This window comes from Dermochelys coriacea, chromosome 2 (assembly GCF_009764565.3).
Source record: "Dermochelys coriacea isolate rDerCor1 chromosome 2, rDerCor1.pri.v4, whole genome shotgun sequence".
Taxonomy (NCBI): Eukaryota; Metazoa; Chordata; order Testudines; family Dermochelyidae; genus Dermochelys; species Dermochelys coriacea.
In genome coordinates, this window is record NC_050069.1 from 239,760,196 (window position 1) to 239,832,284 (window position 72,089).

Consider the following 72,089-nt stretch of genomic DNA (forward strand, 5'->3'; position numbering starts at 1 on the left):
CTTTGCATGATCTGTCTTGTTTTGGCAGGTCAAGGCATAGTGACCATCTCTCCCATAGTTGTAACAGAAACCTGCTCACCAGCTATCAGCCCTCCTGCTTCTCTCCCTCTTGAGGATGGCACAGTATGTCTGAGCCTTCATCATGGCCACTTCTCGGGTCAAATCTCTCAGTCCTGCTGCCACTGACATGGCCTCTACCATCTCTCCAAGCACTGTGGTGATGTGACTCCCTGCCTTTTTTGGCTGTACCACTGCGTCCACTTGCAACAATCATTCCTCCTCTTCACGTATCTCTCAAATGAGCTTGTGGAACAGGGGTGGGTTTGGGGCCCACTCCCTCAGCTGCAGTCGCCACAACATCAACCCATCTTGTCGGGTGCCCTGAAGGATCTGGTCCAACCTAGTGGAATCTATGCACTTGGTGGGGATGCCCTCCTTCCGCACTACCTGTTGTAGCAAATCCTCCAGTCTCCTGATGAAATCTGACAATCGTTCGTGGGACTCCCGATAGGTATGGCGGAAACGATAATACAGGTCTTCACTGCTATCAGTAGCACTGTAGACGCTCAAGAGTGGTTAAATAGTCTTGCACTGTGGCAGCTGGTTGGGAGTCTTTCAGGGCTCGGACAATTCGCATGGCAGGTCCCCTAAGACTTTCAAGCACACGTTTCTGCTTCTCAGCATCAGAGCATTCCCACTCTTGGACAAGTGGCACTGTAAAATCCCTCCAAGTCTCATAATCATCCTCCCCTGAGGGTACAGGTGACACCCCTGAGAAAGAACGTAACCGCTTATATGGAGCACTTTCATATGCCGGCTTCAATGCATCTTTGAGAGCGTTTCCCAGCTCTTTGGCCCATCCCACCAGGCTGGATGCTGTGGGTGTTGGAGCCCCTCCTAATGCCAAAATTAATTCTTGTCTTGTCCGCTTCTCATCCACCGTCAGATCTTGCAATTTCTGCGCTAAAGAATCCACCTCAAGTGACACAGGCACACTAGTAGGGGACTGCTCCACCCCCAGAATTGTCCAGGGGATACCTCCTACTTGCACCTCTTTGGGCACTTTATCAAGATCTGCTTTCTTGGAGTGAGTACACAGTGCACCATGCCCTTCACTTTGCAGTTGTAAATACGGGGGTGGACCTTCACTCTCCCCAGTATTTCAGCTGCATCTAGGCTCTCCTCAATTTCATTTGGTTCCATCTCTTCTGGGAACCCTGCCACCAGCACAGCTTTGGTTACTGGGATTCGTGCCACTTGGCATAGATCTTCTAGTAATCCCCTCTCCATTTTTTTTTTTAAACTGAGATGAAAGTCACTCAGGAGTTTCTTTGCTCTGTGAAGGAGAGTCCAGGGTGCACAGCATAGGTGTGTGTGTGTGTGTGTGTGTGTGTGTGTGCTGCAAAGTCCCCGTACAGGCCACCGAGTGTAACTTTAGCGCCCTCATGGCCAAGATGGAGTCTGCTCTGCAGGCAGTTTTGGCCAAAAGATGGCACGTGCAGGAATGTAGCAGGAAAATTCCCTCCACCCCAGGGGCACCTGTTCTAAACCCCCCAGAGTGAACACACACCCCCACAGGAAAAGTACAATGGGTATAACAAAGGGAGATATTTATTTACAGAGGGATGAGAGGAGAAAAAACAACAAGGGGAAATGTAGGGGGAGCAGTAGAACAGGGTTGCATCCAAACCAAGGCCCCACAGGCCCCAGTGGTAGCACAGTCTAACAGGGCAGACGCTGAGCAATGTGTCTGCACACAGAGTTCAGGAGTCCTGAGCTAAATTCCAGTCCAGTGTTGAGTCTTGGGTGCTCCTGGTCATCTTTGGCGCCAGTGAACTTTCCCCAACAAACCCCGCCAGTGCCCTCGTCTGCTGCTCTCTGCAAAGCCACAGAGCGACCACCTCCCCACTTAACTAACTAGCAGCCTCCCTCCTTATTCCCAATGCAGAGTCACAAGCCCCAGTACTCACAGCCCCATGCAGCGCTGGGGAGCAGTGAAACTGGGTCCAGCTCTGGCCTGTCCTTCTCGGGCAATTCCCCCCAGCACAGTGCGCCTCCTGGCTCCTGTCCTGGGGTGTCCCCGATCGGCCGCCCCGTCCTTCCCAGGCTTCAGGCAGGTTCTCTCTCCTTCACTTTGTCCAGGGCCTCCCTGCTGCAGCACTCCTCTCCTGGGGCTCCAGTCACACCCCCAAGTTTCCCTCCTTTCTCTCACTGCTCCTCCTCCCCAATAGGAAAAAGATTTAAAGGGGCCATGCTCTCTAAACCCCCAAGGGGTTAGACTTGTTTTTACAGCTGTGTAGCACAAACTTCAGTGAGGTTACCCTTAATTTATGCAAATGTAAGTGAGAGGAGATGAAGCTTAAAGGGGGACTGCAGCAGAAAATGGATCATAACTGTCCAGAAAGAAGGCAGGAGTCCCACTAAGCTCATCATGAGTACTGCAAGCAGCCAAGAAGCAGCTAATAACTGGGTGTAAGATGAACCAGGCCTGCTACTTTTATGTACAGTATGCCCACACCATGGTGGGCCTCTCTCATCTGCCAAGAAGCCAGCAGTTGCAACCAGTCATTTCAGAGCTAGTTTTGAGAAAATGACCCCACAAATATTCAAAGTTCTCCCCTCTTTGAATTCAGACCATTTTCACAAAATGTTACGAAAATTTGAAAGCCTCGTATTTCTATGTTCCAGGAGCCCTTTCCAATCAGGCTGGGGACATGTTGTAGGTGGGGTGCAGAGCTCATAGAAAAGTGGTAAATATATTTTTTGGGGAAAAAAGTTCTCAAAAATGTTCACTGTCTTTGATGACCAAATGAGAGCTGAGGATGTTTCAGTTTTTTCCTCCCCTTTTTCCATTTGGCAATTGAAAAAAGGGAGCTCTACTGTGGTGGCACACAAGGAAGCCCGAATGGCTGCCCAGTATGCTGTCCCTGTCCTGTGGATACATGGAGGCCTTGAGTCTCCAGGGCTGCCATTCCAGCATAGAATCATAGAACCATAGGGTTAGAAGGGACCACATGGATCATCTAGTCTAACTCCCTGCCAGGCATGACCCAGAAGAATTAAACTCCCTCACAAACATGAATAAAAAGTTTATAAACAGCAACTTTTCTTCTTAGCAGATCGGAAATAAATTCAAAACACTCATATCTAACTTACCCACTAGTGGGAAATCCAGGCACCAGGAAAGTCCACTATGAAAAACCGTAAGAGCTGCCATATTGGATCATACTGGTCCATGTTGCCCAGTAGCCTGTCTCTGAGAGTAGCCCATATCACAGCTGCAGAGGGAGATCACAGAACAGGACAATTATGGAGTGAGTCATCCGTCTTCCACTCCCAGCATGGGGTTGCAACCCTGACCATTCTAGCTAATACTCCTTGAGGGACCTATCCTCCATGAACTTATCCAGTTTTTTTGAACCCAGTTATACTGTTTGATATCACAACATCCCATGGCAATGAATTCAACAGATTAGCTGTGCATTGTGTGAAAAAGTACTCCCTCTCGTTTGTATTAAACCTGCTGCTTATTAATTTAATCAGGTGGCTGCTGGTTTTTTTTATTGTGTGAAAGATTAAGTAACACTTCTCTATTCACTTTACCACACCATTCATGATTTTATAGTATATTTGTTCAGATGGGTATTAAGACATTTAAAAAGCCTACTAAAATATGTCTGGAACTCGCTTCAGGAAAAGCATGATCATTAAGCAATCAAGAATAGCAGGGTTGTATTTGTTCAAGCAAAATCATTAAAGAACCCCCCTTCTCTGTGTTTTCAATATTATGAATCGGTTTAGTTTGAAAAAGAAGGGGCATATGTAAAGTCTCAGCTTGCTACATAAAGCTTTTTAGATGCATAACTCCCATTAGCTTTAAATAGGAGTTGACCAGTGAAAACCAGCTGTGCAGTAAGTTGAGTAAATACCCTTCAGATATGAAACAGTGCTTTCTCTTAAAAAAAAATCTCTAGAGTCCAGACAAACCACAAAGATTCCTTCTATAAATAAAGGGTTGTATTTAAGAGATAAGGTGAATGAAACAGAACGTTGTGAGTGGATAATAGTCTCATGCTACAAGATAAATACTCAGGCACTTACAGAAAAAAGTCAAGACACAGCCAAGACATGCATTGTCGAAATAGGTTATTTTCCAGTACTTATATTTGGTGCCGTTGACATTTACTGTTGTACCCAATGTCATACTAAAAATATTTACAATAAATAAATGTCACTGGCAGACAGTCAGGAGGCAAAACTGCCAATCCATTCCATTATGCTGGGGAAGGGGAGAGGCACACTACCCAAGCAAGAGTTATTGCCTCGAGGCATTTAGAAAGCAAGTAGGACTAGATTCTGATCTCACTTAAACCAGTGAGAAACAGAAGTCACTCTGCTAAGATCAGGAGTCATACTGGTGTAAAACCAGTGCAAAAGGAGAATTAGAACAAGTGTCTCTGCTCACAGGTGCCAGCTTTCCAATGTGCCAGGGGGTGCTTGACCCCTGGTTCTGCCCCATGCCCTGCCCCCACTCCACTCCTTCCCCCAAGTCCCCCCCTGCCTCTTCCTGCCCCAACCCCGCCCCCTCCCCCGAGCATGCCATATTCTCATTCCTTCCCCCAGAGCCTCCTGCACGCTGCAAAACAGCTGATAGTGATGGGCTGGAGGGACAGGGAGGGAGGGGGAGGCACTGATCGGCAGGGCCCACCAGTGGGTGAGAGGCACTGGGGGAGGGAAGGGGCTGCCTGTGAGTGCTCAACACCCACCATTTTTTCCCTGCGAGTGCTCCAACCCATGGAGTTGGCACCTATGTCTCTGCAGATGCTGGATGAGGGAGTGCCTGGGACATTTGAAAAAATTAGCCAACACTCCTACCCAGTACAGTGTTTCCAGCAGCAGCCCTTGCTCTGCCTGCTCCCTGAAAGAGAACTGGGGTTGCCCCTATGCTGGTGTCTTATGTGAGGGCAAATGGCTCCATAAGCCCTATTCCTCCAGTGCAACTGGACAGGCCAGGCAGAATTGGGCCCTAAATATATTCTGGTTCTAAATATGAGCTGTGATTTCTGTATGGAGTGGATGTGTTCTTTGCTCCAGCCAGCCTACAAAACAGTTTATTCATAACAATATTGTTTATTTTATTGAATTGCTGTTTTGTTTGTAACATTTTTATAAATAAATCTGTTCAGCCATCCGAGATCTGGTGGCTGCCAGACACCAAATGCAGTCATCGGAGTAGCAGCCATGTTAGTCTGTATCCGCAAAAAGGACAGGAGTACTTGTGGCACCTTAGAGACTAACATTTATTTGAGCATAAGTTTTTGTGAGCTACAGCTCACTACATGCATCCGATGAAGTGAGCTGTAGCTCACGAAAGCTTATGCTCAAATAAATTTGTTAGTCTAAGGTGCCACAAGTCCTCCTTTTCTTTTTGCAAATGCAGTCAGTTAGTATAATTGACAGGACTGGAAATCTATTGCCTTGCCCATCTCAGTGTGCGCTTGGTGTAAAGTGTTCTGGCACTCCTTGAAAATGCCGTTCCAGAGCAAATCATTAGCACATCTAACCCCAAATATTTTGAAATCCAGAAAAAACATTGAGTCATCCTGCTTGTTCTATAAAGTTTTACTGCATTTTTAAAGCTAGATAGTCAAAAGCAAGCATAGGACCATGTAAGTTCTCTTCACATGTGTCAGACATAGGAATTCGGCACATGTATCAAAATGATGGAGTAGAACACAGGGGCCACCCATAGCGTATCATTGAAAATAACTTCAACATTGGGAATGTACAACAGATCATCAATCAGGGTTGCCATTGTCTGTGCCATGTACCCAGCTCAAATTTTCCATCTCTGAAGAGGTGAAGCCATAAATACCTTTGATGTATATTAAATATAAGCACTTTATAAAAACAATTGAGTTGAAAAAAATATAATGTTCTATTCTTAACCTGTGAGTGCCCTTGTGTTGCCATGGTCACTGTATCTGCAGGCCAGTCTAGCCAGGGAGCTGTAGGAAGGCCTCAGAAAGACTGACAGTTGCTGATGAGAGTTTCCAGAAAACTAATCAGGAAAGGTCAGGATTCAATTATGACAGAAACCATCAGTCACCCTTTCATGAATGATCCCCACAATTCTGGTGATTGAGCTACTGGACAATATTGTTATAGTTAAAACTTTGGGGGGAAATATATTACTCGGGGTTTTAGTGTGTTAGTAATAATAGTTTACATTTATGTAGGTTTCAGAGTAGCAGCTGTGTTAGTCTGTATTCGCAAAAAGAAAAGCAGTACTTGTGGCACCTTAGAGACTAAAATTTATTAGAGCATAAGCTTTCGTGAGCTACAGCTCACTTCATCGGATGCATTTGGTGGAAAAAACACCAAATTTACAAACAATTTGGTTTTTTCCACCAAATGCATCCGATGAAGTGAGCTGTAGCTCACGAAAGCTTATGCTCTAATAAATTTGTTAGTCTCTAAGGTGCCACAATTACTGCTTTTCTTTTTACATTTATGTAGCGACTTTCATACTATAAGATCCCAAGAGCGTTACAAGCTGTGGGGCAAATATGAGGTCCTTACTCAGGAAATACATTTAAGTTAATGGGCCAAATCACGGAGTCTCTTCTCTGTTATTAATCAGTCCTTACTCAGGCAAAACTCCCATTGAAATGCAGTAGGAGTTTTGCCTGCGCAAAGACTGATTAATAACTGAATAAGCACTGAAGGATTTGGCCCCCTGTGCCCACTTCTGCTGCCTTCACTCAGTCAGAACTCCCAGTGATCCTCTAGCTGTGAAAATAATTGGGGTTAGATGCACCAGTGCAAATTGTTAGCACTACATTTTCAAGAAGTGCCAGAATGCGTTTTGCCAGCACACACTGGTTGGGGCAATAGATTTCTAGAATTGTCAATTAAGGTAAATGTATTTGGTGTCTGGCAGCTACCAGACCACAGCAGTAACTTTTGAATACAAATTACGTTGACATCCATGGGAGTTTTGCTTCAGTAAGACCTGCAGAATTGAGCCCTTGGTATGTGATCTATGTAATGAAATGCTGCCACCTCTGGAACGGAGCTGGACAACCCAGCACACTGCTCAATAAGATGAGTGTTGAAAGGGCATCAGAACAAATCCATATACATCTAAGAATTGCCATGTGATACGTAGCATCTATGCAGACAGACGAGACCTTGGTTTAGCTTCAGTCACTCTGTTCCTATTCAGTACACTTGTTGTTGAAAATGTGACCTTTCCACACCTTGGGGCGTAGCTGCAGGGCCACACCTCTTACTTTCCAAGGCCCCACAATGAAGAAGCAGGATGGGCAACTAACTCCTTAATGAGGTCATTCAAACTGTCTTTTTCCAAGTTGTGAGGTGCTAAAGGCTTAAGCTTTCACAAATGGCCACTGGAGTACCTCATTTTTTAGGCCCTCCAGATCAGTGGCCTCCTGGAAAATTTAGGCCTAAATGACTTTTTGAAAACCCTTCACGTATGCATCTATTTGCTCTGCATTATTGTCACAGATCCTAGCGAGCACTCCTCCCGACCGCCTCCAGGGACTGCTGTGAGGGGAATCCAACCCTGTGGGCTTTGAAGCCTCTGGGCTATGCTAAGCTTCTAGAGCCTCAGCAGGCTGTGGCACTGGTTCCTCTTGGCCTCTCTGGCATGTTTCCTGGGCACCAACTCTCAATGTGCTGACCCTTTTTGGAAGTTGAGCTCCTGAACCCATCTGTGCTGGGCCCCAGGACCAACAGTGACCACAGTTACTCAAATACACCCCTTCCCCAGAACCTTCCACCCCACAGGTCTTACGCTTCTAATTTAGAGTCAAACTCTCAGGGGCACACAGGTTTTGTGAAGCAGTTGGCACAAATACACTTCGCACAAACCAACCCTTTTATGCTCTTTAAACTTAATCATGTAAAGCATAGAAGCAAACTAATCATTCAAAACAAACACTAAATGTATGGCCCTGCCTCAGTTTGCTCACCACTCCACGGTATTCTTTGGGCGGTGGTCTGAGTCCCTTGGGTTGTTCAGCAGGTCTTATGTCCTGGGGGCCATCTGGGCTCAGGAAAGCAGGCAGGGACCTCCTGCCCCAAGAGGGTGCTACATGCTGGCACTCCTGCTGTGTGATCTCTCCTTCCTGGAGCCCTCTTACCCAACTTCTGTGACCTGGCTCTCACTTACCCAGGCCTCCTCTTGCTGTCTCTCTTCCTCTGTCGTGGGTCACTATTTAACCCCCCATATTCATTTGTTCTGTCTTGTTGGCAACTTTCCATTGCTCCTACCTTCTCCCTTTAAAAGATTCAGGTAAATTGTTTTTTCTAAGGATGCAGCTGCTTTTTTAGCTTAACTGTTTGTGATGGTTAAGCACCATTGTTACCCTTAAGTATTTTCCATAGTCCTTGTCTGGTTTGTATCTGCTACAGGGCCTGTCAGCAAAGGTGGATCCACACACATAGGAAGAGATGACATAGCAGGTTTTCATAATACAACTTCACAATATCAATCAGAATTCATAAGTTGTACAGAGATAGCCCCAGTTCATCACAATTGTATTTTAAGAAGGGATCTACAATACCTTACCTCTGTTTTGAAATGGTCCCAGCCTAAAATAGTCAACATGACCTTCTTACAGAGTGTCTGGATTTAACTGGGACTCATTGCATCTAGCAAAGATTGTAGATCCAAATACATTATGTAGGTTTCCACTTTCCTTTGCACAATCCAGGATTGGACACTGCCAAAGGCAGTATACATGACTTGATGAGCCAATGGTCTGCTCCGGTAGGGCAGATTCTGTGTTCCTGAATCTTATGACTTCATATATTTAGAATAGCCCATTGTGAAAGCCTTTGAACTAGAGCCCACCAAAATAAGCAGAATGAGAACATTTCTTAGAAAGTGTTCTCCTGCTGCGTGGCCATGTGACATGCTGGGTAATTCATGGCAATGGCTAGCTATCGAATGCACATAAGGTGAACTAGCAAAATCTCTAAAGGCTTCAGCATTCGGGGGCAAGTCTCATCCCTCCCGTGCAGCTCCACCAGATTCAGAGGGCCCCAGAGGCAGTGGGAATACTGCAGCCCTGCTGTACATGGAAGAACAGGATTTACCTGTGTGGCCAGGCCCACTCCCCATGAGCACCGTGTAGGTGTTGAGGGACTTTTGGAGAAGGTACCTGCACAGGTACACCAGCCATTCACCTCAGATACAGGCACACAGAAGTAGCAGCGCTAAGGCTAAAGTAGCAGCTGTAGAACAGCTCTTTTGTCACTCTGTGTTTGGGGAAGGGCTTTGTTCCCCTGACCCCAGTGGAACATGCTCTGCCAAGCCCTTATATCTGGGCTTAGTTCACCATTCAGAGGGAGGGTATCACTGCAACTCTCAACCTGCCAAAGTCCAAATATGTGACAAATACCTAATATGAGGCATATAACAAGATACTAGGCGGATGCTTGAACTAAGATGGCCTTTAGTTTCTTTATGCATAGTCTTCTCCCTACCCTCGCGTCTAAGATTTACTATGTGACAGATGGAAGTGCTGATGCTAACAAACCCTTACCACAGCACTGGCTGTCCCTTTGTCACATGGATGTGGGCTCTGTAGGAGCCTTGGTTTGGGGCTGACTGACATTAAGGCTTTACCAAAGGTAGCACTGTCACACTTGTGCATGGAATGAGGCAGACTGAGTCAACAATCTTTTTCCAAAGCAGGGCTCACTGAATTAGCTACAAAAGACCCAACAGACCCACAAATCTGTCTGGTTGACTTTGAAGAGTTGCTGTAAATGGAATGGTTTATTTTTGTTTGGTGGCTGTAGCTTGTTAATTTCTGTCAAGTTTATTTTTGCTTTTGTAGCCAGCTGCAGTGTGAACAAACCCACCTAGTTTGTGTTTTCACACTGTCAGTGTGTCTGATGTCAAAAGATTAAAGTAATAGACAATGAGAAGACATTAGGTGTGTGAGGAAGAAGTCAGTTTGGGTCTTGAATGAGTGCTGTACCTGAACGAGCGTTCTGTTCCCAAAAGATGCAGAATGCTAGATCCACTCCAATTCTGTCTCTTAAAGGATATACACGCATTGTCCTTATGCCCTTTTTAGCTCAACCATATTCCCATTTGGAGATCCATTGTCTCCTGTATAGAAAAGCCATGAGTTTGGCATAAAGTGCTGATTAGGATGTGTTAAAAGCCTGTGTATCCCCAGTTACATTTCAGCCCCTCAAATAAGGGGTATATCTGAGTTCCTTTCCACCAGTCTGATAATAGTACTTGGCAACTAGAAAGTGAGCTATTGCCAGCCCATTCCCTCTTCTACCCACATTCCTACCTCTTAATGGAAATGGTATGGAGACTCTTCAACCTGATGATGGTGACAGTTTAAGTACAAACTGTCCCCCCCCATCCCAATTTGATGCTGGAAAAGGACTGATCCTAATAACTTGAGGACCAAATTCTGCCCTCTAATATCCACACAACTCCCAGTGAAGTTATATATGCAGATCTATGGGCGGAGTCTGAAAATATTTCCATGGTGAGTGAAAGACTGCACAGAGAGGTAAATTTTTCATATGAACTAAAAGGAAAGCACTTAGAGTTCATAAATAGCCTAATTAGTGTTAATCCTTTATTTTGCTTTAGATATAAGCAGCTCTGGATTCTTGGCTGGTTTTCTTGTCAAATGAAATCTCACTTCCTGATTCATTACTAACCCAGCAAAGTTACATGGTGTCATTTAAACTGAAAAAAAGATGTTAAAGTGTGTTACAAGTTGAGAAGCAAAATGTAATTTTCTGCTGCTCCACTTTAAACACTAATAACTGAGAGCATAAACAACTTTAGTTAAAAATAAAGCTTGCTGAAGGTTACTTCACTTCTCTGTGTTGGCTGGTTTTAGGGGGCAAGAGGGAAGCAGTTTTTTTTTTATCAGAAGAATGTACCAACTATAAATTATATGTGCTTTTTGTACAGCATTTAGTTAATGTTTTCTTGAGTTTTCGTTATTGTTGTTGTCTGGGTTTTATCATGGGCCAACCTTTTCATTTTGTTTATATTTTCCTCACGCAAATAGTGACTTCTAGCCAAAGTCTTTCTTCACAAATGCAGGGAAGACAGAAAACTAACAACAATTCCCACAAAGCAACTTTTACTCTTATTAGCTGTGATAGTTCTCCTAGCAGGATCCCAGACATCCGTATGTAGATCACCGTATCAGATTAACATGCCATGGAGACTCATCTGTACTAGGGAACACGCTAGTCTAAATGGGGCTGTGATGGATGGGGATACCCTGTCCAGTGTGGGGTGAGTGCATCCTGTGAATAAGTGCCAGATTGCCCTTGACCTCAGGCCAGTAGGGCCTAATGGTTAGAGCGAAAGGCATTGTCATAAAAATGTAAGTGCGGCCATACTAGGTCAGAGCAAAGGTCCATCTAGCTTAGTATCCTGTCTTTTGACAGTGGCCAATGCCAGAGGCCCCAGAGGGAATGAACAGATCAGACAATCATCAAGTGATCCATCTTCTGTTGCCCATTCCGAGCTTCTGGCAAACAGAGGCTAGGGACACCATCCCTGCCCATCCTGGCTAATAAGCCACTGATGGACCTATCCTCCATTAACTTATCTAGTTTTTTGAACCCTGTTATAGTCTTGGCCTTCACAACATCCTCTGGCAAGGAGTTCCACAGACTGACTGAGTTGTGTGGAAAAAATACTTCCTTTTGTTTGTTTTAAATCTGCTATCTATTAATTTCATTTGGTGACGCCCTACTTCTTGCGTTATGCGAAGGAGTAAACAACACTTCCTTATTTACTTTCTCCACACCAGTCATGATTTTATAGACTATTATATCCCCCCTTAGTCATCTCTTTTCCAAGCTGAAAAGTCCATCTTATTAATCTCTCCTCATATGGAAGCCATTCCATACCCCTAATGATTTTTGTTGCCCTTTTCTGAACCTTTTCCAATTCCAATACATCTTTTTTGAGAGGGGGTGCCCACATCTGCATGCAGTATTCCAGATGTGGGTGTACCATGGAGTTATATAGAGGCAATATGATATTCTCTGTTTTATTACCTATACCTTTCTTGATTCCCAACATTGTTCATTTTTTTGACTGCCGCTGCACACCGAGTGGATGTTTTCAGAGAACTATCCACAATGACTCCAAGATCTCTTTCTTGAGTGATAACAGCTAATTTAGACCCAATCATTTTATATGTATAGTTGGGATTATGTTTTCCAATGTGCATTACTTTGCATTTGTCAACATTGCATTCCATCTGCCATTTTGTTGCCCAGTCACCCAGTTTTGAGAGACCCTTTTGTAGCTCTTCGCAGTCTGCCTGGGACTTAACTATCTTGAATAGTTTTGTATCATCTGCAAATTTTACCACCTCACTGTTTACCCCATTGTCCAGATCATTTATGAATATGTTGAACAGAACTAGTCCCAGTACAGACCCCGGGACACACCGCTATTTACCTCTCTCCATTCTGAGAATGGACCTTTATTCCTACACTTTGTTTCTTATCTTTTAACCAATTACTACTCCATGAGAGGACCTTCCCTCTTTTCCCATGACAGCTTATTGTGCTTAAGAGTCTTTAGTGAGGGAACTTGTCAAAGGCTTTCTGAAAATCTAAGTACACTATCTCCACTGGATTCCCCCTTGTCCACATGCTTGTTGACCCCCCCCAAAGTTGTCCCTCCTCAGAGTTGTAAGGTCTAACAGATAGAGTGGTCCTGACTCTCATGGCTCTCAGGCCTAGTGACCAAAGTTAGTAGGACTGCCCATACTTCCAGGGCTGTAAGACCTAGTGGTTGGAGTCAGTAGGGTCAGCCTGGCTCTCAGGGCTGTAAGGCCTAGCGGCTGGTTGGGAAAGGGGGCATCACTTAGGGGGTGGGTGACAGCTGGGGTACAGGGACCCGGGACCTCCCTGCTCCACCAGGTCATGGCCCAGGGCCCTAGCAGTGGCAGAGTGTTCTGTCACTGAGCCAGCGGGACTCCAACTGAAGAACACTGGCTTCCTGTAGGACTATAGCTAGTCCCCCCAGCCCACTTCCTACCAAATATCTTGTAGCTGCTGTCAAGTCATCGTAAGGATCCCCAGGCTTCTCAGTGCATGCGGTTCCTAGTGATTCTGACCCCTCTCGGGTGTCTGCATGCACTTGGGCATCTGTCTGGGTCTCGGAGCCTCTGGCTTCTGCGGTTAGGGGCTCCAGCTGCTCCCGGGCTGGAGCCAGCAAGGAGCATCTGCCCAGACTGAGCTGGGCTGCTCCCTTTTATACTAGTACTGTACCTGGATGTGCCCAGTAGGGAAATGGGGACATGGCTTGCTCAGCCCACAGTGAGGAGTTATCCCATCCAATGCAGGGTGAGTGCACCTCATCACAGGAGCCCTCACTCTTCAGGCTGTCATTTGCTGCATCATTCACACCCAAATTCTCCAGCCCTTACTAAATCAAAGGGAGTTTTGCAGAATGTGGCCTCTGTCTCTGGTGACTCCCCAGCAACTATGAGCATATCACTAATCCTCTCTCAGCTGCTGAACAGCAGTCTAGATCTATTCCTGAGAGATGCACAAGACTAAGGATCCACATCCTTAGACCTAGTCCTTCACCAAGACCAGGTATCTCTGTGATTCTCCCAGTCTCCACTGGCTGGAGGTGCAAGCATCCCATGATAGTTTGGACACGGATCTCATTCTTGATTGCTCACTGAGCTACTGAATAAGGCCTTGATCCTGCAAAGATTTATATATATGCATAACTTTGCACCCTGCACATGGTCCCATTAACTTCAGTGGAACTACTCACATTACATAAAGTTAAATACATGCTTACAGCTTTGTAGAACTGCGGCCTAAGTCATCTGGCTGTTAGACAAAATAGATCCTCAATCTCTGCTCCCCCACATACCTTATTACTAGATATTTCATTTTGAAAAGTTTCTATTTTTCATGCCTATGATATTTAGTTACTACATGAAACAATGAATTCTATTAAAAATGGAAGATCCAAATTCTGTAGTGATTGACCACATGAGTAACCCTGTTGGCCCTAACAGTTTATCCTACACAAGCATAGAATAATACAAATGTAGGGCTGGAAGGGACCTCAAGAGGCAGGACCAATTAAACCTAGACTATCCGTGACAGGTGTTTGTCCAACCTGTTCTTAAAAATCTCCAGTGATGGGGGTTCCACAACCTCCATTGGAAACCTATTCCAGAGCTTAACTCCCTTTATAGTTAGAAGGTTATTAATAATCTCTACCTAAAATCTCTATTTATGCAGATTAAGCCCATTACATCTTATCCTTCCTTCAATAGACTTGGAGAACAATTGGTCACCATCCTTTTCATAAGCGCCCTTAACATATTTGAATACTTTTATCAGGTCCCCGCATAGTCTTCTTTTCTCAAGAAGAAACATGCCCAGTTTTTTAATCTTTCCTCATAAATCAGGTTTTCCAAACCTTTTATCATTTTCATTGCTCTCCTCTAACCTCTTTCCAGTTCATCCACATCTTTCCTAAAGTGTGATGGCCAGAACTGGACACAGTACTCCAGCTGAGACATCACCAGTGTGGAGTAGAGCGGGACAATTATCTCCATAAGGCATTTCTGTTAGTACTGTAATAGAGCCGGACTCACCTGGCAATGCCTCCTGCTGGTTGTCCTTGGGAATTAGCTCATCAGCCTCTGGAGCACCCTCTGCCATCTGGTGATCCACCTTACCACCGGCCCCAGTGCCTTCTCCCACTGGGGTGCTGCCCCCTGGCAGTAAATCCCAACAATCCCTGAGGGTCTCCCCTCACCAGGGAACCCCCACCCACTACCCCCACCTCACCTCAGTCTTGGCTACTGCCAGTCATCACTTAGCCCCACTCTCTGGGCAGACTGCAGCGTATCAGACACTCATCACAGGCGAAGGGGTTTGGACTCTGTCTACCCATCAGCTGCCCCCTTGCAACCCCAGTACCTAATAGGCCCTAACTAGGCCTCGCAGCCTCGGGTTTCCAGGCCGGAGCTCCCCTGCTCTCAAGGCCTTTCCCCACAGCCCTGCTCCAATCTAGGTATTCCCTCAGGTCCCTGCAGCCAGGCCCTTACCTCTCTGAACAAAGAGAAAAACTGGCTAAGCTTCAGCCTAGCAACCCCTTTATAGGCCCAGCTGCGGCCTGATTGGGGCGTGGCCCAGCTGCAACCATTTCCCCAATCAGCCCAGCTTCTCTTGCCCTCAGTGCTGGTTCTCTCCCAGGGCTGGCTTTTATGCCCCACAGGGCAGGAGCGGGTAACCACCCCACTACAGTACACAGCAGAATATTAACCTTTTTTGCAACTGCATCACAGTGTTGATTCATATTCAATTTGTGGTCCACTAGAACCCCCAGATCCTTATCAGCTGTACTATCACTTAGGCAGGTGTTCCCAATTGTGTGATTGTGCACTTAATTTTTCCTTCCTAAGTGAAGTACTTTGCACTTGTCTTTATTTCATTTCATCTTCTTGATTTCTAATTTGTCAGTCTCATTTTTGAATTCTAATCCTGTCCTCCAAAGTGCTTGCGACCCCTCCCATTTTGGTGTCACAAATTTTATAAGCATACTTTCCATGATATTATCCATGTTTTTAATAAAAATATTGAATAGCACTGGAAACAGGACTGACCCTTGATACACCATCCCAGTTTTACAGTGAATCATTGATAAGTACTCTTTGAGTATAGTCTTTTAACCAGCTGTGCACCCACCTTATAGTAATTTAATCTAAACTACATTTCCTTAGTTTGTCTGAGAATGTCATGTGGACTGTTTCAAAACCCTAACTACAATCAAGGTAGATCATGTCTACTGCTTCCCCCATCCTCAAGGGCAATAACTCTGTCAAAGAAGGAAATTAAATTGGTTTGTCACTATTTGTTCTTGACAAATCTATGATGGCTGTTCCCAGAGGTGGGCCAGTACGGGCGTACTGGTAAGAAATGGCCACTGGTACTTTCTGTCACTCTCTAGGTATTCAGGTAAACCAGTCCAATAAGGTGTGTGTATTATTAAGCACCTTGGAAACCTATATTGCTCTAGATCTGTGGTAGAGGTCTATGTTGTGTCTGTGAGGTAGTGGTGAACCTACTGTGTACATCCACTGGGTTGCCCAAAAGTAAGGCAATATGTTCTCAGGCACTAGCGTTATCAAAAGGGTCAAAAAGAGGCACAAACTGTGATGGGGATCTTCTTTGGTAGAAATACATCTTGATCAATTCAGGTTGAGTCAAGCTGTTCCAAAGGTATGATAAAGAGAAAATTCTTATTAGCATTTATGATAATCCTGTGGGTACCATATTCATTTCTCTGTGGGCTGGTTTGTTAACGAGGAGAGCTCAGCTTCTAGCCTCATGCCACTACTTCATTTCTCACTTCCCATTGCTGCCATCCATAGATGATACGTACAAATTGTACCTACAAAGTAGATAACAGTTGAGATTGGAAAAAGACTGATGATTAGAAATAGTAAATGGAAGGGTTAGTGTAATGGGACCTGTGGTGCTGGCAGAACAGGTGACAGCTCATGCCAAGGCCCTTAGGCCTCACTGAACACTGACAAATGCATAGCTGGAACCCAGTCTGGCTCACCTGTGTGTTAGTACTGTTAAAAATGAGTTTAGTGTTTAGACTTTATGAAATGCTTGTAAGTTATTGCATTCATTAATTTCACTTATAACATCTGTATCCCATGTTATAAAGTAATATGTTTGCTCTGTAATTGTGTAAGTCATCAAACAGGAGAGAAGTGTTACCAAGTGTGAAGTACTAGTTTACTAGAAGATGTGTCATCTAGGGATTTCCCTACACCCCCCCATTGCGGTGTTTACCCGCCCCCCTCCCCCGAATTTCCCCAGCACCCTCTCCCCCCGCCCTGCAGTTTTGTGAACTAGTTACATGCAGTGCTGCAAATTTAGTGATTGTTTGGAAATGTGAATTGAAATTGAAACATTAATACAAACTTTAAAAGCATATACCATGTATGATAAAATACATGTATCTGAAAAAGTATAAAAGTATGAACATAGACTAGCTTCCTTGTACAGCTGTTGTTTTTATGACCATGTCAGTGCATTCATTTTGGTGATGTTGGCCAACCTAATAATTTCAAATTATGATTTGTAAGCAAAGTCTAAATGAGCTCTCCCTGACAGCTAGTGATGAGCTGGGGGCTGAGGGGAAAGGCTTCAGGACCAGATTGTATTTACATTCACACCTAATCTACCTAGGTATCCAGCAAACAGAGCTGTGTTGCCCAAGTGATAGGTTTTGGCTAGGGTTGGGTTAGAATCACTTGTATACGGGGGGTAAAGAAATGTTGTTATTCTTATTGTATGAATAAAGGGCAGTAGAACTGTACTTAGCCTTTGCTGATTGAGGGCATCAAGAGAGAGGGTGGGGACAGGTGTTTTGCTTGATGGTCTGCCTGAGTCACAAGTACTATTTGACCTGCCCCTCTCCACTGTTTAAAGACAGAGCTGATTAGGCTCCATAGATAATTTTTTGTTCTGTTAAGTGACCACTACAGTTGAAATCATTGATAATCAGGTCTAAGTGCTTAGACCAACTGTGGGACAGTGTTTCTGTGGAAGAGATGTTCCAGTCTGCACTAGCAGTGAAGTTCCGCCTTTTGTGTGCTCAGCTGAAATCACTGAGAGCTGGGTGGAACCTCAAGAGACCAACCCGCAGAGGTCACAGTGGCAGGTGGCAGCAGAAGGTGATGGCGCAGGACCATTGGCAACAGAGTGATGGAGTGAACAATGGCACAATGAACAACAGTGGCCAGAGTGAACAGTGAGCAGCTGGAGGAATGAGCAAGGTGCCTTCTTGCCCCCCACCTGGGAGGTGAACTCATATGAAAGCACCTCTGAACTCTGAGTCTCTGCTGACCAAGGACAACACCGGTGAGTGTTAATATGGCTGTTAAGAATGCTGGAGACACCAATGCAAATGGTCATCAAGTATTAAGTCACTGTGTACGTTATCTTGATGTCAGTGGTAGGCCAGTATATGCATTTCTAGTTGTTCAAGTTATAGAAGACAGATTGGCTACATCTGTGACAACCCACATCTTAGAAGAGTTAAATGCTTGTCAATTGGACCCCAAATAGATGGCTGCTTGTGCATTTGATGGAGCTGCAAACTTCTCTGAAGACATGGTGAAGCACAAGCTTTGCTCAGAGAAAAGTGTAACCCTAGTCTCTCCTATACACACTGCAGAGGCCATCTACTCCAACTAGTGCTAGCACGAGCTGCAGACTCTTCAAAAGACATTTTAAAAGCTATACATTTAATGTCTTCATTATATTCTTTTTTCAGCAAGAGTCCAAAACGACTGAATATCTTGGAAAATATAGAAGATAAATTGAGACTGAAGTTCACATTAGTCCAACCTGGGAAAACCCTCTGGCTTTCTCATGAGCGATCCTTGGCTGTTGTCTTAAAATTACTCCAGCCATTATTACTGGGTTTTTTGAAAGTATCTACCAAGATGGGATGAATCTAAGTAGTGAGGCTGGTGGATTACTTTTGCTACTACATTCAGAGAACACTATTGCCATTCTCTGTCATGCAAGTCTACTGTTGAAACCACTTGGGTCATTAAAAAATGTCTTCCAGGCATCTGCTACAACATTAGTAGATCTTTGTCCAGCAATACAAGCTGCATTTGGATCAATCAGAGAGCTATCCATTGAAAAAGTACTGGAAGAAGCAAAGATTTCAGTTCAGAAGTTGACTAATGAAGGCATTTATTTTGAATCCTTAAGTGAAGAGGACAAGAAATGTTTGTTAAGACAACTGAAAAAGTACACAGACTTGATTCTTAAAAAACTACAACAGCGACTTCTAGATTCTACTCAACCTCTACATAGCTTTTACAGATCCCCGTCTTATAAAACACCGACAGTTGAGTGGAGTGAGGCACTACCAGCAATGGGGCTGCCATGTGCTCAGGACAGAATAGAGAATTTGAACACAGAGTGGAATATCATACGACGAATGAATGAAGATTTGACTTCAACTTCTTTTTTATCATTACTAGTGGCTTGACCTGATCTTCACGCTATGTTTTCTGGGCTGAAAGAAATAGGAATTCATCTCTTGCTACTCCCAGTCACAACAGCTACAGTTTAGCATTCTTTTTCATCATTGAATAGAATTTTTTTTTTGAAAGAAGTCACCTTCTGCCTGATCATGTAAATGAAAAAATGAGCATATCAGTTGAAGGAATGGAAGTACCAGACACACAAGAAGCCACCAAAGATGAATGCTTTGCATTCAAGAAGTTCATTAACAGAGTTGTGGAAAATTATAACGAAGCCAAGATGGATGTAGATGTAGTGCTTCATAGAAGGCTTGAGTAGCCAACTTTAATTTGTGCGATGATTTTCAAATCTAATAAAATGGTCATGAAACATTTTTCAGTTTTTACTCTGGTGCCATACAGCCCACCTTCACCCTCACGGTCTCACCTTTCATCGGCCCTGACACCCCCGCCTAATTTGAACACCCCCCTAATTTCAATTCCTGGGGAAAACACTGGTGTCATCTCCTCTCCAACCAAAGAAGGCCCAGAGAAACCAGACAAGCCATTGTGGAACACTGGTGGACAAAAGACTTTGTTGACTGTTTCCTCCATGTCCAAGAAGGGGAGAATGCATGAACACTCGTCCCATCAGCCTGAACTCTGGAGGAAGGGAATAAAAATCCCTGTCAAGAAGAAATTATTATCTCTATGCTGCTTGAACTCTGAAGGGTGAAGATTACTAAGCATAAGCAAGGGATCCCCAGCTATTTAGATTGGGTTAGCTCTAAAGCATATATAGAGCTAGCATATTGCAGCAGCTTCTGTTCCCCTTTGGAACTTAAGACTGTATCTCATTTATCTGTGTATGTTTGCGTGCTTTCATCTTGTAAATAACTCTTATTTTTCCTAGTTAATAAATCTTTAGTTAATTATAGGATTGGGTACACGTGTTATCCTTGCTTTGATATCTGAGGTGCAATTGACATGGGATAAGTGACTGATCCTTTGGGCCTGGGAATAACCTGAATATTGTTGTAATTTTTGGTGTCAGAAACCATCTATCCAAAGGCAAGCTTGGCCTGAGCAGCAAGATAGACCACAGTGCCCAAGGGGACTGTCTGTGACTCCATCTTAAGGCAGTTATAGTGCCTGAGGAGTTCACACTTGATACTTATTAGGTGAAATCTAAGTATATAACTCACAATCAGGTTGGAGTTTGTGCCCTAATTTGTAACAGTCTGCCCTGAGGTTGGTGCACATGTTCGTGAGCCACTCCAGACAGCTTGACAGGACCTATCTAATTATCTCCAGGGTACATGGAGAATATAAAATAAAAAAGTGAATTACTAAAATGAACAATAAAGTAAACCTTTATTCAGAGTCAGAAGTCGGTAGTGGGATTTAATTATACAATGCAATTTCTGACTAAGCAGCTCCTACAGGAATATAGGCTGTGCAGCAATAAATCTGTAGTGTAAAAATCGATATAAAAGTAAAACCAGGAAGGACTTGGACTCTTAACAACAAGGTAATTAGAAACTACCTAAAAGGCTACCCATTGAAAAGAAGATAATAATATACTAATAACATGAAATATTAATGAATCGATGTTGCCAGTCAGACCGCAAGCAAGGAAATGTCACAAAACCCTTATCGGGGAGAGACCTAACAAATTTTACATGTTTTGGAGCTCCTAGTCTATGACCCTGATGGAAAGTTTTCAGGTTTTCTTTTCCTTCTCAATAGCCATCTACAGAATCTGGACCAGCAGAACAGGTGGTAGGCAGTCTGGAGAATCTAAACTGTCTCCCTCACCAACACAAAGTCAGCCAGCACTCTCTGCAAAGAATTTTCCATTTATCAACCACATTTGAACCATGTGCACTGCTTCTGTGGGATCAGGGCTGTACCAGGAGGACACATCATCTCCTATAGTTTAAGCTAGTCTTGCTTTATTTCCATGTAAGCAGAGTGGGAGAGGGAGGGAGAAAGAGAAACATCTTTTGTCAGTTCATTCCCAGGCTTTTAAGTCATGGGGTTACAACTGGAGTGCTTTGCAGCCATCATCTCTGCAGGAGCAAAGATGAAAGTCAGACAAAATAATCCAAAGAAGTGCTTAACTGTGACTATTAAGTCCCTAAGGATTTATCAGAGTTTACTTTCCTCTGACTGCTGGGAGAGACTTCGGCTGAAGTCCATTAAGCAAATTAAAAAGCAGAAGGAAAATAAACACAGACTAATGGAGATGGTCGTTTTATGAGGGAATGAAGCAGCTAGTCCTTCTGACAAAGCTCCTGGGCTGATATTCAGGTTTTAGGGGCCCCAGACCTTATACATGGAAGAGTTTATTCTCTCCACATTACCCTGCTGGTAGTCATAAAAGAAAGTTAATAGAATTTTTTCCCAACCACTGAGAAATCCTGAAGAAACTAAAGTAATAATAGAATCCATAATGTTTCAGTTCAGTGCATGACATACAGCTGTTTGTTTCTTTGTTTCCAAGCAGGGAATTAAGTTGTAAATCTTGTAGTGTCAGAGATACTATACTTGCTCAGTCTCCTGCTGAAACAGAAACCCATCAGAAATGTTTCCACGCGATTAGGGACTTGCATGCTAATATAATCAGGCAGACTTGATTTATTTATTACTCTGATGCTGTGATTAATATTTAATCTAAAAGACGAAAAATATTATATATGTTTGAAATCTCTTGTAACTTGATACAAAATAAATTTAATCCAAGAAGTAAGAAAATTACGCCACTACCACAACCCTATTTTTGGTTAATTTTAGGCATTTAAAAATAAAGCAAAACAGCTCTGCTGCTTTAAGTTATTCAAGTGCCCCCTTAAGAAGGGATTCCCATCCCCTTCCCCCACACTATTTTTAAATGGGTTTATTAATTTTCCATCCAATACACGATGAGCTGATAAAACAAAATGGAACTAAACAAAATCCTGGAGCTAGCAAACAGGGGAATTTTTGCTAGGCAGTTCTCCAGGTGAAGGAGGAGCCACTAAGTGATGGAGGGAATCTCATGCAAATAGTACTTTTCCATACAATACTTGGCTGCCTCAATTTGATACTCAAACAGTAAAAAGAAATTGACAAGAACATTGCTTCTGAAGTGCTTACACACAGTGCTATCACAACGAAACTACACAATGGTTTGTTGTTGTGGAATCTAAAGTAGTGTGCATCATGTTTATTTATTAGCTAGACTGGGTTTATATGTTTTATTTTCCTTAATACCCCCCTCCAGCAAAGTTATTGCAGTGTCTTTGGAATCTATCTATAACTATTTTATAATCTCAAGTTCTATAGATTTTTTAGATAAAGGAAATGCAGTGGATCTAATTTACCTAGATTTCAGTAAGGCATTTGATACCGTGCCACATGGGGAATTATTAGTTAAACTGGAGAAGATGGGGATCAATATGAACATCAAAAGGTGGATAAGGAATTGGTTAAAGGGGAGACTGCAACGGGTCCTAATGAAAGGCGAACTGTCAGGTTGGAGGGAGGTTACCAGTGGAGTTCCTCAGGGATCAGTTTTGGGACCAATCTTATTTAATCTTTTTATTACTGACCTTTGCACAAAAAGTGGGAGTGTGCTTATAAAGTTTGCAGATGATACAAAGCTGGGAGGTATTGCCAATTCAGAGAAGGATCGGGATATTATACAGGAGGATCTGGATGACCTTGTAAACTGGAGTAATAGTAATAGGATGAAATTTAATAGTGAGAAGTATAAGGTTATGCATTTAGGGATTAATAACAAGAATTTTAGTTATAAGTTGGGGCTCATCAATTAGAAGTAACGGAAGAGGAGAAGGACCTTGGAGTATTGGTTGATCATAGGATGACTATGAGCTGCCAATGTGATATGGCTGTGAAAAAAGCTAATGCGGTTTTGGGATGCATCAGGAGCGGCATTTCCAGTAGGGATAAGGAGGTTTTAGTACCGTTATACAAGGCACTGGTGAGACCTCACCTAGAATACTGTGTGCAGTTCTGGTCTCCCATGTTTAAAAAGGATGAATTCAAACTGGAGCAGGTACAGAGAAGGGCTACTAGGATGATCCGAGGAATGGAAAACTTGTCTTATGAAAGGAGACTTAAGGAGCTTGGCTTGTTTAGCCTAACTAAAAGAAGGTTGAGGGGAGATATGATTGCTCTCTATAAATATATCAGAGGGATAAATACAGGAGAGGGAGAGGAATTATTTCAGCTCAGCACCAATGTGGACACAAGAACAAATGGGTATAAACTGGCCACCAGGAAGTTTAGACTTGAAATCAGACGAAGGTTTTTAACCATCAGAGGAATGAAGTTTTGGAATAGCCTTCCAAGGGAAGCAATGGGGGCAAAAGATGCATCTGGTTTTAAGAATCTACTTGATAAGTTTATGGAGGAGATGGTATGATGGGATAATGGGATTTTGGTAAGTAATTGATCTTTAAATATTCAGGGTAAATAGGCCAAATCCCCTGAGATGGGATATTAGATGGATGGGATCTGAGTTACCCAGGAAAGAATTTTCTGTAGTATCTGGCTGGTGAATCTTGCCCATATGCTCAGGGTTTAGCTGATTGCCATATTTGGGGTCGGGAAGGAATTTTCCTCCAGGGCAGATTGGAGAGGCCCTGGAGGTTTTTCGCCTTCCTCTGTAGCATGGGGCATGGGTGACTTGAGGGAGGCTTCTCTGCTCCTTGAAGTCTTTAAACCATGATTTAAGGACTTCAATAGCTCAGATATAGGTGAGGTTTTTCATAGGAGTGGGTGGGTGAGATTCTGTGGCCTGCGCAGTGCAGGAGGTCGGACTAGATGATCAGAATGGTCCCTTCTGACTTTAGTATCTATGAATCTATGAATCTAAGTGACCCTTGGGGTCAGTTTGTTGCCTGTTTGTTTGTTTGTTGAGCGCACTGCCTTGATTGAAGTTTATAGTGTAGCCTGTTTGGGGGGCTGTGTGCTGAGCCTAGCTGCCTGCTAGGCAAGGCTGAGAACTTTCTAAGGAGGCTCTAGTCTGCCATTCTTTGATCAACTAATCCCTTTAGGATCCCTTGACAAAGGGGCAAGGGTAACTCAGGGTAACTGGAGCAGAGAGAAATGATTGCACATTTATTATGTTATTAGGAAGAGACAAATAATAGTAATGTGAGATTCGATTATTATAAATATAGATAGCTGGGTTTGTGATGGCCAGGAGAAGGGCATGGTGAATTGCCAGCTGGGTGTGAAGGTTGCAGACCTCTTGAGACATCTAGATAGACTTATGTGCAGTGCTGGGGAGGAGACGTTGGTTGTGGTACATATAGGTACCAGTGACATAAGGGAAGATAGAAAAGAGGTCAAGGAGACCAAATTTAGTCTGCTAGGTAAGAGATTCAAGTCCAGGGCCTCCATGGTAGCATTCTCTGAAATCCTTCCAGTTTCACGCGAACTGGTTTTTAAATTTAGAAGCAGTTTTAGAACCGGTTGTTAGGGCTCTCTGAGCTCCAGGCCGGGGAGGCTTCCCCGGCTCCTCCCCCGCTTTCCGCCCTCTCACAGAGCCTTAGCATGCCCTGCCGCTGGCACTAGCGCTCTGGACCGCTCCTGGGCAGCTCTGCACCGCCTGCCACTTTGAGCAGCGTGGTAAGGGGGTGGGGCTGCGAGCTCCAGCGCGTCATGCAGCATCCAGACACGCTGCCCTGAGCAGCATAGTAAGGGGGTTGGGCCAGGGCTGGGTGGAGGGGTTGGATAAGGAGCAGGGAGCGGTTGGAGGGGGCGGAGGTTCTGGGGGGGCGGACAGGGGACGGGGAACAGGGAAGGTTGGGTAGGCAGTCGGTGCCCCAGAAAGTCCCAGCCAGGCTATGTCTCGGCTGGGGCAGCCCCAGGCCAAGGGGACCCCGACTCGCAGTGCTAGGGAGGTAGGTGTAGGGCTCAGTGTTATAGAAGGGGGCTGTTGGAGACAGGGCCGGCTCTAAGCACCAGCAAAACAAGCAGGTGCTTGGAGCAGCACATTTCTAGGAGCAGCATTCCGGCACCGGCCATGCCGCCCCTAGAAATGTGCCCCCGCCGCCCCAGCTCGCTTCCACTCCACTTCCACCTCTTCCCCTGAGTGCACCGCTGCTGCTCTGCTTCTCCCCCCTCCCTCCCAGGCTTGCCGCGTGCCAAACAGTTGTTTGGCACGGCAAGCCTGGGAGGGAGGGAGGAGAAGCCAAGCGCCAGTGCTCTCGGGGGAGGCGGCAGCGGTGGAGTGGAGGTGAGCTGGGGCGGGGAGCAGTTCCTCTACCCTCCCCCCATTACTTCCTGCACTCCCCCCCACCCTCGCTCACTTCTGCTCCGCCTGCTCCCCTGAACGCAATGCCTCTCCCTCGCCTGAGAGGGAAGGGGGAGAAGCGGAGCGGGGGCATGTTCAGGGGAGCAGGCGGAGCGGAAGTGAGCGAGGAGAGCTGTAGGAAGCAATGGGGGGGGAATGTGGCACGCCTAGGGGAGGAGGCGGGGCCGGGGATTTAGGGAAGGGGTTTGGAAGGGGCGGAGCCAGGGGCAGGGGGGAGCATGAAAAAAAGCAGGGGCAGCCAAAAAATTTTTTGCTTGGAGCAGCAAAAATCCTAGAGCCGGTCCTGGTTGGAGAAGGGGCTTAGTGCTAGAGGGGGGTGCATGGAGCAGCACCGTTTCGGGGGCGCGGGGCTATGGAAGGGCTGCGGGGCCCCACGTCCTGTCTCGGGGCAGAGGCTGCGCTGCGGCTGGTACCTGCGCTGCATAGCCATCCGGGCAGCTGCTCTGGGGCCCTGCGCGCAGAGGCTGATCCGATGTCGCCTCGCTCAGCAGTCGCGGCTGAGCTCCATGCTGCTTCCTGTCTGGCCCAGGAAGCGCGACTAGCTGCGCTGGGCAGGGAGATCAGGCACCATGTGACTGGGCGCCGCATAGGGCCGGGGAGCCAGGCCCCTGGCAGCAGCAGCCTCCTCTGCCCCAGGAGCCTGGCAGGGCCGGCTGGTGCCATGGCTGGGGGCTGCCTTGGGTGTGCTGGGGCAAGCTCCCTCCAGTCTCTCCTGCTCCTGCGCTGTGGGGCTGTCCGGCCTCTGCCGCTCGGGGGCGCTCACATCCTGCAGTGGGGAGTTGGGCAGACGGCAGCCTTTGCCTGCAGGGAGCCACTGCCCCCACATGCCGGGAGCGACCCCACGGATGCAAAGGCTGCAGGACTCCTGCACCACCGACAGGCACCTGGGATGGAGAACGGGCCTGGGGAGGGCAGGGGGCAGGACAGAGCTGGGGGGGAGGGGACAGGGCAGAGCCTGGGGGGCAGGATGGAGCCTGGGAGGAGGGATTGGGAGGGGGCAGACAGAGGCACATCCCTTAAATCAGAACTTTTTATAGGGAACTGATTGTTAAGATTTGGCAGCTCATCACTGGATGAGACAATGATGTTCAGAGGAGGAATTTACATGTATTAGGAACTGGTGAATCTTTTGGGAAAGAAGGAGCCTGTAAAGAAAAGATGGCTTCCACCTAAACCAAAATGGAACCAGATTGCTCGTATGTAAAATTAAAAAGGTGGTAGAAGAGTTTTTAAACAAAGAGCTGGGGGAAAGCCCATAGGTGCAGGGGAGCACATGGTTCAGACAAACAAATCACTTAGGGAATGATTTAATAAAGGGGATACTCTATATATACTAAAGAGGAGAGGATAGACGTTAATAGAGCACAGGTAGGAGGAACTGAAGAGAAAGTTAAATGAAAAAGAGTCCCATTCAGTTACATAACACAAAGACAGAAAACTAAATATTGATAGATTTTATAAGTACTTGTATACAAATGCAAGAAGTCTAAAAACTGAAATTGGTGAACTTGAGTCCCTGGTATTAAATGAGGATATTGATATAATAGGCATCACAGAAACTTGGTGGAAGGATGATTATCAATGGGAGATGGTAATATCAGGATCCAAAATATATAGGAATGGCAGAGTAGATCACACTGGTTGGGGGAGTGCCACTATATGTAAAAGAAAGCATAGAGTCAAATCTAATAAAAGTTTTAAATGAATCAAACAGTACCAGAGAAATTCCATGTTTGAGTAATCAGAGTATAGCAGTAGGAATATACTATCAACCACCTGACCAGAATTGTGAGGATGATTGAGAAATGATCACCCTCACTAAGCAGTAGTTCTGCAGAAAAGGACTGGGGGATTACAGTGGACGAGAAGCTGGATATGAGTCAGCAGTGTGCTCTTGTTGCCAAGAAAGCCAATGGCATATTGGGCTGCATTAGTAGGAGCATTGCCAGCAGATCGAGGGAAGTGATTAGTCTCCTCTATTTGGGACTGGTGAGGCCACATCTGGAGTATTGCGTCCAGTTTTGGGCCCCCCGCTACAGAAAGGATGTGGACAAATTGGAGAGAGTCCAGCGGAGGGCAACGAAAATGATCATGGGGCTGATGAGGAGAGGCTGACTTATGAGGAGAGGCTGAGGGAAGTTGACTTGTTTAGTCTGCAGAAGAGAAGAATGATGGGGGATTTGATAGCAGCCTTCAACTACCTGAAGGGGGGTTCCAAAGAGGATGGAGCTCGACTGTTCTCAGTGGTGAGAGATGGCAGAACAAGGAACCATGATCTCAAATTGCAGTGGGGTAGGTCTGGGTTGGATATTAGGAAACACTATTTCACTAGGACGGTGGTGAAGCATTGGAATGGGTTACCTAGAGAGGAGGTAGAATCTCCATCCTTAGAGGTTTTTAAGGCCCAGCTTGACAAAGCCTTGGCTGGGATGATTTAGTTGGCTTTGGTCCTGCTTTGAGCAGGAGGTTGGACTAGATGATCTCCTGAGGTCTCTTCCAACCCTAATCTTCTATGATTCTATGATCAGGAGATTGGAGAGGCTACAAAAAAAGAAAATCCAATAATAATAAGGGATTTCAACTATCCACATATTGATTGGGAATATGTCACCTCAGGATGGAATGCAGAGATAAAATTTCTAGACACCATTAATAACTACTTCTTGGAGCAGGTACCCAGAAGTGGGGAGGCAATTTTTGATTTAGTCCTAAGTGGCACACAAGATCTAGTCCAAGAGGTGAATCTAGCTGAACCGCTCAGTAAGAGCAACCATAATGGAATTAAATTTGACATCCTTGTAGGGGGAAAATACCAAAGAAATCCACCACATTAGGATTTAACTTTGAAAAGGGAAACTACACAAAAATAAGGCGGCTACTTAAATGGAAATTAAAAGAAACAGACACAAGAGTGAAATGCCTGCAAGCTGTATGGAATTTTTTGAGAAACACCGTAATAGAGGCTCAAACTATACGTATACCCCAAATAAAAAAATCAGTAAGAGGACTAAAAAATGCCACCACAGCTAAACAACAGAGTAAAAGATGGGGTTAGAGACAAAAAGACATCTTTAAAAATTGGAAGTCAAATCCTTCTGAGGAAAATAGAAAGGAACATAAACTCTGGCAAAGCGAGTGTAAAAGTATAGTTAAACAGGTCAAAAAAGAATTTGAAGAGCAACTAGCAAAAAGACACAAAAACTAACAGAAAACATCAGAATCAGGTAGCCTACCAAACAATCAGTGAAGCCATTGTATGATAGTGGTGCTAAAGAAGCACTCACGGAAGACAAGGCCATTGCAGAGAATCTAAATGAATTATTTGAATTGGACGTCACTGAAGAGGATGTGAGGAAGATTCCCACACCTGAGTCAGGTTTTTTTTATGTGACAAATCTGAGGAACTGTCAAGCTTCAAATACAGACTCCAACGAGAGACTGCTGAATTGGAATTAATTTGCAAACTGGATACAATTAACTTAGGCTTGAATAGAGACTGGGAATGGATGAGTCATTACACAAAGTAAAACTATTTCCCCATGGTATTTCTCCCTCCCACCCCACCCCCCACTGTTCCTCTGATATTCTTGTTAACTGCTGGAATTAGCCTACCTGCTTGTCACCATGAAAGGTTTTCCTCCTTTCCCCCCCCTGCTGTTGGTGATGGCTTATCTTAAGTGATCACTCTCCTTACAGTGTGTATGATAAACCCATTGTTTCATGTTCTCTGTGTGTGTGTATATAAATCTCCCCTCTGTTTTTTCCACCAAATGCATCCGATGAAGTGAGCTGTAGCTCACGAAAGCTTATGCTCTAATAAATTTGTTAGTCTCTAAGGTGCCACAAGTGCTCCTTTTCTTTTTGCGAATACAGACTAACACGGCTGCTACTCTGAGTCCCAGACTGAGGTGTCAATAGAGGAGGTTTGAAACAAAGAACATAAGAATGGCCATACTGGGTCAGACCAAAGGTCCATCCAGACCAGTATCCTATCTACCGACAGTGGCCAATGCCAGGTGCCCAAGAGGGAGTGAACTTAACAGGTAATGATCAAGTGATCTCTCTCATGCCATCCATCTCCACTCTCTGACAAACGGAGGCTAGGGACACCATTCCTTGCCCATCCTGGCTAATAGCCATTAATGGACTTAACCTCCATGAATTTATCCAGTTCTCTTTTAAACCCTGGTATAATCCTAACCTTCACAACCTCCTCAGGCAAGGAGTTCCACAGGTTGACTGTGCACTGAGTGAAGAAGAACTTCCTTTTCTTTGTTTTAAATCTGCTACCCATTAATTTCAGTTGGTGGCCCCTAGTTCTTATATTATGGGAACAAGTAAATAACTTTTCCTTATTCGCTTTCTCCACACCACTCATGATTTTATATATCTCTATCATATCCCTCCATTAGTCTCCTCTTTTCCAAGCTGAAAAGTCCTAGCCTCTTTAATCTCTCCTCATATGAGACCTGTTCCAAACCCCTAATCATTTTAGTTGCCCTTTTCTGAATCTTTTCTAATGCCAGTATATCTTTTTTGAGATGAGGGGACCACATCTGTACGCAGTATTCAAGATGTGGGCGTACCATGGATTTATATAAGGGCAATAAGATTTTCTCCGTCTTATTCTCTATCCCTTTTTTAATGATTCCTAACATCCTGTTTGCTTTTTTGATTGCCGCTGCACACTGCATGGACGTCTTCAAAGAACTATCCACGATGACTCCAAGATCTTTCTCCTGATTAGTTGTAGCTAAATTAGCCCACATCATTTTGTATGTATAGTTGGGGTTATTTTTTCCAATGTGCATTACTTTACATTTATCCAGATTAAATTTTATTTGCCATTTTGTTGCCCAATCCCTTAGTTTTGTGAGATCTTTTTGAAATTCTTCACAGTCTGCTTTGGTCTTGACTATCTTGAGCAGTTTAGTATCATCTACAAACTTTGCCACCTCACTGTTTCCCCCGTTCTCCAGATCATTTATGAATAAGTTGAATAGGATTGGTCCTAGGACTGACCCTTGGGGAACACCACTAATTATCCCTTTCCATTCTGAAAATTTACCATTTATTCCTACCCTTTGTTCCCTGTCTTTTAACCAGTTCTCAATCCATGAAAGGATCTTCCCTCTTATCCCATGACAACTTAATTTACGTGAGAGCCTTTGATAAAAACAAATTGAACAAATTGATAAATTAAACAGTATTAAGTCGCCAGGCCCAGATGGTATTTACCCAAGAGTTCTTAAGGAACTCAGATATGAAACTGCAGAACTACTAACTCCGGTATGTAACCTATTGCTTAAACCTTTTGCTTAAATCAGCCTCTGTACCAGATGTCCGGCAGATAACTAATGTAAAACCTATATTTTTTAAAGGCACCAGAGGTGATCCTGGCAATTACAGGCCAGTATGCCTAATTTCAGTGCCATGCAAATTGGCTGAAACTATAGTAAAGAACAGTATTATCAGACACATAGATGAACACAGCTTTTGTACAGGGAAATCATGCCTCACTAATCTATTAGACTTGTTTGAGGGGGTCAGCAAAGATGGACAAGGATGATCCAGTGAATATAGTGTACTTGCACTTTCAGAAAGCCTTTGACAAGGTCCCTCACCAAAGACTCTTAAGAAAAGTAAGCAGGAACGGCAAGAAGAGGGAAGGTCCTCTCATGGATCAGTAACTGGTTAAAAGATAGGAAACAAAGGGTACGAATGAACGGTTAGTTTTCACAATGGAGAGAAGTAAATAGCAGGGTTTCCAAGGATCTGTACTAGAACTAGTGCTGTTCAACACATTCATAAATGGCCCCAAAAAAGGGGTAAACAGTGAGGTGGCAAAGTTTGTAGAAAATACAAAATTACATAAGATACTTAAGTCCAAAGCTGACTGCAAAGAATTACAAAAGGATCTCACAAAACTGTGTGACTGGGCAACAAAATGGCAGGTGAAATTCAGTGCGGATAAATGCAAAGGAATGCATACTGGGAAAGAGAATCCCAACTATACATACAAAATGACGGGGTCTAAATTAGCTGTTATCACTCAAGAAAGAGATCTTGGAGTTGTGGATAGTTCTCTGAAAACATCTGCTGTATGTGCAGCAGCAGTCCAAAAAGCTAACAGAATGTTGGGAACCATTAGAAAAATGATAGATAATAAGACAGAAAAACATCATAATGCCACTATGTAAATCCATGGTATGCCAACACTTTGAATACCGCATGCAGTCTTGGTTGTCCCATCTCAAAGAAAGATGTATTAGACTTGGGAAAAGTACAGAGAAGGGCAGCAGAAATTATTAGGGGTATGGAACAATTTCTGTACGAGGAGAGATTAAAAAAGACGGAGACTGTTCAGTTTAGACAAGAGCTGACTAAGGGGGATGTTGTGAAGGCCAAAACAATAACTGGGTTCAAAAAAGCATTAGATACGTTCCCGGAGGATACGTCCACCAGTGGCTATTAGCCAAGATGGTCAGGGATGCAACCACATGTTCTGGGTGTCCCTAGCCTCTGGTTGCCATATGATGGAACTTGAGAAAGGGGATGGATCACTCAATTAATTGCCCTATTCTGTTCATTCCCTATGTAGCATCTGGCACCAGCCATTGTCAGAAGACAAAAAGAAAAGGAGTACTTGTGGCACCTTAGAGACTAACAAATTTATTAGAGCATAAGCTTTCGTGAGCTACAGCTCACTTCATCGGATGCATTTGGTGGAAAAAACAGAGGAGAGATTTATATACACACACACAGAGAACATGAAACAATGGGTTTATCATACACACTGTAAGGAGAGTGATCACTTAAGATAAGCCATCACCAGCAGCAGTGGGGGGAAAGAAGGAAAACCTTTCATGGTGACAAGCAAGGTAGGCTAATTCCAGCAGTTAACAAGAATATCAGAGGAACAGTGGGGGGTGGGGTGGGAGGGAGAAATACCATGGGGAAATAGTTTTACTTTGTGTAATGACTCATCCATTCCCAGTCTCTATTCAAGCCTAAGTTAATTGTATCCAGTTTGCAAATTAATTCCAATTCAGCAGTCTCTCGTTGGAGTCTGTTTTTGAAGCTTTTTTGTTGAAGGATAGCCACTCTTAGGTCTGTGATCGAGTGACCAGAGAGATTGAAGTGTTCTCCAACTGGTTTTTGAATGTTATAATTCTTGACGTCTGATTTGTGTCCATTCATTCTTTTACGTAGAGACTGTCCAGTTTGGCCAATGTACATGGCAGAGGGGCATTGCTAGCAAATGATGGCATATATCACATTGGTAGATGCGCAGGTGAATGAGCCTCTGATAGTGTGGCTGATGTGATTAGGCCCTATGATAGTATCCCCTGAATAGATGTGTGGACAGAGTTGGCAACGGGCTTTGTTGCAAGGATAGGTTACTGGGTTAGTGGTTCTGTTGTGTGGTGTGTGGTTGCTGGTGAGTATTTGCTTCAGATTGGGGGGCTGTCTGTAAGCAAGGACTGGTCTGTCTCCCAAGATCTGTGAGAGTGATGGGTCGTCCTTCAGGATAGGTTGTAGATCCTTGATGATGCATTGGAGAGGTTTTAGTTGGGGGCTGAAGGTGATGGCTAGTGGCGTTCTGTTGTTTTCTTTGTTGGGCCTGTCCTGTAGTAGGTGACTTCTGGGTACTCTTCTGGCTCTGTCAATCTGTTTCTTCACTTCAGCAGGTGGGTATTGTAGTTGTAGGAATGCATGATAGAGATCTTGTAGGTGTTTGTCTCTGTCTGAGGGGTTGGAGCAAATGCGGTTATATCGTAGCGCTTGGCTGTAGACAATGGATCGAGTGGTATGATCTGGATGAAAGCTAGAGGCATGTAGGTAGGAATAGCGGTCAGTAGGTTTCCGATATAGGGTGGTGTTTATGTGACCATCGCTTATTAGCACCGTAGTGTCCAGGAAGTGGATCTCTTGTGTGGACTGGTCCAGGCTGAGGTTGATGGTGGGATGGAAATTCAAATCAGCGGCACTGCGATGGGTACCCGCATGGCCCCACAGTATGCCAACATTTTTATGGCTGACTTAGAACAACGCTTCCTCAGCTCTCGTCCCCTAATGCCCCTACTTTACTTGCGCTACATTGATGACATCTTCATCATCTGGACCCAAGGAAAAGAAGCTCTTGAAGAATTCCACCATGATTTCAACAATTTCCATCCCACCATCAACCTCAGCCTGGACCAGTCCACACAAGAGATCCACTTCCTGGACACTACGGTGCTAATAAGCGATGGTCACATAAACACCACCCTATATCGGAAACCTACTGACCGCTATTCCTACCTACATGCCTCTAGCTTTCATCCAGATCATACCACTCGATCCATTGTCTACAGCCAAGCGCTACGATATAACCGCATTTGCTCCAACCCCTCAGACAGAGACAGACACCTACAAGATCTCTATCATGCATTCCTACAACTACAATACCCACCTGCTGAAGTGAAGAAACAGATTGACAGAGCCAGAAGAGTACCCAGAAGTCACCTACTACAGGACAGGCCCAACAAAGAAAACAACAGAACGCCACTAGCCATCACCTTCAGCCCCCAACTAAAACCTCTCCAACGCATCATCAAGGATCTACAACCTATCCTGAAGGACGACTCATCACTCTCACAGATCTTGGGAGACAGACCAGTCCTTGCTTACATACAGCCCCCCAATCTGAAGCAAATACTCACCAGCAACCACACACCACACAACAGAACCACTAACCCAGGAACCTATCCTTGTAACAAAGCCCGTTGCCAACTCTGTCCACATATCTATTCAGGGGATATCATCATAGGGCCTAATCACATCAGCCACACTATCAGAGGCTCGTTCACCTGCGCATCTACCAATGTGATATATGCCATCAATATGTGCCAGCAATGCCCCTCTGCCATGTACATTGGCCAAACTGGACAGTCTCTACGTAAAAGAATGAATGGACACAAATCAGACGTCAAGAATTATAACATTCAAAAACCAGTTGGAGAACACTTCAATCTCTCTGGTCACTCGATCACAGACCTAAGAGTGGCTATCCTTCAACAAAAAAGCTTCAAAAACAGACTCCAACGAGAGACTGCTGAATTGGAATTAATTTGCAAGCTGGATACAATTAATTTAGGCTTAAATAGAGACTGGGAATGGATGAGTCATTACACAAAGTAAAAGTATTTCCCCATGGTATTTCTCCCTCCCACCCCACCCCCCACTGTTCCTCTGATATTCTTGTTAACTGCTGGAATTAGCCTACCTTGCTTGTCACCATGAAAGGTTTTCCTCCTTTCCCCCCTCCCCGCTGCTGGTGATGGCTTATCTTAAGTGATCACTCTCCTTACAGTGTGTATGATAAACCCATTGTTTCATGTTCTCTGTGTGTGTGTATATAAATCTCTCCTCTGTTTTTTCCACCAAATGCATCAGATGAAGTGAGCTGTAGCTCACGAAAGCTTATGCTCTAATAAATTTGTTAGTCTCTAAGGTGCCACAAGTACTCCTTTTCTTTTTGCGAATACAGACTAACACGGCTGTTACTCTGAAACCTGTCAGAAGACAGGATACTAGGCTAGATGGACCATTGGTCTGACCCAGTCTGACCAGTCTTATATTCTTAACCTTAACATTATATATTGAACCTTGTTCTATACTAGACTCATACGCTTTAGGGTCAGAAGAGACCAACATGATCATCTAGTATGCTCTCCTGCAGATTGCAAGACACAGAACCTTGCTCATCTATTCCATTAATAAACCCATCACCTCTGGCTGAGTTACTGAAGTCCTCAAATCATGATTTAAAAACTTCAAGTTACAGAGAATTGTAGCTGAGGCCTGGCCCAACATGAGTAATTAACACATGGAGGGAAGCCTAATTTTTTGGAAGACAGAATTAGGCCATAAATGAATCATCAGGTTCAAAACAAAATGTTTGTGCTAAAAAAGATAAGTAAATAGGTCAGTAGACTAAGAAGACAGAATGTCTGAACCAACTAAGCCAAGAGAGAGAACACCCAGGAACTATTTCCTGTGAACTAGATAACAAAGGACAAAATAAGTTAGGAATGTAGAGGTAAGGTGAAGAGGAAATCAACGCATGGACAGTGCGTGGACAGCTCATGCTGCACTGGGATTGGTTCCTGCAAAGTAACCGGACCAATCCAAAAATGTGTGTTGCATTATATGGTAAATTCAATGAGACGTGTAATGAATTTTCTGTGTAACTTTGGAGCTGTGATGTATCGTGCATCTACCACCCTACATCCTGTGTTTGAGTCTGATCAACTCAGTGTAGCACTGCTATATGCCAGATAAAGATATCTGAGTGATGAAAACTGAGTTCTTGGGAAATTGAGTTGAAAGAGGTCTTGGAGGGAATCCCAACAAGAACCCGCGACTTATACTAGTTTAAACCTGCAAGTGACCCAGGCCCCATGCTGCAGAGGAAGGAGAAAACTCCCCAGGGTCTCTGCTAATCTGACCTGGGGAAAATTTCTTCCTGATCCCAACTATGGCGATTAGTTTGACCCTGAGCATGTGGGCAAGACCCACCAGCCAGACACCTGGGAAAGAATTTTCTGTAGTAACTCAGAGCCCTCCCCATCAGTGTCCCATCAGTGGCCATTTGAGATACTTGTGCAAGCAGTTGCAGATTGGCTCCATGCCATTATAGGCAGTCTTATCATGCCATCCCCTTCGTAAATTTATCAAGCTCAATTTTGAATCCAGTTAGGTTTTTTGCCCCTACTGCTCCCCTTGGAAGGCTGTTCCAGAAATTCACTCCTCTGATGGTTAGAAACTTTCATCTAATTTCAAGCCTAAACTTGTTGATGGCCAGTTTATATCCATTTGTTCTTGTGTCCACATTGGTGCTTAGCTTAAATAACTCCTCTCCCTCCCTGGTATTTATCCCTCTGATGTATTAATAAAAAGTACTCATATCTCCCCTTAGCTCTCTTTTGGTTAGGTTAAACAAGCCAAGCTCTTTGAGTCTCTTCTCATAAGGTAGGTTTTTCATTCCTCGTCATCCTAGTTGTCCTTTTCTGCACCTGTTCCAGTTTGAATTCATCTTTCTTAAACATGGGAGACCAGAACTGCACACACTAAACCAGATGAGGTCTCACCAGTGCCCTGTATAATGTTATTACACTTCCCTGTCTCTAGCAGTCAGGTTCACTGGTCCAAACTGAGCTGCAATACCAGATAGGGGACCAGAAGTTCCTGTTGGAGGTACACAGCACCAGCAGGAGCTCCAGGAGCTAATGTGCATTTTATCAAGCAGTCACAATGCCTGGGGAACACAGTGAGAGAACTCTGCTCCCCTCTGTGCTGAGGCAGAGGTGAGGAGGAGGGACCTACATTATGTCCCTGACCCTTGAGAGGAAGGATGGTCTTGTAGTTAAGGCACTGAATGGAGTCTCAGGAGACTAGCTCCTGGTTCTACCAGAGACTTGCTGCGTGACCTTGGGTAAGTCCTTTACGGCCTGACCAGGCCTTTACTCTGTATGTAGTTCCCCATATGTCAAATGGGTAAAGAATGCTTCCGTTGTCAGTCTTGATAGGAACCGTCTCTCACTATTTGTGTTTACAGGATCTAGCACAACGGGGCCCCAAGCTTAACTGGGGCCTCTGGATGCTACCACAATACAAATAAATACTCTGTTGTTTGAAAGCATTCACTGAATAATTTATGGGAATAATTCTTGGCCTGTAGCTTGTTCACAAGCAACTCATTTTGAGTGATTTTTAGAAGTGTTTTTTGACACAGGTTTTACATGAGCATTTGGTCACATGACAAGATTCTGTTGCCTAATTGGAGGAGTTAGAATCCATTTTCAGGTGTGAATACTTGTGATTAAGGATTCAAAACTATTTTTGTTCACATATCCTAAAATAGAAGTGACGATTTGAAGAAATATGTTTGCAGTATTCACCCAGCTCTGCTACAGATGACCACTTCCTTGCATTATTTAATTCTGCGGTATATTTTAGAATGCAGGAGTCTGAAATGTATGACACACAACAAAGCTTTGTTGTGTTGTTTGAACTGAGAATGGCAGTGAGTGATGTCACAGGGACATGGGGAGGAGCAGGTTCTAGAAGGGGGAGCAGTTAAGGGGGAGACACTGGGTGTCGGTTGGGAACTTTCAGACCAGACTCTGCTGTGGAGGAAGCTGTGATCAGAAGCTGTACGTTAAGGTTTGGGTTACAATTGTTCTTTAAAATATTAGCCGTCCTGTCCAAGAAGGCTCTGTCCTGCTGTTGATATTGCCTCCAGTAAGAGCTGATAATACCTTTTGCTACTGTTTCATTAATACCACCATACCTGCCAACATCTGGAGACAAAACAGTGCTTAGTAAATTAGTATTAATGTGTAGATATTTGCATAAGTTCAGGCTCAACCTATCAGAAGCTTATGCCTTCCCATTTTAGGGGCAACAAACCACCAGTGAGAGAAATATTTGCATGTTTGATGGCTCTAGATAAGGGTCATAAGGGGTGGGGTCAATAGCAGCTGTATACCTTCCTGATTGGGGTCTAGCTAGAAGCTGGCATAGCACGGTGCTGACCACCCTGCTTTCTCCCCCAACATGTACCCTATTCGAGAGATGGGGTAGGGCCAGTCACAGTTAAGAGAATCCCCAACGGGCCGGTTAAGGCAATTTTCCAGCTGCTTTCCACTGCTGGAGTGATGTGAAACAGGTGGAACAAGGGACCTAAGAGTAGGCCCCATATATATAAGGCCAATAAATAATAAACCCATGCAATATTCCCCCTCTTACTCTTATTCTTTTATTCATGGTGACAAGTCCTAAGAAGATGAGGAAGAGGGGAGTAGGGAAAATGCCTGTTAGCATGATAACTGTATCACTTAATTAACCCCAGAATGCCATAATGAAATAAAGTAACCCAGGTCATTTTCAACAAGTCTCTACTGGTGGGTTTAAAAGATCCAGCAATGACATATTAAATATTCAGTCTGGAAATACAGGGATTAAAAAAGCCACATTCCCATTTTTTCCCTGTCTTTGCTTTCTGACCTCAGGAACAAGCTAATACATTTCTAAGTAGCTCCTAAGACGCTTTCACAGTAGATTTCAAGATGGAATAAGATGAAAGGAAAAATCTGAGAAATGTGGTCCAAAAAAACTGGAACAGAAAGTATTTGCTGTCTTGTGAGGCTGGGGAATCTGGGTGGAGGATCTAAAGGAGGGATGACAGAGAAACGCTAGATGACTGAAACATTTTAGTGTCAAGGCTTTTCTAATACATACAAACAATGCTCCAATTTCATAAGATTTCTCCCTTTGATGCCTCCCTCCATCCACACACACTCAGAGTTGAGAATCAGAAAAAAACAAGTTTCCTTGAAGACCTGTAGAAAAGACCAAAACTGTAGCATACAGGCAGAAGCAGTAGACTTGGCAGGTCTGGGCCTTCAATGCCACAAACTATTCTTATAAGGGTCCCAGGGAAAATGCCGGGAGGGAGGGAAGAGAAGGGCGCCTGAGAGAGCAAAGTTACTACTATCATTGTGGACATGCTTCCAGAGTAAGAAGTGTCCATTGGCCTAAACCTCTTAGCCTTTAATATGTGTAACCCTTTGCCAGGCGGATCGCACTTGTCAGTCTTCCAGTTCCCAGGGGACATCTGACTCTTCACCATGTACATAATTATGAGAAAGTCAGCTGTGACGTTCTGATGCCATTAGCCTCAGTGTTTTCAGTTTCTGGATTAATAAAACTTGTTAGTCTTTTAGATTATCCAGTTTACAGTGTGTGTTTGTGCACGCATGCACACTCTGTAGTGCCTCTGTGCGAAACAAATACCCCTGAGGGCAAGATTATAGCCATGGGCGAAAGAGAAGGTACCACAGCTGGGGTGAAAAGTTTAATACTGGGTTACCTCAGAGACAGTCAGGCCAGTATTTGTTATGGAAATAGGGAGTTGGACCTTTGGCCATAGAATTCCCCCTGTGATATTTAGTTCTTGTATTTTTTCCTCAAAGGTGGAACTGAGGTTCCCCATTCTCTGGCAAAAATGAAGGCGCTCACACTTCTCTCCCTGCTCGGCTGCCTGATCACGGCAAACGAAGCAAAAATCTTTAGCCGATGTGAACTAGCCTATACGCTGCATGAAGAAGGGCTGGACGGATACGAGGGTTACAGCCTCGCCAACTGTGAGTTTTAGTGCTCCCTCCTTCTCACAAACACTTCTCCCCAATTTCCCCTCACGCCAAACTCCCTTCACTCTTTCACTCTGTCTACCACTCCCTCGTTCCCGCTGCCTTTTCCCCACTCCCCTTATCTATCTGTCTCTACATGCTGTCTCCCTCCTCTCCAGGGCTCTGCTTTCATGTACTCCCCCAAGTTGCCCCTGTTTCTGTGAACAGCCTCTGCAATGGACAGTGAGCATGTTCTCTTCCCGCATTAGGGATCTGCATGGCATTCTTTGAGAGCGGTTTCAATTCGGCAGCAGAGGACGACAATGCAGATGGCAGCACAGACTATGGCATCTTCCAGATCAACAGCCGTGTCTGGTGCAACAACTATCGGAGCCCCACTGAGAACCTCTGTCACATACCCTGCACTGGTATTGTCCCTAACCCTCCCTTTCATCCACCCCCCTCCCCAAGAGTGGAGAGAGCAGCTGCAGGATTCCTGCCATGTTGTGGTAGGCTGCTCTTCATTCCTCAGCTAAAAATTAACACACAGCTCTCATTCCCCCTGCATGGAAGAGGGGGTCAGCCAGCTCCATGGTACCATCCCCCCTTTCTAGGACCCTGTGGAGGGCTCCCTGCAGGGCTGGGCTCTGGGTGGAGAGTAGGCAGCCCTGAATTGGATGGGGCTGAGGTGGAGAAAACACATTTTCTCACCATTAGCCATGTGGTGGTTACCTGGGAAAGATAACAGCCTTGGATCATGTTACTTGTTATGTGGAACCACTTCCATCATGGGAACTCCCCACTTTTAAGGGGGACACCCAGACACAGCCATAGTAAAGTGTTTTTCCTGGAAGCCACCTTGCCTGGACTGGGGTGGGAAGGCAGATTCAGAGCCATCCCAGAGATGATGGGCAGAATGAGGTACCATCCCCTTTGGTAGGGATACACATAAGGCATATCCTGGGATAATAAAACTCTGCCTTTCACCTGAGGGTATCAAAGTATGTCACACACTTGAATTAATTCAACCTCCTAACTCACCTGTGGGAACAGTGTTATTACACCGATTGGTTAACTGACATGACCAAAACTATGCAACTTGTTGGAGCTGTGAACAGAATCCAGGAGTCCAGACTCCCACTCTCCTGTTCCAACCAACACATCAGATGCGCTCTTCAATGGAAAGTAGCAGAGAGTGCAGTGCAGCCTCTGGCAAGCTGGGGTGGGAGGTACCTGCTATTTACCATGTATGCTGAGGGGATTCTCCTCTTGACCTTTCTGGGTAGGGCAGGGCCCCTGGATCTCTCAGCTATCCAACAATGGTCCCTCTGATTCTTTTCTCTGTGTGTGGCTTGATAGGCTGAGTGAGTGCATGTTTAATTCCTATGAGCTCAGCCCCTCTAGCCCATGCACCTCACTCGCTCTTCCCTACATTAAATCTAACTGTCCTCACAGGTTCTCTCCTCTAGCAACCTCTGCCCCCCTCGTTCTCATTGCTTCTCGCTCATTCCCTTAGCCTGGCCTCACGTCTTTCTCCCACTCCAATTCCTTCTGCCCACCACCACATTCTCGTCAGCCCATTCCCCCATCCCATCACATCGCTCTTTCCCTACCTTCCCCTTCCTCTCCCATCGGCTTTCCCTTCTCTCTTAGGCCATCTTTCTCTTTCCACATATGAGGGCAGGGGAGGTCTAGGCAGGTCTCTCCCTACCCGGTTCTGAGTGTTTGTGTGCGGGGGGAAGGGGAGCAGATGTTCTGGGATTGTCACCGCTTAGGTGGAGGACTCTGCCTGTCAATGTTCAGGCACAGCCGGGAGGTGTTGCTCTGATCTAGGTTCTCCTCACTCTCCCTGCTCTGAGAGTGCAGCAAGGAGGACAAGGGGAGCCCAGTTCAATACTGCAGCTCTGCAGCTGCACAAGCAAGCAGTCCCTTTTGAATGCCACAGAGAGAGCACTACGTAGGGCTGGCCAGCAGGGTGCACAGTTGAACACCCATGCCCCTTATACTTGGGTGCACCATACTGAGGTCTCACACGGGAAACCCCCATTAATGCTCCCCTCTTTTCCTTGCAGACTTGCTGTCAAATGACATAACAGATGACATCGTCTGTGCCAAAAGAATTGTGCGAGACCCACAAGGAATGGATGCCTGGTAAGGGGCGCCCTCTGAGATTCTCTTTGGAAATACGGATATGCATTTGTGATTGTGAATGTTTGCCCTTCGCTTAAGTTTAACATCGAAGCAATACAAGTAAACACAATTCATCCTTAGAACTTGGTGAATGGACAGTTCCTGATAAGCAAGCTCATATTGCCTAATTTCAATTAAGAGAAACCATTTAGGAGAGACTATAGAGAAAGAAACAGAGGAAAAGAACTGTTGGACAAAGCAAGGCAAAAATAAAGGGTCAGTAAACATTCACATAGCCACTACACTGGCCTCTTTAAGGCTCACCTTTGCCACGATAGCTACACAACAGCTATGCAGTTGTCGGGCTGAAACTGCTACTCATTATACCAGCCATAGTGATTTCATGTTCCCTTGTCTGCCCTGCCTTTGTTTTTCCTCCACCTGTAGTCTCTTGTCATATGCTAAGGTTGGAACTTCCTTGTTGAGGGGCAGTCTTTTTAGGATGTACAGTGCCTAGCACAAAGAAAAGGAGGACTTGTGGCACCTTAGAGACTAGCAAATTTATTTGAGCATAAGCCTTTGTGAGCTACAGCTCACTTCATCGGATGCATTCAGTGGAAAATACAGTGGGTAGATTTATATACACAGAGAACATGAAATAATGGGTGTTACCATACACACTGTAAGGAGAATGATCAGGTAAGGTGAGCTATTACAAGCAGGAGAGCGGGGAGGGAAGGGGGGACCTTTTGTAGTGATAATCAAGGTGGGCCATTTCCAGCAGTTGACAAGAACATCTGAGGAACAGCTGAGGTTGAGGAATAAGCATGGGGAAATAGTTTTATTTTGTGTAATGACCCATCCACTCCCAGTCTCTATTCAAGCCTAAGTTAATTGTATCCAGTTTGCAAATTAATTCCAATTCAGCAGTTTCTCGTTGGAGTCTGTTTTTGAAGTTTTTTTGTTGAAGAATTGCTACTTTTAGGTCTATAATCGAGTGACCAAAGAGATTGAAGTGTTCTCTGACTGGTTTTTGAATGTTATAATTCTTGACGTCTGATTTGTGTCCATTGATTCTTTTACATAGACACTGTCCAGTTTGTCTAATGTATATGGCAGAGGGGCATTGCTGGCACATGATGGCATATATCACATTGGTAGATGTGCAGGTGACATAGTGGAGCCCCAAGTCCCGATTAAGGAGTATAAATCATGATAAAGACAGAATAATAAACAGAGACTGAGAAAGGAGGTCAGAGAAAAATTCCAAAGCACATATAAATATGGAGTCATCACAAGACCCTTAGCACTTTGTGCAAAAATAGATGGGTGAACCCCGTGTCCTGACTTAAGTTCCAATTTGGGGAGCCACCCATTCTGTTTTCAGGTTTCCCTCCTGTAGTTTCAGTTGGGCACATTATCCCCCTGCTCTTCCTGCAGTAGGGTGTTTCTGTGCATGTTTCACCACAGAGGCAGCAGTATGTAAGAGTGGGTGAGGTAATTTCTGTATACTATGTAGACAATAAATTACTTACGGATGGAAATTACTGCAGCATGGTCGACTAGCCATTCAATGAGCTCAATTCTGCTGCCCTGACACTGAGGAGTACCTTATTCCTTGGGTTTCATTTCAGTGGGACTGTTCCATCAGAGAGGTACTATTCGATGTGAGTAAGGGTGATGGGATCTGGCCTTATGATTGCTTAATCCAGGCCAGGTTTAGATAGACTTAGTGTGGTAACACACTGCACAGCACAGGCTGTGTTCCTCAGTCTGTGAGATAAAAGAGCCAGGGAGCTTCAGGGTTTCTGTGTGTCCAACATTCTGAAATCAGAATCCTTTTCCAGGGTTTACTACAATAGATTCCCATCTCTTCTCTATTGCTAGGGACATTAGAGAAACATAATTTATTATTAATAATAATAATAAAACCTAAGATTCACTCTTTGCCTTTTCCTTCCTCAGGGAGGACTGGACAATGCACTGCAAAGGACGAGACCTCTCTGAGTGGGTGGATGGATGTGACCTGTGAGAAAGTCACCAGCCTGGCTCTGCTATGACTTCTCAGGGTTTTCCTGAAAAGGGAATGTTTCTGTCTCTCCCTGTGCACTTCTGGCAATTAGCACATACAAACAATCCATTCCACAAACCAACAGGAAAAACACAAAACAACAAATACTAATTTAAAGTACAACTTTAAAAAAAATAAATTGATTTATTAATTTAAAAGCACAGCTCAGGCCTTTAGTTTCACATGCTATTTAGGACTCAACTCCAGAAGATTTTCCTGAGCTTAGTTCTGTGTGAAACAGCAACTGGAAGGTGAAGTGGCTGATAGGCAAGGTTCTGGAGCTGCAATTATAACTAGTTCAAAAGGGTTTCCAAAAACTGCTGGGTGCTTTGGGGTTTTCAAAGAGGGCAAACTGGAGAAGCTCAAAGGTGTATGAACATGTCCCACAGAGAACGCATAAGATTTACCTGTATGCTAAAGGGTGCAAAATATGTGCCAGGGTCTCACTGGGAGCTGGGCAAAATTTGTAAGTATTTGCTAATCAAAATGGTGAGCAATTCCATCCTGTCTCTGTCACACACATTCCCACTGAAATGCAGCAAAATGTGCAATAAGTATGAAATCAATTTCCAAGTGGCTGAAAAGATAAATAAATGGTACTATAATCCAAAGTTTAGAAAACTTAGCCACAGCACAAGCACGGTGAAGTCTACAATCATCCCAGATTGTCCTCAGATTCCTAGAGACAAGTGGAGCCTTGTATCTTGCAGGCCAGTGCATTTGTGTTCCTATCTGGGGTCAGAGTGAGGGTTAGAGTCCAACCCCCAGCAGTTCTGTTAACCCCTGGTCAGAGGTACCCGTGTCCTGTTTTTAGTCCCATTGAAGTCAATCAGAGTTTTGTCATTGACATCAGTGGGAACAGAATTGAGCCCCAAAGTTTTGGTGGCTGGTGCATGCAGTAGTCTTGTTTATATCAGATCTCTGCTACTAGAAAGTGGAAGTTTGATCCTAATTTGTAAACCATTTCTAGACCTTCTAAAAATCCCAAATAAAAAGTCCACAGTGAAAGCAGAAATTAAATCAAGGACCCAGACTCAGCTAAGGCTGAGGAGTGCACTGTGTAACTCATGGCTTTAAGCCATGTTTATACTTTCCTGTGCGTGGGCTGGCTGAGTCCTCGGCCAATCCCTCAGCATCAGTTAGATCACCCTGAGAGACAGCATGCATCAGTTACCTATGCCTCTCCTCATCCCCCAGGAGCTGATACACCAGCTGCATCACCTCTCACCCATTCCCTCTACACTAGCTGCAGGGATTACATGGGAGTTGCTATGCCGGCTCTGTGCTGCTAAAGTATGGGTAATCCCCCGGTGTCCACGTATGCAGAATTTAGATTGAGTTGAGTCCACAGTGGGCAGTGCAAAACAACTACAGTGCGGCCCACATGATAGGCCAAAGAGCTGAGATGGGAATCCCATAAAATGGCTGGAAACATTCCTAAATCTTTGGGATCCATTCAGATTATTACAATCTATTATTAGATTTTTATAGAATTCTTTAATGTGTTGATCATTACCCATCTGTATGATGTGTTCTTTTGCTTTCACTAAAATGAATGGCGCCACATCGGAGTGGGTTGATTGACATAGTACAGTTGGAATTCAAAAGCTAAAGTGACACTAAGTTTGACACAAAGAGATTGAGAGTGTGATGCTTCCCAGGGGCACCCAGGGCATGAGGAAATCTTGTCTGTGCCTGCTGTGGATCAGCTCCCTGAAACCACCAGCCTCTGACAACACAAATACTGTAAGCCTAACTCTCTCTGTACAATTAGCAATAGGCACACACAAAACCCTGAGTCCTCCGAGCAACCCTGTGAAGTGCTCCACCCCTGTTCCACTGAACACTCACAGAATTACCAGGCCTGCTGTTCCCAAAGGAACAGTACACCCCAACTTGTAGGATTCAGTTCAGGATGACCACTTTACTTAACACTTACATATCTATCTCGAAAACAAGAATAAGTTTATTGTCAAAGAACAGACATTCAAGTGAAAGAGAGTGAGAATATTGGAAACAAATGGTTACATATAAAATAAAATCATAACACACTTTCTAGAGGCTAAACTTAGCTAACAAGGCATTCCCCTATCTTCTGCAAGATGGCTTACTTCAAGTTCTTTCCCTGGCATTTTCAACCAGTTTGACTGAGACTCCCCTCTCATAAGATCAAGCCCATTGACAGTTTGCCTCAGAGATTGAAGGAATAACTAGGGGTTCAACTGTACCCCATATATAGTACCCCACTCCATTGTTTTAGTTTGCAAAACAGGATAAACCCAGCTGTTTACCTCTTCCTATTAATTTTCTCTCTTTGAAGATTTCACAATCCTTCATTATCATTGGGTTCAGACTTGTGAGTGGAGGTCCATTGTGAGCCATACAATACATACTTTACATGAAAACAGATCGATGGTTTTCTTTCAGACACAAAATGTTTATCTATTTTTCACCCTTGCTGGTGACCAGTCCCTAAACACAGATCTTAACATAATTTTCCATGTATATACATAACTCCTTACACACCAGCCATATATGCATTTTCCATGTGACACAGGCTTTCATTGGAGACCTCGCATGACAATCTGATGAACTAGAATGTAAATACTACACCAGGGGATTCCTATAACCCTTATGGCCTCTGCGAGTTGGCATCAAGAGGTCCCCGAGACACACAATTAAAAAGAAATAGATAGTTGTCCCCACTTCTGAGAATTGTCTGTGCCTTGTTATTTCTTGCTATTTTTTGGCAATGTACAAAAATACCAGAAAGTAGTTTTTGCTAAAAGGAAAAAAAAATCAGAGCAACCATCCTGTTATAAATGGATTTGGGTCTGAAAATATTCCCAGGTTCATCAAACTTTGGCAGTTTTGACAACCCAACCTAGATTAAATAGACAACATGGGGCTGACACTGAAATAATTAATGATAATCTTTTGCACAAAAGGCCCCTCTCACATCAAGACTTCAGATCCTAACCCACAGAAATGTTGGCATGTGAGACATCTATATCACATAATGTATACAAGTTTGGAGGAAACAGATTTCCATCTCAGGTTTTTCCACACTCTAGAGCTAAGAACAGTAGGGTGGATTAAGTATCAAATTCTCCTCTGTGATTCAAACTACAGATCTCTGTTACATATTCCTTGCATGTTCTGCAGACTTACGGTCCTATTAAGTGCCTGGAGCAGACATAGAAATGTGATGGACTTCTGTGAATTTCTTGATGGTATCAACTACAGTTGCGTCAAACCACCTGTCATAAAAGGTCTTTCTGGATATTTTGTTCAGCTAGAAAAATACTACTTGTGCTGCATTTTTGTAGCACTATGGGGACATCGAGTGGTTGCTTTGGGTAACAGCTGATTGGTATCCTCCCTCTTACCCTATAATTATATAAGGAAAGATCAGGAGTCCTAGATTCACTTTATTCAGACATGGAATAAGTAACTCACTTTCAACATGATCCATGTATAATCTCAAAGGACATGCAGAATATATTTTCCTTGGTTTCTGTGTGAAAGCAAGTTTTCCATTAATTTCTACAGCTAGCATTTGCTAGGTTTTCTCTAAGATCACCATATTTCCACTGCATTTCAGAACCTGTAAATCTTGTGATGACATAAGTATTCCAGGTAACTTGGCTAGCACTTATGTTTGAGCTAGCTAACCAACTGCTAGAAGACCTTGCCAGCACTCATGGACAACAGGGATCATGAGATCATCTCTAGACACAGTATGAAAACTCCCACTGAGACATGAAAAATTACATATAGGGCCTGGGCATCTTCCCTTTCACTTCAAAGAGAGGCTTGCCACTAACTTCAGTAGAAACAGGGCTGACCCCATACAGTACGTCAGTGCATAGCACTGCATTGCTTAAGACTATTTCAATATTTCCATTATATGCCCCCATCTTTCAGAAGTTTATAACTTGGACATAAAATATTCACTTGGCAAAAATCTCGGCGGCAAGTAAATTAGGGGATTTGTTTTTAACATATTTTCTCTGACACCAAAAATCCTCCTTGGATGTTTTTAAGTTAAAAGACTGCTACTATATATAAATGTTTACTAGTTGCATGGATTTTTGCACTCCTCTAACTTAAAAATTACTTCACTCTTTCTTAAAGGAAAACTGCAATACAACTTAATGACTATCCCAATTACTACATCCAAGGGCCAAGAGGGGTAAGTCACTAATAGGAACAACATTCAGCAGGAGATTATACTCTGGAGAGACTGCTGCTATAGGGTGCCTAGTCCTGCAGTCCTTACTCATACAAATAATGCCCGTTGCAGTCAGTGGAGCATTTTGGCTGTGTTACAAATTCAGGATCGGTTCCAGGAACTGCCTCTCACTATGTGAATGGCCAGAGCAAGATACTTTCAAAGGTGGGGGTTGTAAGTCCTATTTTATTTGGTTAATTTAACAGTTGTTCGTATCAGCAAAATGTCTGCTGCCATTGAGAGACATACCAGCACCATTCCCCATTATGGCAATATTTCTGCAATATATTTCTGCAAATTTCTCTGAAAAATAATATATTATCACAGATATAACAAGAGTATTTATTACATATTTATTTTCTAGCCAAGGGTCTGCTCCTGCATGCCTTTAGTCACATGGGTAGAACTTACTCTTGAAAATAGACATCAGTGGCATTTACTGATGAGAATCTGGCCTGATATCTTTAGTCTTGTGTGGCCAGTAGAACCAGTCCTGTATCAAATCACTGCTTCTCTCAACCACTCTTCTCTATCTTAATGAGATCTCTATCTCAGGACTTAAAGAGCTTAATCTGTTTAGTTTATCAAAAAGTAGACTGAGAAATGACTTGATGGCAGTGACATCCCTGCTTATACTTGCTCAGTCTCAGTAAGGACAGGAGCTATTAGGATATACACCTACATAGCAAATGAAGGTGTGATTGTAGCATGAATAGTTATATCTGTGTTAGCTTTAATCTAGCTGCCATGGATAACAATAGTAGTGAAGATGTGGCAGCATGGGCTTCAGTGCAGACTAGCTGTCCCAATACAAGCTGTCCCGGGATCTTTGGTATCTAATCAGGTTCCTAGCCCATGCTGAAGTCCATGCCACCATGTCTTTACTGCTATTTTTATCCATGCCAGCTAGAATAAAGTTAGCAGTGGTATGCCTACTGATGTTACAATCACCTCTATTTGCTATGTAGGCATACCCTTTGTTTGTCTTTTGGATCATTTACATGAGTGAGATTCTAAATAGCATTGAAACACACAGAAAACCCCAAAACAAAAAAACCCTTTGCTTTAACATTAGTGACAAGAGAAAATCCATGTGGGAAAAAAAGCCAGAAGTACTTTTGATTTTAGAGCATCACTAATTTTGTCTGATTTTCTGCAATAACTTTCAAATTCTAAGATGTTATTACAAAGTTAACGGGCTAACTTTTTCATGTGTGAATATACAGCTATTGGACTAAAACTGATGGAAATAATGTGGAAAGGGAAGTACAAGGAAGGAGTACTATGAAAAGGGAACTGGGGGTTACAGTGGATCCCAAGCTAAATATGAGTCAACAATGTAACTGTAACTGTTGCAAAAAAAAGCCAACATCATTCTGGGATGTATCAGCAGGAGCACTGTAAGCAAGACACAAGTAGTAATTCTACCACTCTACTCTGATAAGGCCTCAGCTGGAGTCTTGTGTCCAATTTTGGGTGCCACACTTTAGGAAAGATGTGGAGAAATTGGAGAAAGTCCAGAGGAGAACAACAAAAATGATTAAAGATCTAGAAAACATGACCTATGAGGAAAGACTGAAAAAAAAATGGGGTTGTTTAGACTGCAGAAGAGAAGCTTGAGGGGGGCATATGATAATAGTTTTCAAATACATAGAAGTTTGTTATAAGGAGGAAGATAAAAAAATGTTCTCAATCTCTGAGGATAGGACAAGAAGCAATGGTCTTAAATTGCAGCAAGGAAGGTTTAGATTGGACATTAGGGGAAACTTCCTAACTGTCAGGGTGGTTAAGCACTGGAAAAAGTTACCTAGGGAGGCTGTGAAATCTCCATCACTGGAGGTTTCTAAGAACAAGTTAGACAACTACCTGTCAGAAATGGTCCAGTTATTACTTAGTCCTGCCTTGAATGCAGGGGACTGGACTAGATGGCCTACTGAAGTCCTCCCTTCCAGTCCTACATTTCTATGATGTGCTGCTGCCCTGTTAAACCACTGTACCAGAAAACTAACTCTAGCCAAATAATATCACCATGAAAGGTGGCATTCACTCCATTTTTCTACTCAATTCACCTTGATGAAGGATGTTTTTAAACTAAACTATTAAGAGAATAAAAGTGTTACTGCAACATTCAACCTGCACAGTTAAATTCATAAAGACAGAAAATAGATTAATAGATTCATAGATACTAAGGTCAGAAGGGACCATTCTGATCATCTAGTCCGACCTCCTGCACAGCGCAGGCCACAGAATCTCACCCACCCACTCTTATGAAAAACCTCACCCATGTCTGAGCTATTGAAGTCCTTAAATCATGGTTCAAAGACTTCAAGGAGCAGAGAAGCCTCCCTCAAGTCAACCATGCCCCATGCTACAGAGGAAGGCAAAAAACCTCCAGGGCCTCTCCAATCTGCCCTGGAGGAAAATTCCTTCCCGACCCCAAATATGGCGATCAGCTAAACCCTGAGCATATGGGCAAGATTCACCAGCCAGATACCCAGGAAAGAATTTTCTATAGTAACTCAGATCCCATCCATCTAATATCCCATCTCAGGGGATTTGGCCTATTTACCCTGAACATTTAAAGATCAATTACTTAACAAAATCCCATTATCCCATCATACCATCTCCTCCATAAACTTATCGAGTAGAATCTTAAAGCCAGATAGATCTTTTGCCCCCACTGCTTCCCTTGGAAGGTTATTCCAAAACTTCACTCCTCTGATGGTTAAAAATCTTCGTCTGATTTCAAGTCTAAACTTCCTGGTGGCCAGTTTATACCCATTTGTTCTTGTGTCCACATTGGTACTGAGCTGAAATAATTCCTCTCCCTCTCCTGTATTTATCCCTCTGATATATTTATAGAGAGCAATCATATCTCCCCTCAACCTTCTTTTAGTTAGGCTAAACAAGCCAAGCTCCTTAAGTCTCCTTTCATAAGACAAGTTTTCCATTCCTTGGATCATCCTAGTAGCCCTTCTCTGTACTGCTCCAGTTTGAATTCATCCTTTTTAAACATGGGAGACCAGAACTGCACACAGTATTCTAGGTGAGGTCTCACCAGTGCCTTGTATAACGGTACTAAAACCTTATCCCTACTGGAAATGCCTCACCTGATGCATCCCAAAACCGCATTAGCTTTTTTCACAGCCATATCACATTGGCAGCTCATAGTCATCCTATGATCAACCAATACTCCAAGGTCCTTCTCCTCTTCCGTTACTTCTAATTGATGCGTCCCCAACTTATAACTAAAATTCTTGTTATTAATCCCTAAATGCATAACCTTACACTTCTCACTATTAAATTTCATCCTATTACTATTACTCCAGTTTACAAGGTCATCCAGATCCTCCTGTATAATATCCCGATCCTTCTCCGAATTGGCAATACCTCCCAGCTTTGTATCATCTGCAAACTTTATAAGCACACTCCCACTTTTTGTGCCAAGGTCAGTAATAAAAAGATTAAATAAGATTGGTCCCAAAACCGATCCCTGAGGAACTCCACTGGTAACCTCCCTCCAACCTGACAGTTCGCCTTTCAGTAGGACCCGCTGCAGTCTCCCCTTTAACCAATTCCTTATCCACCTTTTGATGTTCATATTGATCCCCATCTTCTCCAATTTAACTAATAATTCCCCATGTGGCACGGTATCAGATGCCTTACTGAAATCTAGGTAAATTAGATCCACTGCATTTCCTTTATCTAAAAAATCTGTTACTTTTTCAAAAAAGGAGATTAGGTTGGTTTGGCACGATCTACCTTTTGTAAAACCATGTTGTATTTTGTCCCATTTACCATTGACTTCAATGTCCTTAACTAATTTCTCCTTCAAAATTTTTTCCAGGACCTTGCATACTACAGATGTCAAACTAACTGGCCTGCAGTTACCCGGATCACTTTTTTTTTCCTTTCTTAAAAATAGGAACTATATTAGCAATTCTCCAATCATTCCGTACTACTCCTGAGTTTACAGATTCATTAAAAATTCTTGCTAATGGGCTTGCAATTTCAGGTGCCAATTCCTTTAATATTCTTGGATGAAGATTATCTGGGCCCCCCGATTTAGTCCCATTAAGCTGTTTGAGTTTCGCTTCTACCTCAGATATGGTAATATCTACCTCCATATCCTCCTTCCCATTTGTCATGCTACCATTATCCCCAAGATCCTCTTTAGCCTTATTAAAGACTGAGGCAAAGTATTTGTTTAGATATTGGGCCATGCCTAGATTATCTTTAACCTCCTCTCCATCCTCAGTGTTAAGCGGCCCCACTTCTTCTTTCTTAGTTTTCTTCTTATTTATTTGGCTATAGAACCTTTTACTATTGGTTTTAATTCCCTTTGCAAGGTCCAACTCTACTCGACTTTTAGCCTGTCTCACTTTATCCCTACATGTTCTGACCTCAATTTGGTAGCTTTCCTTGCTGATCCCTCCCATCTTCCACTCCCTGTATGCTTTCTGCTTCTTCTTAATCAGCTCTCTAAGATGCTTGCTCATCCAGCTTGGTCTACAACTCCTTCCTATGAATTTTTTCCCCTTTCTTGGGATACAGGCTTCCGATAGCTTCTGCAGTTTTGATTTAAAGTAATCCCAGGCCTCGTCTACCTTTAGATCCATAAGTTCTTCAGTCCAATCCACTTCCCTAACTAATTTCCTTAATTTTTGAAAGTCAGCCCTTTTGAAATCAAAAACCCTAGTTGCAGATTTATTTTTGTTAATCCTTCCATTTAGTTTGAACTGAATTAGCTCATGATCACTTGAGCCAAGATTGTCCCCTACAACCATTTCTTCTATGAGGTCCTCGCTACTCACCAAAATTAAATCTAAAATGGCATCCCCTCTAGTCGGTTCAGCAACTACTTGATGAAGGAATCCATCAGCTATCGCATCTAGGAAAATCTGAGCCCTATTATTATTACTAGCACTGGTCCTCCAGTCTATATCTGGGAAGTTAAAGTCTCCCATGATCATGCAGTTTCCATTAGTATTTACTTTATTAAAGACATTAAAAAAGGCTCTATCCATATCCAAATTAGATCCCGGAGGTCTATAGCACACCCCAAGCACTATGATAGGAGAGGCTTTACTAGTTTTCTTCCCCAATGTAATTTTTGCCCACATGGACTCTGTCTTATCCATTGCATCGCTTCTTATTTCTTTACATTCTACCTCATCATTGATATACAATGCTACTCCATCCCCTTTACCTTTGTTTCTGTCTTTCCTAAAGAGCACATACCCTTTAATACCTGTAGTCCAGTCATGACTACTATTCCACCATGTTTCTGTTATCCCTATAATATCTGGTTTCACTTCCTGCACCAGTAGCTCTAGTTCCTCCATTTTGTTACCTAGACTCCTCGCATTGGTGTATAAACATCTTAATTTTTGCTGTTTGGCCTCGCTCACATTTTGTACCCTATTAGGCACAGTCATTCTACAGTCAGTATAACCTATTAGACTAGTATCCACACCGCCCTTGCTCCTTATATACATTCTCCTACCCATGGCTGTATCCTTTCTTACTTCATCTTCTTCCCTCTCAATGCTAAAATCTGGCGTGGAGATTTTCTGGACATCTCCCATCCATCTCCCCCTAATTCCTAGTTTAAAGCTCTCTTTATCAGTTGTGCCAGCCTCGATCCTAGAAGTCTATTTCCTTCCCTACTCAGATGAAGTCCATCCCGAGAGAACTGTCCTCTGTCCGTGAATGCCTCCCAGTGGCCATACATCCCAAAGCCCTCCTTATAGCACCACTGCCTAAGCCATCTGTTGACAGTCATAATCTTGTCACACCTTTGTTGCCCTTCTCTAGGAACAGGAAGGATCCTGCTAAAGATCACCTGAGCCTCAATTTCCTTAAGCATCTTCCCCAGCCTAGCATAGTCTCCCTTAATACTTTCCAGCGAGAATCTAGCCGTATCATTTGTTCCCACATGAAGGATAATTAAGGGATTCTTTCCCGCTCCCTTTAGGATCCTTTTCAACCTCAGGTCTACATCCCGTATCTTAGCACCCGGAAGACAGCACACCCTTCTATTCTCAGGATCAGCTCTAGTTACAGGCCTGTCTATTCTTCTCAGTAAAGAGTCCCCGATCACATAGACCTGCCTTTTCCTGGTGACAGTGCTATTCTCCAGTCTCTCCCCTGTTCCCTCTGGCTGCAAGTTCTTTCCATTCCTATTTTCCCTTACAATCTTCTTCAACCCATCCTGTATCCTCCTGAGGCTCATATTTGGTGTAGTCTCCCTTGACTCTTCCCCTTTTCCTATAGGACTAGCCTCTCTTCTCTTCTTCCTTATCCTTCCACCTTCAACAAGTACCTGCTGAGCCCCTTCTTCATTTTCCAACTCTGCAAACCTGTTCCTAAGCTCTATTTCTCCTTCACTAGCCCATCTTTTCCTCTGCCTGGTTCTTTGAGTCACATGTTTCCACTGACCACTTTCCTCACCCAGTCTCTCCTCAAAATTCCCCAGCCATCTGTGAGTCTGAGCTTTTCCCTTCAGATACCTCATATCTTTGCTCCATCATCTGCTCAAACCCCTTCCTAAACTCAACCAGACTTTCCACCTGCATCTCCAAACCTTGGATCTTTTCCTCCATCAGCTCTATCAGACGACATTTCATGCAGAAAAAACTCTTACCGGTTCCCCCCTCCAGGATCATGTACATACCACAGCTTCCACATCCAGTCATCCTCAATGTGTCTTTCACTACAGGAGTCACTCCCACAGCTGCCTCTGTATCTGTCATCTCCTTCCCACCTAAATCCTGTTAATCTGGGAAACAGAAGCCACACCAAAAAGACCTCCCCCAGCAAAAGCAAACCCCAAACAAGCACCACAATGCAAACTCCCCTTACAAACTCCCACTCAAACTCCCCTGTTTAGAGCTCTGTTTGCTAGCTCCTGTGCCACTGCAGCTGTCTGTGAATGCTACATTTCATGGTATAGCAGCAAAGTTAACACAGCCCATTGCACATAATTAGTATTTAATCTTCCTGTTTTCCAGATTAAATCCATAGCATAATATATTGCACTTTATTTTATACTTTATATTATAAAACTTAAAGGATTTGTTGGTAGCTTAGTTTCCGCCCATTCTGATTTTGTTAATGATTTTCATTGTGCCACCTAAACACTGCAATGTTTTGAGTCTTATTACTATAATGTTTACTTCTGTTTTACCTTATTATATTGCACAAACCCAGAGAACATTCAATTCCTTTCATTAAATAAGTGCGGATATTTTACTTTGCTTATTTTCTGATTTCCATTTCCCTTTCTTTCTCAATGCAGTTCTGAAGAGCGCAAACACATTTCCTTGTCTCATTTATGTTGGATCCTTTTAATAAAAGCTTCTACATCAAAGTTACAGGATCCATTTGATGAAGTGAATCAGTTTCTCTGAGAGGTCACAGTTGGAGTTTTAGCATTTAAGAAAAGCAAAAGATCTAAAGACAGGAGAAATGAACAACAGTTTTAATAAGATCTCAGATAAACACACAGTAACACAGCAAGAAATTCAGCCTCTACAAAGCAGAACAACTCAGTGTGATTTGTCTTAACTACATCCAGGTGATCGGAGCCAGCCTACCCACTGAAAAGTGAGCCTGTGCTTCCGTCCCCTCATTAGTCTGGTTTTTGTGGCATGATGTCATTTTGTAGAAATATTTTGTAAAGTTACAACAGTTGGTATATCAGGAATGAGAGGAAGACCTGGGAGCATTAGCACTTCCCTGGCTCAGTCATGCCATTTGTTTGATGTTTACACATTTGCTTTTATCTCAAATAAGGGTAGAAGGGTGAAATACTCAAAGTTTTCTATAGAATAAAAATTTCTAAAAAACAATCTATTTGAAAAGTTTTGTTTTGATATTACCACAGAAAAAAGTTTTAACATTCCTGAATCAAAACATATCATTTGGGCTCGGTTCAACATTCATCTGCATCCCCCTGATCTGCTATCGTACTGTCATAACTATAAAGGGAAGGATAAACACCTTTAAAATCCCTCCTGGCCAGAGGAAAAACCCTTTCACCTGTAAAGGGTTAAGAAGCTAGGTTAACCTCACTGGCACCTGACCAAAATGACCAATGAGGAGACAAGATACTTTCAAAACTGGAGGCGGGCGGGGGAGAAACAAAGACTCTGTCTGTCTGTCTGGGTGATGCTTTTGCCGGGAACAGAACAGGAATGGAGTCTTAGAACTTAGTAAGTAATCTAGCAAGATATGTGTAGATTCTGTTTTGTTTAAATGGCTGATAAAATAGCTGTGCTGAATGGAATGGATATTCCTGTTTTTGTGTCTTTTTGTAACTTAAGGTTTTGCCTAGAGGGATTCTCTATGTTTTGAATCTAATTACCCTGTAAGGTATTTACCATCCTGATTTTACAGAGGTGATTCTTTTACTTTTTCTTCAATTAAAATTCTTCTTTTAAGAACCTGATTGCTTTTTCATTGTTCTTAAGATCCAAGAGTTTCGGTCTGTGTTCACCTATGCAAATTGGTGAGGATTCTTATGAAACCTTCCCCAGGAAAGGGGGTGTAGGTTTTGGGGGGAAAGATGTTTCCAAGCAGGCTCTTTCCCGGTTATATATCTGTTAGACCTTGGTGGTGGCAGCAAAAAAGTCCAAGGGAAAAAGGAAAATAGTTTGTACCTTGGGGAAGTTTTAACCTAAGCTGGTAAAAATAAGCTTAGGAGGTTTTCATGCAGGTCCCCACATCTGTACCCTAGAGTTCAGAGTGGGGAAGGAACCTTGACAGTGCTTCATGGGAGTTGTAGTTCAAATGCCTCAAGCTCCAAGTTTTCATCTATGGGCCAGGCTCCCCAGCCAAACAACAACTCCCATGATGCACTGAGATCATAAGATTCCCATGATGCAACATGTTGGTTCAACTGGAGGGGAGACAACAATGTATCTTGGGAGATGTAGTCCAGCCAGGGACCCTGGTCTATAGGAAGGAATGGGAGCATAAAGAACCCAAACTACAACTCTCATGAGACAGCATGGCAACTCAAAGAGACACAGATTAATGCCAAATTGACCTGAAATTAGACATTTCAATTAGGTTCAACAAACCAAAATGTTTCATTTCAAATCAACCCAAAATGAAATATTTTGTCAGTTTTATTTTCTCAATGGCAAATCAAAATATTTCACCCTTCAGTGCCAGGAGGATCATTCTTGAGCTTTGTCCTGCTTTCAAACCTAACCAAGAGGACACATCCCATTGGTGCCCAGATACCAAGAACAAGAATTTTGGGAAGCAAGTGGTAATTAGTAGGACTGTTAGCATCACGCTTAGACTTCTTCAAATTTGGCCAGCCTATTGCATTCTTTAGGAAAACTGGTAACTAGCCTTCTTTGAACAAGACATAGATTATCTCAGTTATCGTAGGAGTCAGGTGTTTTATTGCTATTCTACACCACTGCTATTCTTCCCATGGTGGATAAGGAATCTTTTTCACAGTTGGTGGGTTTGATACTTTTCAGAGCTTCCAGGGCTTTGACATGGGTGATGGGCCCAACTCCATACCGAGTTGAGTGTCGTTCCTAGATTTAGTTTTGTTTCCTTTGTCCCAGAGTGTCCCTCTGATTCTACAGATTTTTCCTATGAAGTAGGCAGATTAGGGAGCTTTGAACGTTAGGCAGGGTTAGGTCTGAAGGCATGTTTAGGCACTCTGGGTCAATGAGCCAGTACACGGCTCAGTAACCCAGATTCTTCATACTATTCTGCTGGTCACGATTTGGACAATGTAAATGTTGCTGAGAGGACGGTTTCCTTAGTTTCTCTTCTTAAGGATGTAGTATATGTCTGTAGGTGAGTTTTGACCTTCTCATGTATAGGTGCTGATTGGGTTTTCCACCACAGATATTCCAACCTTCTGTCTTCCTTCGTTATTGCATGCAGTTCAGAGAATCCTAGTGACAATCTTTGGCAAGTGGACATTTTGGGACTATTCCATTGGTGATTCCAACCAGCCATCAGTTTTAATATTCCACCAGTTGTTGTTTTTGTTTAAGGACAGTTTTTTTATTATTTGTAGTTGGGAATATCACTATAGCATTAAAAAATACAAAACAAAATATAAAGAATCTCAATCACTATTCCTTTGGATTTACTTTTAGTGGACTTCTTTTAATGTTAAAATACATCAATAAAAAGAAAATCAATTTGCAAAGAATCAGCCCATAGATAGAATAATTTGGCAACCAATATCTCCTTGCCTTTTACTTTCCTAATGTTTGTTTGGCTGTGCTCTAATATAAAAATTGAAGATGTGTGTTTGTCAGTGCTGATGTTATTTTTACATGACTGATAAGTGTGTGGCAGATGAGCCAATGAATAGGTAATGAGTTGTGCAGACTGTACATCTTTAAAGTCTAGCCCATAGAAGTTCACAAGAAGAATGAGTGGCAATCATGCAAAGACACAAAAGGCCACATCTGAGTGCTACACCAGGATGACAACTAGGAAAGAAAAGCAGATGATGGTGTGATAACTCCTCCCCCCTAGAAATATAAAATGTTTGAGGAAAGAGTGGGGAACAAAAGACGACTAAGCCTCCTGAGAATGAAGTGTGTGAAGGTGATGAGCACTTCCTATGAGGAACTAAGAGTGCTCATTGTGGTCTAGGTAAGGAAGGGGCAGTAACTCAGTATCCCAGGAGCTGATGAGATGAATCCAACATTAACTACAGAGGATTGATTCTGCAAAGGTAGCTTAGTTGCTATAAAAAATGTCCATCATTCTTCATTTTTGCTATGACTTTCGCAGCTTAGGACTTCTATAAATTTACCATGAAAAACCTACAGCTGTACTAATCAGAATATAAATTTAGAGATTGCAATCTTCTCCTCCAAGGCTGATGTTTGCAGAGTGAATGAGCTGCTAACATTTCATTACAAACACCGTGATGTCATGATGAGGAAAATAAGCACAACAGGGATGCGGGGAGCAAGATTTTTCTCCACTGAGACCTGAGATCTCATCAGAAAACACTGACTCAAGTTGAAACAGCGAGAGTGAAATTCAGTTCTTTTTTAGCAGAAAGACCAGCAAACCACTAAACTGTATGACTTTGCCTTTCTCTATGAAATTACTCTGTTGAATTTTTCTCTGAAGTTAAATTACGTTGAGATAATGGGAATGATATGGTTGAAAGCTTCAGACCTGTTCTAAGTCAATTATAGTGAAACATTGGGCAAATGTTTACATTTTAGCAAATCCTTCAGTAACAAGTTCAGGAAAATGTGGTAAACTGTATATATAAACATATAACATGCTCAGATGAAAATACATTCTTCTAACAGATCCCTTAGTCAAACAGGTATTTAGTAAACAGCACCTAATTTTTTTCTGGAATAAATTTTGGTTTGGCATGTATCAGATTATGCATTGATAAATCAGATCTATTATTTGAATAGAAATTCTAGACATCTTAAGTACTCTTATAACCCTGGTATATCTGAGTACCTCACAGTCTTTAATGTATTTATCCTCACAACACTCCTGTGAGGTAGGGCAGAACTACTATCTCCATTTTACAGACGGGAAGTAGGGCACAGAGAGGCTAAGCGATTTGCCCAAAGTCACACAGAGAGCCTGTGGCAGAGCAGGGAAGGGTATCCAGGTCTCCCAAGTCCCAGGCCAGTGCTCTTCCCACTGGACCATCTTTCCTCTCTATTATCTTTTAGCTGTCATTGCATTCCCCATAGGCATTATTTAGGCCAAAAGATTTGCATCTTTCAAGGGTGCCAAAGCCCTAAAAGGCTGTGCATCTCAGCCAGGCACTAGGGTAACCTATCCTAGGGATGGGTAGCTTGGATGGGTAAGGGCCAAAAGCTATTTACAATCACCACTGTGTGTAATGTAAACATCTCCTGTCCTGCATTATTCCCTGTTCTCAGACTCTCTTGCTTCCTCCAGAGAGGCTACACAGGAAGACAGAGCTACTATAGCCTTAAGACTGTAGTCAACAGCGTGGGGGTAATTCCAGCAGGAAGAAAGAGACCAACTCAGTCACAGCCTGAGCAATATAAAACATGGCAACAATGAGAAAAACAAAGGACGAGCCAAACCTGCTGCTGCAAGGGCTCTTGAATGGATGTTCTGGCTACAGGGGCTGGAAGCCCCTAAGTTAGTGGGTGTCCCCAGAACTGTCAGGGCCCTGCTGATAGAACAGTAGTTTTCTCCTCCTCCCTCCCTTTCCAATGATCACTGTTTGGGTGGGGCCAGATGGAGAAATCTTCATGACAGTTCTGTGCTTATTGAGAGCTCCTGTCCCATCCCTTCAGAGCAGAGATTCTCTGCCCAGTGCCTGGCATCCCTGCTGGGACCTGTGGGTGCTACCATAGTAGAAAGAGTTACTACTACTACGAACTGCCAGACAGGGGTTAGTGTTCATAAAAGGTGGCTCCTTTATGCCTCTTCCTCAGATGCCAGTCAGTCAGCCAACCAGAGCGGATCCTGCCTCCTGCAGGAAGGTCCAGGGGCAGGGGAAGCACCAGCACACAGGAGACAGGAGCAGTGGCAGTGTTATATTTGGGGGCTGAATACAATCCGATGGGAGTTTAGTCTTTCAGCAGGTCCATTCCTTCATCCCTGGACATTCAATGCAAAGTGACTCCTTGGCATATGGAACATTGTATACCTTGTGTCAGAGCAAGAGGGCACATATCTATCTCACGAATGGGGGCTTCCCCCAGGCCATAGGCAGTGTATTCCTCTTCAAGGCTGCATAGTAGCTATTTTGGGTTGGCTAACACTGTCATGGATTTGATGTGATGGAGTCTGGAGTGCACAGGGGGAAAAAATTGCCCCTCCTCTTCCCCCTTCATGCCCCCGCCCCCAAAATACAGAGGAGCTTGCTTAGTGATCAGTTGGTTTTAATGAAACTCCACTTATAGGCTGTGTCTACGCTAGCATTTCCCCCCCTAAGTTTTCCCACCATGGGTCCAGCTCCACCAGTGGTAGCAATAGTGGGAACACTAGCATGGACCACACACTAGTGTGTTAACTACCATACCATGTAGCCCTACTCAGGTCCAGGCTGTATGGTGGCTAACACTGTACCTAGGCTGCACTAACGGTTCCATTACAGCTAGTGGCACTGCAGCTGCATTGTGGCAAATTATAGCTCCTAAACTGACGAAGGTGGATGCAGCCCAAGTGAAGTTTAGTGTGTTCCATGATGCCAACTTACCTTCTTGGAATGCAGCAAGGACCAGCTGTCAGATAGGTGTCAACTGCTGCATCCGGTTGGATCACCATCTGCCCTTCTCACGCGGTGCAGAAAAGGAAGAGCAGGAGGAAATTTCCACTACACCAAAGAGGAGGTCTGAGGAGGAATCCCTGGCATCGCGTCTTGTTTCAGCTCTTCTCAGTAGTGTGTAAAAAGTCTTGCTACAGCTGCTGTGAGTAAAAATGAAGCCTACTCTTTTAGCTTCATATTGGTATGAGGCTTTATTATTACTATACTCACTTTACAATCAATAAACTGAGGCACAGAAAGATTTAAGGCCAAGATTGTCAAACTTGGGCTCATGAAGTTAGACACCTTGGCCCAGACCCTCAAAGGCATTTACATACCCAAGTCCCATTGAAATCAATGGGAGCTAGACTTTTAAATACCTTTGAGGATCTGGGCCTTACAGCCAGAAAGTGGCCTAATTTTAAAAGACGCTGAGCTTCCTACTTGTGTCAGTGGGAGTTGCAGCTGCTCAGATCTACAAAAAGCAGGTCACAGATTTGAGTGCCAAACTTTAGGCACCCAAAATCAAAAGTTTTGGATCCAAAGAATCACCAAAGCTCATGCAGGGAGCAAGTTGCTCAGCTGGGAATGGAACAAAAGAGTTTGGTTTCCTAATCACTCACTCTCCTTTTTTTACCATACTCCCTCCCAAAGAGGTGCAAAGTCCACTGCCAATAAAGGCGCAGCAACGTTTGTCAACAGAGCTCCACGTTTCTGAGAACAGTAGTTTGACAATTACTCAGGTACAGCTTTAGCCTTTTCTATACATACCCTTCCCCCTTGCAGGGGCAAAATCGTTCTTATTGGAGAAGAAACGTTGTTGTTTTTTTAAATCTATAGCTGCCTTGAAAAGCACTCATGCAAAATAAAGCCTAAATTCATAGAGTAATCTGAATTTTGCATCACTTTTCAAAACAGTGTCCTGTTACAAGCTAAAACAAACAGCGTGGTTATAGCCACAGGAACTGCCAGGCGGTGCAGAAGGGCAGATTGGAAAAGATTAAATATTTGTACAAAAAAAAAAAGGCTCTGCACAAAGGACTGCCTTAGTTCAGAGCGAAAAGGGAAAAGCATTATCCTCCCCATGCAATAATTCATCTTGGAAGGAGAAGGGAAAAATTCTGTCATACTGACCAAGTCCGTCAGATCTTGTCACTAAGTCTAATATGATAGGCGTGGGGCTGCTGTCGCCAGCCCTAGGAGCCTGCACTTTTGAACTGTGCAGTCAAGTCAGGCCAAGCGGACCCACGGGAAGATGGAAACAGGATGACTAGACCTTTGAAGTTGCCAGGGTGTAATCGCAAAGGGAGACGGGAGAGTCTATGCTCACAGTAACTCACTGTCTCTCATCAACAGCACTACATTAATTTGCCATGTGAGCATCATGTGAAAGAAGGGGCAGAGAAGCTCATAAGGAAAAAAAACACTGGGAAGAGTGGGGGAAGGGAAGCTTTTAGAAAATTGCTTAAAATTACAGTATTCAGCTTTTGCTGACAGTATATCAAAGCCTGGCTTCGGCCTTTATGATATTGAAATCCCTGCCACTTCCCCAGAAAAACAGCCTCTGTACAATAGAAACATTATGTGCTTGGAGAGGGGGTGGAGGAAATGCGGATGAGATGAGAATCATTTAGGAATTAGGATTTTGATGTGGACTTTGAGAGCCTAATGGCTCCACCACAAAGATGAACAAAGTGCCGGTCTACAGTGACAAGGTCCCGAGGAGGTACTTTGAATTCATCTCATGTTACATGGTTTCAAAACCAGAAAAATGACCCAGCTTTTCCACTGGGTTAGAACACTGAAGATGCAACAGTATTAAAGTTAAACAGGAAGATAAATCAGAACTGACAGCATGGTAAGAGTATTAAAACTCCTGCCAGGGATTTATGCTTTCTTCCAGTTACACTACTTTTGTCTCCTTTATGGGACCTGTACCCCCTTTATGGCTTTTGTCAAGTGCACCTTCATAATTTCCAAGTTCACTGTAAATCAGTGGCCCTCAAAGGCCAGACCTGAAACAATAAGGACTCAGACACAGGGCAAAGAGGAAGGAAAGTGTAGGAGAAAGTCAAACTTGCCAAGGGAATATTAGCTGCGTGAGAGAGACACAGCAGGTTGCATCCATCACTGTGAGAACCCAGGTTCCTGGGAGCAGTACTTGTCATCCCAACAGTGACACTGTGCCAAGCCAAAAGCAGGTGCCATGCAAACCAGTATTTGTTACCAATGCTAACCACTAGCAAGAGGTACTGACAGAACCCCTAACTGACTGTTTCATAGCCCAGTCACACAGAAACTCATACCAAGCAACCTAAGAAATATGTGCCTCCAACTGGCAGGGCTGAAGGATTGAGGAAAAGATAGTTCCTTTTTGGTATGATTTCAATTTAAGACTGGAACTGCCTGCAGCTTCCACACTGAGTTAGACCCACAGGAATGGAACAAATCAGCAACACGAATTGATTAATAACAATGATCTCCAGAGAACCCTCCAAGCATTAATGTATCCTCACAACACCCTGCGAGGCAGGGGTATTATTCTTATCTCATTTTGCAGATTGGGAAACTGAGGTCCTGGCAATTTGCCTCGGGCACCAGAAAGAGCCAGCGTCAAAAAAAGGTTCAGCAGTCAATAGCTGCTGCCTTCCAGTCATGGGCTTGGCCCACAAGACCATGCCTCTCTCTGCTCTCAGGAGCAAAAGGAGATCAGGAATAAGGTTAGAAAACAAGATCATAATGATATATTTAGGCACATGAAGTGTCACCCAGTATCCTTCAGAAAATTAAAGTTCTCTTAGGAGTGAAACCAATGGAGTTATACCAGAGATGCATTTGACCCAATGATTGAAACATGTGATAGCATTTTATAGACTACTGTGTTTTATGTACACTTTATAGACTGTAAGCACGGGGTGAGATTGTGCCCACCCCTGTGCAAACATGCAAAAGGGATGGTATAAGATACCCCTCAGCCCCACTGCCTCCCTGCACAGGGGTCAGGCACAGTTCTGGCCACTTATGTTTCTAGCACACATGTATGAGGAAAGCCTAGCACTGACAGGGAGGTGACACTTCCTCCAAAGGGAATTATGGAGTGGACCATAACTCAGGTCCACCTACCCCAGAACTGGCAAAGCTAAGTTGGCTGCAGGCCAGTACAGCACACAGCTGTAAGAGGGTGATTTCACCAGGAACAGGCTAACCAATTTCTTGTCCCAATTTCCCAGCTTGTCTATGTCTGAAAGGGCAAGGGTGGAGCAAACTGTCAAGGGGCATGAGCATGGCCAAGGGGCGGGGCTACTCAAGGATGAATGGAAAGATATTCCAGCATTACTGACAACGTTCATTGAAGCCATAAGCAAAAGAGAAAGGGAGTGAAAGAGACCCCCCGACTGCAAGCTGCCCATTTCCTTCCCATTCTTTCTTTCGACATCTTTTAGTTATCACAAAGCAGAGGCCTAGGCCCTACTGCTGGAGGGGATCTCTTCACCTCCGAGTTTTCTCTGGAACAAGGAGCAGTACTTATTGAGAGACACCATGTGAGGTCATCTGATGGGGCGGGGAATGCAGCTATTCATACCCTGGCACAGCACCACCTAGTGTGAGGAATCGACACTGCATCATCTCATTGAGGGGTGGGCAAGTTTCCCAATATAAGTTAGGCGGTAGTAGTTTGTGTTGTCCTGTTTTGTAGCCCTGGTTTATGTGGCTGATTAAGAACATAAGAACGACATACTGGCTCAGACCAAAGGTACATCTAGCCCAGTATCCTGTCTTCTGACAGTGGCCAATGCCAGGTACCCCAGAGGGAATGAACAGAACGGGTAATCAACAAGTAATCTATCCCCAGTCGCCCATTCCCAGCTTCTGGCAAACAGGGGCTAGGGACACCATCCCAGCCCATTCTGGCTAGTAGCCATTGATGAACCTATCCTCCATGAACTTATCTAGTTCTTTTTGGAACCCTGTTACTGGTATTGGGAGGAAACAATATGAAATAGTGGAGAGGGCGGAAGCAAAAAGGGTCCAAAATCTGCAATGTCTGCCCCCTTCAGATTTCCTCATATTATTCCCCTCCTCCCCCACCCACAGGCCTACTCTCCCAAATATTATTGCTTCAACCTTCCAGCTCTGCTCCTCCTGCAGTCAGAGTAGTGCAGCTACTCACAGAGCAGCAGTATATGTGGGGGAGCATGGACCAGAGGGAGCAGAGATTACAGTCCCAGACAATAATCTGCATCTGACGAGCTGCAGAGCAGGGAAAGGGGGCATTTCAGGGTTGGGGGATACTGTGGAGTGTGTAAGGGGCACCCAGCAAACTACAGAGATTCACCAGCTGACGGAGTATTTATTTTTGTCCAGCCTCCCTACTCAAATCAATGCAAGGTGGCCTAGTGGGGCAAACTTTATACTCATTCCCGGTGAGTAGCATGGACCCATTCAGTCAGCTCAGTACAACTGACTGAAGTACAGTCCACTGAATGCCTGAAGCTGATCTTGAGTCCTTAGCAGCTCACTGGATATGAGTCAGCAGTGTGCCCTTGTTGCCAAGAAGGCCAATGGCATTTTGGGTTGTATAAGTAGGGGCATAGCGAGCAGATCGAGGGACGTGATCGTTCCCCTCTATTCGACACTGGTGAGGCCTCATCTGGAGTACTGTGTCCAGTTTTGGGCCCCACACTACAGGAAGGATGTGGATAAATTGGAAAGAGTACAACGAAGGGCAACAAAAATGATTAGGGGTCTAGAGCACATGACTTATGAGGAGAGGCTGAGGGAGCTGGGATTGTTTAGTCTGCAGAAGAGAAGAATGAGGGGGGATTTGATAGCTGCTTTCAACTACCTGAAAGGGGGTTTCAAAGAGGATGGCTCTAGACTGTTCTCAATGGTAGCAGATGACAGAACGAGGAGTAATGGTCTCAAGTTGCAATGGGGGAGGTTTAGATTGGATATTAGGAAAAACTTTTTCACTAAGAGGGTGGTGAAACACTGGAATGCGTTACCTAGGGAGGTGGTAGAATCTCCTTCCTTAGAGGTTTTTAAGGTCAGGCTTGACAAAGCCCTGGCTGGGATGATTTAACTGGGACTTGGTCCTGCTTTGAGCAGGGGGTTGGACTAGATGACCTTCTGGGGTCCCTTCCAACCCTGATATTCTATGATTCTATGATTCTATGATTCAGTCCAGTTTAGGATTCATATGGCAGCTCAGGCCAGGTCAGATTTCAGGCAGAAGTTCTTACATGTAAAACTTAGTCTCAATGAGGAAAGAGCATCTTATCTGAAATGAGTTATTGGAATTTAATAGATCCAATTAATTTACACTGGTGGGGATATTACTTTAAAATACCAGTTGTCAGGTACAATGGACTCCTGATTTCTTTTGCTTTTCCTCTGCTCTTTGATTTTATTTATAGGGCTCACTGACTGACCTTTTCTATGCTGAACTGTAGAGTGACCCTATGCTAGGTATTCATATGTAAATGTGTGCAGAGCTTTGGGGAAAAAACAGGCCCGTAACTGCTTGGTGCCTCAGTTTCCTCATCTGCAAAACAGGATTAACAACCACTACTCCGTTGGGGTATTGTGAGGTTTCATTACGAATTACTGTTTGTAAAAATGCTCTGAGATCACTGTACTTCTATAGCACCTCCCAGCCAAAGTATTTTTATTAGGTTTCTTTCATTTTTATGCATCTTTGCACTTCTGACTCTGAGTTCTGGTTAGGAAATGAACATGGAGTGCTGAAGTGCTGCGGGAAAGCCTGCTGTCATGGTATTTTCAGCCCAACCAGAAATGCAGAAAATCTCCCAAGAAAACTTGTTTTTGCAGGCTCTCCAGGCACACTTTGCATATATCAGCTATGTTTATCCAAACCAAACCCCAACGCCAATCCTCTTGAGATTCATTCATTGCTAATATTAATGCCTTTTTCATTTCCATTTGAATGGAGTAAGTTCATTTGCAAGACTTCTGGAAACCTTGGAGCAGAAAATATGTGTGGACAGCTGTTGTGGCGTGGATGTTGTTTTGTTTATTGTAATTCTAGCCAAAACAAGTAATATATTTCAATGTGTTCATTTTTCATAGATTTCACTTCCTTGCATCTCAGACTTAGAAATGTGGTGGGGTTAGTTGTGATCAGTTACATAAGTCACATAAAGCTGGCTCAGAATAAAGAAAAGACACTTTGTGAATTCTACTCTCCTTTTTCAAAATGTAAACTTTTGAAATAAGAAAAATTTGAGACAGATGTACAGCTGATCAAAAATAAGGGGGAAGATGGAAAAAATATCAAAATGTCCTGATTTTTGTTCAAATTCAAAACGTTCTAAAATGTTTGACCAACTCTAGACACGTGATATTGTTTCTTGAGCCTGGCTAGTTGAGCATAACTCTTATATTCAGGCTTCTAGTGCAAAAACCCATAAAAAAACAAATTTAACATTTGTCTTCCAGGAATATTTATGGTTTCAAGCTTGTCTGTTTAAAAAAAAAAAAGCAAGCTATTAATGCTAACCAAATCTGATCATCCAAATATCTGCAGAAAGTCAACACATACAAGTTGAAAACATGGCTGAAACTAATTAGTTTAAATATGAATATTAACCAAAGATTTTATTAGTATTACCCAATTTTGGGTAATAGTAATGTTGCATATTGAACAGATAATTAAGCCCACAGGTAATGTTCTCTGTTGAATTAAAAATAAAACCACATGGTACTCAGTGATTACGGTATAGAAGACATAGTTTGCCTCGGAAGATAAATTTAATATATAAAATAAAGTTAATAAGAGAACCTCTAAAACCAGCAAAGTTTGTCTGCTCAGCTAAACAAGCAGAAATCTGTAGATCTGCTGATAGCCAGCATGCTCCACTCTGAAATGCGGCTTTCTGGGCACCGTTGTCAGGAGCTGATCTAGAATGCTAGTTATATCCTGCATTAGGAGATACAATCTACATTTCCCAGTGTGTTAATAACTTGACCTCCTTGCGAGGGCCTGCTGTGTGTACTGAAGCTGTCTATTAACTCCCTTGTGGACTGCTGGTTTTGGTATTTAATCTCCAGCAGGAATTTAAGAAGGTCAAAGTCCCCTTCTTTGAGGAATGCCATACAAGCAATAAAACAAAGTAAGTTCACCTCTCAAAGAGCTAGAAGTCTGAGAGCTATGTTGACAAGAGACCTTTAGACTATTTATACAGGTATTAGAAATTGGGGGAACAGCTAAAATACATGGAGCTTCACCCTGCTGTGACATTTCATTTACATTAACTACATATGTTGGATCAAATTCTGATCTCATACCCATGTAATCCCATTGGCTACATTAGAATTGCACACGCGTAACGGAAGGTAGAATTTGGCCCACTACATTTTCTATGTGTGAATGAGTATAGGAAGCAATAAAAGCTTAGATGACTTAGTATAAGAAGGATCTTGCTGACGTAACAGAAGTTCTCACTGTGTATGAGAAATCAATCTAAGTATTAATGAGGCCAGAGCCCTATTAAAATAGATTCCAACAACTGTTATGTGCACATCATTTCATTGGGTCAATCCTAAAGTCCTAATGAAGGCAAAAATCTCAACGGAGGCATTGTTTTAGCTCCCTGATTGGGTGACTGACATTTTTATAAGCAGGCGGAAGGAAGTGAAAGAAATGGCAAGACGGCAGTGCAAGCATTTCTTCTGTGAAAGCTCTGGGAAGAATTCACACAAGCATTCACAAACTTTCATTTGCCATTGACATTCTTATGGACAAAAAACAGCCCCTGCTCATACCATTATCATACACTATCCCATACCATGTCATTACTGTTCATCGAACACTACTAAAAAGGACTGAATACTCTAAAGGTGAATTCTCAGTTTTATTTGGACAAATGCTGGGCAATACCTATTCAATATTTGCCCTACTCTGCTGCTAAGGAACATCCCCATACACACTTTCACCCACTAAGACCCAGCAGTTTAATATTCCCCTGTAGTGTAGGTGGAAAGGGCATTATTGCCTTCGATTCACTATATAGTAGGAAAAGAACATTCCTGCTTTTCTCATTCCCTGCTCTGCACCCTCCATTCTCCAGGTGCAGGAAAGTTAATTACCTCTGTTTCACTTTCATTGCTGCTCCTATTTTATCTGCAGTCAAGTGTTTGGAGGTTTCTTTGACAGTTCTCTCAGATGTCTGATTACAAGTTGTCCTTCTCTTATCCAACGCCTTGGTTAGCTGATTACTTCAAAGGGACAGTCCCTCCCGTCTCCCACTTTTGCTGCCCAAATATCTTATTTTTCAGCTTTTGAGATTCAGAGCTTTATTTCTAGCCACGTGGGGAAAAAGGATCATTATTGTCACTATCTGTACAGGACTCAACTTGATGACAAATCTGGGCTTCTAGCCCGATACCAAACCTTGGGAGGGGAAAGACTTGGGGAATTTGAGGTTTTGTGAATCTCAAATTATTGCGTGTTCACAGGATTAGTTGAACAGAATTAGTTCAAGTTCATGAACCCTGTTTTTCCCCAGGTAATTTGAAACCGTGAGTTTTTTCAAGTGTGATTCACTCGGTTTAAAATAATATTTCCCAGCTAAACGGAAGCCAGGGCTAATGGATATATGGGATTATTTTCTGGATATACAGTGAAATAGAAGGACAACTTCAGAAGTTCGTCTTCCACAAGTGGGTGCCCTATACATGTGATTAGGTACATTGGATGAAATCCTGGCCTCACTGAAGCTAATAGCAAAACTCCCATTGACGAACAGGACCAAGATTTCACCTCTCCCGCCCCACATTAGAGTTTCTCTCTCCGTCAAAGGAGGCCATGGTTGTTTTTAATCCTGCTCACTCTCTATCACTTTTTTTTGCACTTTTCTTCATTGGATTTTTTTTTTAATCCACTACTGCTTCTTGCATAGCCTCTCTTCAGTAGAATCTGACCTTGGAAACATTTGAGTTGAATGTTTGATCCCACATTTGAGTGGGCTCAGAACGAGGCAAAATAAATTGGCCCTGCTCTAATTGGAACCTCATTCTTTCTGATGTTTCATATGGATCTCACTCTAGCATCACATGCAGAAAACAATGCCTTGCCTGTATTTATAGACAAATTTTATTTACAGTGGAAGTTCCTTATGGCCGAAACCTGCCAATTTATTTGTCTGCAGAGTACAATGCATACATGTGGCGCTGAATAAATATTTGTATGTACCAAATGTATCAAAACTCTTTGGTCTTCCCACATTTCTACTAGAGCTGTAGACTATAATAATTGAAGGGGGACAGATTCTCCACTAAAAAGAAAAGGAGTACTTGTGGCACCTTAGCGACTAACAAATTTATTTGAGCTGGCCACAGGAGGATCACCCCAGTGATTCCTGAAGCTGGCACAAGTGTGTGGCCAGGGAGAAGAGGCATGGCTGTGATATCCATGCCCCTGACAATCTCGAGGTGTCACAAAGGTCCATCGGGACTGTTGGCAGACAGCACAAGTCACAGCAGCTATCAGGGAGACCAGATCAGACAGGTACAGATCAGCCTCCATACTGGGGGAGTGCAAATATGACTTAAAGCTGCCTTTGCACACACACTGTTTGAGCTGTACCAAGCTCAGTGTTTCTGGAGCTACAGCTCAGGGCTTAAATCTGCTTTTGATGAAATTTTAATGCGCATAGTTCTTGGTACAAGCCAGACGGTGCAGGTTGAGCTTTATGTGCCTTATATCCTGTTTAATTGTTCTGTCATTTCTCACTCTCTCTGCCATAAGGTCTGAGGCCTTTCTCTGCAGCCATATTAGGAGACCAGCAGCCATGTGCCAAGAAGCAGAAAGTTACATCCTCACAGTCCATCTAAATTACATTAAAACAATATAATATTGGGCTGTTAAGAAGGCGATCCTGTCCTCATAGCACCCACCATCATCAGGTAAAGAAACAGATCTTAAGATGGTGGAAGAAAATGTTGTTTGATAGCATTCTGTCTGGCAAGAAATCCCTTATCAACAGTTGTGATTGTGAAATCTATTGTTTTGCCCTACTTCTCTATTGTCTATCTGTATGGTCTGTCTGGTTCTTTGATTGCTTCTGTTGCATAACTAACTTTGCTAGTTGTAAATCAACTATAGTGGTGGGATATGATTGGTTAAAGGATTGTTTTACAATATGTTAGGATTGGTTAGAAAATTCTTTAGTAATATTTTAGTAAAATGGTTGGTTAAGGTACAGCTAAGGAAGACTCACGTTTCACTATATAAACTGGGGTCCAAACAGAAGTTCTTTGGAACCAACTCCAGGACACAGCCCCAAGATCAGAACTGCCAGATCTCACTCTGCTAATGACACTGTGCAGAAGCTCGAGTTCCCCAGATGACCTGACCCTGACTGGCCATCAAGAAAAGTTCATCTGCCTTATTGGGAGTAGTGAGCATTGTATGACTAGTGTGTGCATTCTGTTTTGGTGATTGTTACTGTGCAAGGCTCCTTCACTGGTAAAAGATCCTGCAAATCCACAGAGTGTAAAGTTATGCCCTGAGCCCTTGGAAGGGTAAAGGTGGGTGCCTAAATTAACAGGGTTATGCCTGAGCTCTAGGAACTGGGTAAAGGTGGGTTCCCCTAGAGTGTGCGGGTAATAGAGAATTTTGTGCAGGTAACACTGCTGTGTTCATGTACAGAGACGGGAGAAGCTGTCTGGCCAGAGCAGTGCACAGCAGCCTGGTTGGGGAGCAATCTGGCCTGAAGTGTTTGAACCCAATTTTGCTCTCAGTTATTTTGCATCAGTGCAGTTTCCGCTGAAGTCAATATGGTT

The 72,089-nt window shown here is 43.5% G+C and overlaps 1 protein-coding gene across 1 annotated transcript; it reads left to right on the top strand.

Moving 5' to 3' along the window:
• Positions 1-39,437: 39,437 nt before the first annotated feature.
• Positions 39,438-43,957, top strand: LOC119851498 (sperm acrosome membrane-associated protein 3-like). The gene is made up of 4 exons (XM_038391422.2): positions 39,438-39,602; positions 39,857-40,015; positions 41,660-41,738; positions 43,683-43,957. The coding sequence occupies exons 1-4, from the start codon at positions 39,464-39,466 to the stop codon at positions 43,747-43,749; spliced, it is 444 nt and encodes a 147-aa protein (XP_038247350.1). The 5' UTR covers positions 39,438-39,463; the 3' UTR covers positions 43,750-43,957.
• Positions 43,958-72,089: the final 28,132 nt, after the last annotated feature.

Excerpts from the sequence above, each read along its gene's own strand:
- LOC119851498 (XM_038391422.2), top strand. The coding sequence starts at position 39,464 with ATGAAGGCGCTCACACTTCTCTCCCTGCTCGGCTGCCTGATCACGGCA. Across the intron at positions 39,603-39,856 it reads GGGTTACAGCCTCGCCAACT|GGATCTGCATGGCATTCTTT; the intron begins GTGAGTTTTAGT and ends TTCCCGCATTAG. Across the intron at positions 40,016-41,659 it reads CTGTCACATACCCTGCACTG|ACTTGCTGTCAAATGACATA; the intron begins GTATTGTCCCTA and ends TTTTCCTTGCAG.